Source organism: Theobroma umbraticum, unplaced genomic scaffold (assembly GCF_002168275.2).
Source record: "Theobroma umbraticum cultivar Fairchild unplaced genomic scaffold, ASM216827v3 scaffold_4.1, whole genome shotgun sequence".
Taxonomy (NCBI): Eukaryota; Viridiplantae; Streptophyta; class Magnoliopsida; order Malvales; family Malvaceae; genus Theobroma; species Theobroma umbraticum.
Genome location: NW_018397258.1, coordinates 8,507,351 through 8,560,474, shown reverse-complemented (window position 1 = coordinate 8,560,474; position 53,124 = coordinate 8,507,351). Strand labels below are relative to the sequence as shown.

Genomic DNA, 53,124 nt, shown 5'->3' with positions numbered 1-53,124 from the left:
TAGATTTCAATCACTCTTTCAGCGTACTCCCTTGATTGAATCTCTAGTAAATTCCCAAGCTTGATCTCAGAAACTCCAACTTTTCTTGATTGAGTCCCTTAGTAAAAATATCTGCAAACTGTACTTCTGTAGGACATTAAATGAGCTGGACTTCTTCTTTAACAACTTCTCTAAGAGCATGGTACTTCACTCTAATATGCTCGGCTCTCCCATGCTGTTCAGGATTTTTGGCAATAGCAATTGATAACTAATTGTCAACATAGATTACTGTTGTGTTTTCTTGTTTGAAACCAAGATCAGATTATAATTTTCTCAGCTACATAGCTTGATTTGTTGCTATATACTCGGCTTCAGTTGAAAACTGAGCTACCATATCCTATTTCTTAGAATTCTAGAAAAAAATCCCACTGCCAAAAGAGAAACAATATCCTCCTGTGCTCTTTGAATCTTCAATTAGCACTGCCTACTCATTATCACTATACCCCCAACAACTCACTACTTTCTGTCCCCTTTTAAATTGACCAAAATCTACAGTGCCTCTCACATATATGAGTATCCTTTTTAACTGCTGTAAAATGCAAATTTGATGGAGATTGCATAAACCTGGAAAGAAGACTTGTGACAAACATGATATCAAGCCTAGTAGCTGACAAATATAGTAAAGAACCTTCCATACTTCTGTAGAGTTTTCCATCAACCTTTACTGAATCATCTTTCTTGCTTAGCTTACTCCCAACTGACAAAGGTATGTCCACAGCCTTACAGGAATCCATATTGAATTTCTTGAGTAAATGTCGTACATATTTTGTCTGATGCAAAACAATCTGTCCAAGTAGTTGTAATATCTCCATTCCCAGAAAATAAGACATCCCAAATCTGTCATTTCAAACACACTCATCACTTATGTTTTGAAATTTTCAAGGGAAGTAGTATCAGGTCCAATAATTATCATATCATCAACATACAAAGCTACAATAAGAATCACTAAGTCATTTGATTTCTTGACGTAGAATGTATGTTCATTCAAACTCCTGACAAAACCTTAAGCTCTAAAATGTTCATCTATTCTCTCATACCAGGCCCTAGAAGCCTTTTCTAGACCATAGAGAGCCTCGACAAGTTTACAGACTTTGTCTTCTACACCTTTCATTGCATAGCCTTCAAGCTATTCTATATAGATATCTTTAGATAACACCCCATTTAAGAAAGCTAACTTCACATCAAGATGAAAAATTTTCCAATTTTCTTTGGCAGACAAGGCAACAACTAATCTAATAGTGTCATGCCTGGCGACTAGAGCAAATGTCTCAAAGTAATCAATACCATATACTTGAGAATAGCCATTTACCACTAACTTGGCTTTATTCTTGTTAATTGACCCATTTGGATTCAATTTTCTCTTAAAAATCCACTTCACTCTAATAACATGTTGATTAACTGGTCCATCCATAAGAATCTAGGTATTGCTCTTCTCAATCATCTTCATTTCTGCATTCATAACACCACTCCAATTCTTATCAAAATTGGCCTCAATAGAGCTCGAAGGATCACATATAGCTATATTACATCTGCTATATATATCCTGTAGTGTCCTGGTACCTTAAACAACATTCCTTTTATCTTCAATATCAGAAGAACTATCAGTGTCAACTTACAACTGATCTTCATTACCGATAACTACCTTCTTAAGACTTTCTACTGTAGAAACCTCCCTATTCCAATTCTACCTGTCATCAAACACAACATCTCTACTAATGAAAACCTTCTTAGCTTTAACATCATATAATCAATAGCCTTTAGAGCACTTACTATATCTAAGAAAAATAGATAAAACTGATTTTGCATCCAGCTTGGACTTGTTTTCATCTGGTACCTTAGCATTACAAACACAACCAAAGGTTTCAAATGAGCAACTGAGGTTTTGTGCTCAAACCACATTTTGTAAGGAGTCTTAAGGTTCAATGCCCTAATATAGGTCCTATTGAGCAGATAGTTTGCAATGTTAACTGCTTTCACCTAAAATACCCTTGGTAGGCCATTTTAGAACAGTAAACACCAAACCATTTCAACTACTGTTTTATTCTTCCTTGCTAACACTCTATACTGCTAGGGAGAATAGGTCACAGTAAGCTGATATTCAACTTCTAACTGAGACAAGAAGGCTTCAAACCCAACAACAGTGAACTTAGATCCATTATCACTCCTCAAGATTTTAATTTTCATGTCAGACTGATTTTCAACTAAAGCTTTAAAGTTAGTAAAGTGTTTTAAAGCTTCAGGTTCTACTTCATAAAGAAATCCAACAATAACTTGTCAGATCATCAATAAACAAAATGTAGTATCTATTATTGTTCAATGATAAGGTCTTCAAAAGGCCAGACACATCAGTATGAACTAATTCAAGCTTCTTTTTAGCTTTTTAGCTTCCCTTTTTAAGAAAAGGCTTTCTACTTTGCTTTCCATACTAGCAAACCTTACACAACATGTTTGGTTTAGCTATGACTAGTAGATCTTCAACCATCACCTCAAATGACATTTTTATTAGTAAACCATAGTTCACATGTCCCATCCTTTTATGCCACATATCAGACATATCATGCTCAGTATACGTAGCAAACTATTCAGCATCCTTTAAATTCAAAGGATAGAAATTATTTTTCATTTCAACATTCAACATCTCACAGCCAGTATGATCAAACACGGTGCAATACTTATCTTTAAACAATAAAACATAATGGCAATATGCTAACTGCCCAACACTTAGCAAATTTTAATCTGCATCTAGTACATACCTCACATTAGCTATGTACTTTGTTCCTGAGCAAGTTTCTACAGCCACTATACCAATTTTAGCAATCATAAAAAAATCACAATTTCCAATTTTAACTCTAGCTCTAAAGCTAGTATCAAGATCAGTAAATAAGCTCTTATTTCCAATGATATGATAAGAGTAGGCACTATCCAACAACTAAACATCTTTGTTACCTGACTCATCAACGGATTTGGCAACAAACAGTAACCCTTCACCTTCCTTAGTTTTTGTTTGCTACAACAGCTTGACCTTCAGCATTTGTCTTCTTAATCTTACAAAATTTTTCCACATTTCCTAGCCGGTGACAAGCCCTGCACTTCACATTAGGAAGATATCAACAGTGTTTGCTAGTATGATTTCTTTTCTTGCAATAAGGACAAGGATTAAACCTATCTCTCTACTTCTTCTGCTTTTCATCTCATGTTTTACTCCCTTTGCCTTCATTCTTCTTTGAACTACTAGCTTTGACCTTTAAATTCTTAGTCTTGGCTACCAATTCATTCTCAACAGCATTGTCATTTCTCAAAGCTCTCCTCTGGTCTTGAGCTGATAATTTATTTATCAACTCATTTACAAATATCCTATTAAGATCTTTTGAATTTTCTAGAGAGGATATCTTAGCCTCAAACCTCTTTAGTAGACTAATCAAGAACTTGTTCACAACTTTTCTCTTAGTCACTTCTTCCCCCAGCAATTTAAGTTGATTAACTACTCTTAAAACTCTATCAGAATATTCAAGAATACCTTCACTCTCCTTTATTTTCAACAACTCAAATTCTCTAGACAAATTCAAAACTTGAATCATCTTAGTCCTATCATTATCTTGAAATTCTTCTTTCAATGTATCCCATATAGTTTTTGGACCATCAACATTGATAATCCTAGCAAAGATAGCATCTAAAACAGCAAATTGAAAGCAAAATAGGGCTTTATACCTCTTAGCTACCTCCTCACTATGCTACTTAATCGGGGCCAAAGTAGGATTTACGTGCCTTTGAATAAGAACTTCACCAGATTCAATGACCTCTCACAAATCAAATGTCCAAATCTGATAGCTTGAGCCAGTTAAAACAAGTGGTGTTGAAGTAGAGAAACTAGTAGTTGCTATCGAACTGAAAGAGAATTGAAGTCTGAAAGATTTGGAGAAGAAAATTGAGTCGCAGATCCCTTAAGAAACTTGCTCTGAAACCAAGTTGTGATTTTAAGAAGTGTCAAAAATTTCAAAGAAGAAAGAAAGAGAGGGATTTGAATGAATGAACAGAGACCTTCAAAGCTAATCTAGAAAAATGAATTTTCCCTCTTCTCAATTTCAATTTTTATTTCAAAGTTTATTCAAGAATTTGAAAATCTAAAATCAACCGAGCTTAGATCTAACCTCAGTATAAGCACACTGAAAAATAGGATATGAAATCAAATAGCACATATAGCAAGCATAGGTTCTTGTGCTTTACAACAGTAACATAACAATTTTCAGTAGTGGACTCCCACTTTTCTTCAATCTGTCGATTTCTCACCTAGATTTCAATCACTCTTTCAACAAAGCTTTTGCTAAACTTGCAAAACAGTTGAAATTTCCTCTCTGCCTTAATCGAATCTTAACGGAATTAGTAGTCCATGCAAACGGACTGGAATCCTTTGCAGTGAAGTGGGCAACACCATTGAGATAAATCTTGCAAATTCTGGCCTGGATGGAACTTGATAGATCTGACGTCTCTTTATTTTCTAATCTTAATTCCCTCAGTATAGATAACAACAATCTTGTCAGAGAAATCACTGCTGGAATTGAAAAAGCCATCATTTACCATCTCCCACCCCAATCGTCTTGACTAATGAGCTTCAGGAACTTTGTTCTGCTGCTTTTGATGAACTGTTTGAAACCATACGTGATGAGTGATAAAAGCAAATACCAGTTTAAAAGACCGTGGAAGTATGTTACTTTCTTGCTAATTTAAAGAAGTTGCTAGCCACTGGTTAATATTCATATTGAGTTTCATCTCTCATGATGGAAACTCTGGCTCGAGCATACAATTGGTGTCTGAGTGACGAACCAATGACTATGAATGAGGGTCAATGCTTTAAAAGGGTTTTGTAATTAAACAGTCAATCTTTCTGCAAATAACCTGCAAAAACTGTGCATCCCAAATAATAATTTAGGCAGGGAAGCACATATATGTTTCTTTGAGATGGCATCCTTGCCTCCAATGACATTACTTTTACCAATTAGGCGACAAGCATCCGGGGAGAATAAATTGATGCAGAATCATTGAACATTGAACATTGAACATGTATTTGATCTTTTATTTCAAGTAAAACTACAACAAGTGAACAACAGAAAATGAAAATTTTTCTGATTTTTTTAATGCCTATAGAATGTCACCTTATCAATAGTTTGCTAGAATCACTGAATTTCCTCATGGGGATATGGATGAGATATTGTTCTCTATTTCTGGGAACAAAAGTAATCAGCACCAAAGGGAGATATGCAATAAACCAATCATATTATATTAACCATTATCAAAAGTACAAAAAAAAAAAAAAGACGTACAACAAGCAAGAAAATGTTGAAAACAATAAAGGAACCATATTTATAGATTATGGACACCCAGAAACAACACTCCAAAACAAACGAGCTTGCCTAGCATATATTTCGATTGGAGCATGCTTCAGCAGAACATCTATTCAAAGCTCTCTCCAACCTTGTCTCAAACGGTGTAGAATGCCAATTCACTTTCTTGTCCTGCAAATGATAGAAACTCAATCAGAACCCATCATCACCTAATGTAAAACTCCCCTCAGCTCTCACTTCACATGTACCTCTCTGTACTTGCTGGTTGTGTTTGGTATTCCTTTGAAGGAAGTAGCTGAGCCAGAGTCCTTGGTGGTGCTCACATGATGACTCCAATAGGTCCCAACAGTCCCAATTATGGGCATCTCATCTGGACTTCTACTTGGAGACTTCCGAGGTGAAGAAGATGCTGAAAACTTATTGATCTCTTCAAGAGTTAATGCACCTAAAATAGGTCTATCTTCAGGGCTTCTCAGTGAATTTGATCCTTGTGACAAGCTTCTCTCCGGTGTACTGGCATCGAAATAGCTTTTCTTTTTGACAGGTGTAGTTTCTGATGAAGATAGCCAATTCGAAAGGCTGGCATCAACTGATACTTCTTGGTCCAACTTCATAGGTTCATGATCAGATTTTGATTTGAAACTGAATGACAGTGCCTTGAAACTAGGGTCCGAACTGAAGGAAAACCGGGGCTCTTCTTGCTCCAAGCTTAGGTTCTCCTTTCGCAGCTTAGGTGGAGGTGCCCCTTTTGCTTTCACAGCTTTCCATTGAGTTATATTTTCAACAGGATTCAGCACAGGAGGCACATTACCACTCCTATCTCGAACACCCCGAATTAAACCAATAGGTTTCACTTCCTCTTGTACCAAACCATCAACCTTCTCGGTGACCCCTTGAATGCCACGAATCATATCCCGTGATTCCACAGCTCCATCATCAAAATCCTCATAATCATCATCCTCATCATCATCTAGATCACTTTCCTCATAGTCTAATTCACCGTCTTCGTCTTCGTTATCACTTTCTCTACAATTCTGATACCTATGATTAGGAGGGTTAAAAGTTGAGCTAGACGTTATCGAACTATGCTCAGAGGAATTTTCAGACTCCCTTGGTTTTGCCAAATTATCTTCGTTCACCTTCCCTTTGTTTTCCCCTTCTTCGTCTTCTTCATTATGTAATTCAAAATCAGTACTTTCATCAACCAAAACATGCTCATAGGTCTTAACCTTAGTATCAAAAGTTACTTTCTTTCGAGTACTTGAACCTGAACCGAGCTGCTCCTCAGTCTCATCATCCCTAAACCACAACACCCCAAAAACCAAAAAAAAAAAAAATTGTATTAAAATCTAATGCATCATTCTTGAAAAACAGAAAAAATAAAAATAAAAAACCCCCCATTAATTTTACTCACCGGATTTCTTTAACCGGAGCGATAGGCTTCTCCAACTTGGTCCGTTCCAAAGAAACAGTAGATTGAGCATTATAACTAGCATTTCTCTGTAAAAAATAATAGAAAAAGATAAATTTCATGTAAATTAAAAATACCAAACTGAACTAAAAACCCAAAACTTCCCAGAAAGAAAGAAAACTTAACTTGAAATCGAGGCTGCACCTTGTGTCTCTGTTTTCGAGTCTTTCGATCTTTGGAAGAACCAAAACATGCAAGAAAGCAACCCATTGCAAGAATCTATCCCCTTTCTTTTCCTTGATTCTAAACTTTCTCTTTCCTTTTTCTGGGGTTTCTTTCTTTGCAGAGAAAGAGAAAAATTTTTTGTGTTTGGCTTAACGGGTCTTCATGGTTTGAGGGAAGGAGAGGAGCGCCCAGAGGGAAGCGAAGAAAAGAAAGAAGGAAAAAGCGGTAGGGACAAAACGGTCAACAAGTTTGAAGTGTTGGGTTATGGTTTTATTATTTTATTGGCTTTGTGAGAGAGGGAAAAGGGCAGTGACCGTTACGAATCTATGATTGTGAGTTACAGCCTGGACTCTTTTTTTTTTTTGCTCTATTTTTTATGCTTTTGTTTATTAAAATAATAATAAGAAGGTTGTGTCGACCGTTGATATCCCCAAATCAGTCATAGGTCCCACATCTCTCGTGTTTCTTGTTTAGGCGGTGTTTAACTGTTAAATACAAAGAGCAGCGCAGAGAGGAGAAAATTTGGAACTTCGTAATATAAAGCCAATCTTTTCGATTGATCAAAGATGCTAGAAATTAATGGATGAGATCTTTTCATTAATCTGATCGTAACTTGATTGATCTCTCCTTTTAAATTTAAACCCAAAACAAAACCCACAGCTTATTTCTTTAATTTGACTCTAATCTTATCATTTATTGCTTACAAAAAACACCAAACCCACAGCTTATTTCTTTAATTTTACTCTAATCTTATCATTTTTACTTAGAAAGATTTAACTCTAATTTTATCATTTATAAATTTAGCTCTTAATCTTTCATTTTTTGCTTAGAAAAATTTAACTCTAATTTTATCATTTATTGCTTGGAAAAATAAAAATTTTGTCATTTATATTACTTAGAAAAATACTAATCTTATCATTAAATAAAATCAATGGGGTGAGAGAGGCTCGAACTCTCGACCTCAGGATAACTCAGAATGCTATGAGACCTACGCGCTAGCCAACTGCGCCACCACCCCCTGATGACGTGAAATACTATTTTTAAAAATAAATCGTATTTCTAGCTATCACTATGATTCATTCAATTTGATGACAGACGATCACACTTTTCTCTTAATAATTTACAAAAAAAAACGAAGCCACTAGCCCAAAAAACCCATCATCCAATATTTTGAGTATATTAGAAACCCAAATTTCGTACAACAAATCAAGGAAGATCCAAAAAATTAGTTCAGCGAGGCATATGGGCTGTTATATCCGTCCAATAATTGGACAGCCATGACAAAAAATAAGGCCCATATGACGTTCGGCCTAGGCCTAGGTAAGCCAGCTCCAATGTTTTATATTTGTTTTTAAGTGTTTAATAAATGAAATATAAAGTTATACCAGAACATTTGATTTATTGATTGGTGCATTATCCTCTTATTTAAAAAATAAGTTCGAAACTCTCATTTTTTAATTATAAAAAATAAATAAATGAAGCAGAAAGTTGAAATGAAAATAGATTACCTTTGGGTTTCTTCCATTACCCAATGGCATCATTTCTATCCACAAATTTTCCATCTTTCTTCTTTCTCCCTTTCCCCATCAATTTTATGTCTCATTTTTCTTTTCACAACTTTGCAGGCATACCAATTTGCAATTTCATATGCTTTCTTATTTCTGTGATATAATCAGGAATGTCTTTATTGTGGCAAAATTTCTATAACACTCTCGAATCTAGAGCATGCAAAAAAATTGTATAGAATAACAAAAATTGTGATTAATGAAAATTATACTTCGCAATAATAAATCTTAACTTATACAATTTATAAACTAGATCAATAATTATGTGAGTTATATGTTTCATTCTTTTTAAGTCTCATTCATAGACCGAAAGGCATTAACTTGTTACACTTGATTACAATAAAAACCTAACAATACTTGTTTTTCTTATAAATCTTACGAAATAGTGTATGTCGAGATTTCAAAATTAATAATAATAATATTATTATTAAATTTAGCAAAATTCAACTCTCAATCTTTCTTACAAAATGTCAAACGTATCCTTAAAAATTGAAACAAATTTTCTCTATCTTCTTTCTGGACGCTTGTCACCACCACAACTGGTGGGTAACTTTTTGTTTTAAGTATAGATTTTCATTGCCATTACAAATTGGGGGCTAAGTAAAAGGTTTTATTCAAACTTTATGATTATTCTTTTAATTTGTTGTAACATCATAAGAGTAGTAAGTAAAAATCAATTAATTTTATCCAAACGTTTGATATGTTTTTTCAACCTCAAAAGATAACTAGGTTGATTAAATTTGTGGTGGAAATGGGAACCCTCCTTCATCATTCAGTGAAGATCAAAATAAATGGTGTTCGGTTTTAGTACCTGTAACTAGTTAGGCCACAAGTCTTCCTCAATGAGTGGAAGCCCCACCATTGACGATTGTGTTTTTATGTGGTTTTAGTATTTCCCAGCGTCCCACTTCAGAAAATCGTCGGCAACGGCTCCGGATAGTCTCTTTGGACCTGGATAGATGGTCTGCTGCATGGCAGGCAGAGTATATACCAACCCTAATATAATCCAAACAACAATACATGTGGCTTATATGGTATGTCCCCTAATTGGATTGAACTAATTAACGGTGGAATTCAAGCTTAAGTTCATTTTCAGAGCCCATTATTTAGAATTGTCTTTCCTTCTTTGATCCCATAGATGTATTTCGTGAGGGAAACTTGTCTTTTATGATACTTGTCTCAATCCTTAAGCATTGTCTTTGTCACTGCCCTTTCATTTTGTTCTTTCGTATTCTAGCAGCCACCTTTGTCGCCACTTGAACTTTCTGCATCAAACTACTGGTACATTTCATATGCCTAATTAGTCTCCCTAGATGCTCTTCAAGAAGAATCTTTACATCAAAATAATAATAATAATAATAATAATGATTCCGAAGCGTCGATGAGAATTCATAAGCTTGTTGTTTAGCTGAGCTGCATAGAGATCCATCAAGTTAACAAGGACAAGGAGAAGAAATCAACAGGAAAAACCATGTAAAACTGATATATATATATATATATATATATATATATATATATAAAACAGCATTTGCATGTAGTAATACTAGGAAAATCCGTCTATATTCATCCACCTAACACCATATGGCACATCAATGGAAATTGTGACAGATTAAAGGTATATTACAACTGATAAATAATACTGTTAACTTAAGACAGTTTCAGTCTTGATTTGAAAGCTAATGAAAATGAAGACGTATTGAAGAAGCGATTAATAACAAATAAAATATTTCCTTGTCTCTCTCTTCTTATTGGAAGTAACTGTAATAAGAAATTGTTTCCCAAAATACTTAGTGCGTGACTTCTTTTGGCCATGTCAGTGTCGCTGCCACTGTGCCCTGCTAAGCTGGTCGATAAGCTAGAGAAAAATGTCACCCAAGAGGTCCAATAATTGCTAACTATTCACTGATAAGTAGCCAAGTACTCGCAAGTTTTGAGGTTGTTGAACGCCCCCCTAGCCCCTAGTTGGTTAGCTGTCCCAAAACTTTATATAAAGTGCTATATTGTCACATGATCTTTATTAAGACCCCAAGGCCTTATTCCTCTCCTGCTTTCATAATGGCAAAGGTAGAAGAAAAAGGCTCGGTAGATGGAAGAGATGACTATACTGAAGATGGAAGTGTGGATCTCAAGGGCAGGCCTGTTTTGAGATCAGAGACTGGAAGATGGAAAGCTTGTTCTTTCATTATCGGTGAGTATATATCATGCTATGTCAAAATTTCACAAAGCCATATGTAAGATAGCAGTTTCTCCCTGGAAAACAATCCTCATAGCTGAAGTCAAAATTTCTTAGTTGCTAAAAGTGAAAATTCATGAATAGGAGAGGTAGCCTAGTGTTGGAAGTGGAGGAGAAGGAAAAGACTGTTCCATTTCGCTTGTGCATTGTGCCAGTGCATGTATTAATCTGCCCCGACCCCAAAGGATTTTACATCATTAGCTTTACACTGGATTGCTCTAAATTCTTTCTTTCTTTCTTTTAAATGTTTTTGGCAGGCTATGAAGTGTTTGAGAGGATGGCATATTACGGGATAGCATCAAACCTAGTGCTGTATTTGACCAAGAAACTCCATGAAGGAACAGTAAAATCTGCGAACAACGTCAACAACTGGGTTGGAACAGTGTGGATGACACCAATATTAGGCGCTTACATTGCAGATGCTCATCTGGGTCGATACTGGACTTTTGTCATCGCATCAGCCATTTATCTCACGGTATTCTACACTTTTAAACCTTAAATTTCCTTAAACAACATATACTATCCATGCCCTTTCTTTTCTATATGCCATAATTCATATGGAACTCGTGTACGCCATGCACCATGCGTAATTGGACACGTATATCTCATCAGTCTAAGCCACATGAGTTCCTGATATTTTTGCTTGTGGGGAAGAAGTGCTTCACGATACAGAGACATGGCTTTAAGTGTGGAAACCCGATTGCAGTTTGACGAGATCAATGCAGGTGGTGGACTTGGCTTCCTGGTGATGTACCACACGCACTCTGGGAGTCTTTAATTTCCATTTTCCCTTCTTTGTCCTCAGAAGAAAATTAGCAATTCCATGGATGAATCTTAAGTAATTTCAGTTACCTCTAACCCAAGTAATTGATAAGCTTCGAAAATTCATCACCTAAACCCAAGTAATGGATGAATCTTAGAAAGTATATATCCCCACTTATCACCAACAAAGTATTTCGCAGTTCTTAAGTTGAAATTGCTCTCATATCTCTGAACCGAATAGCTCCATTGCATATTCCAGCTTCATTCGTCCGCCTGTTGGCATTATTTGCTTCATCCTCAGCCAGCTATAAAGAATAATTCAAGAGGGTGAGCAGATGAATATCCACGTGCATGCATACGCATAAAAAGGTTGTGATTGACCTTGTCTTCTCTGTTGCTTCACTTGAGTAACGAAAGCCCTAAGAACTGTTCACTTCAGAAAATGGCATCTTTGGAAATACAAGGCTTATGGCTTTGGAAAATGAGATCTGGGTTTAAATTGTCACCTGTAATAATTCTATACAAATATGACACTTGTACACCCATAAATGTAAATTCCATGTGAGCAGTAGATTCATTAGTTTCATGTAAAACTATTATGGATGCTTGAAATTACTCATATCATAACATTATGATGAAAAAATTTATAAAGAATATAGACCTCATAATGATCTCCAAAGACAAAGTATAGAGATTCCAACGCTATTCTTGCACTGATATGCTGCATATGATAAATTTTGGTTTAATGACATACAAAATTCGTCGCATGTACTCTCCCGAAAAATTGTTGATGAATGATGATTATAATTTTCATTTTAACACCTATGGAAATAAACAGGGAATGTCCCTCTTAACCTTAGCAGTTTCTGTGCCTGCCTTGAGGCCTCCATCATGTGGTCAAGGGATCAAAGAAGAAAACTGCCACAAAAGAGCCTCAGATTTCCAAGAAGGCATATTCTATTGTGCACTATACATTATCGCAATAGGTACTGGTGGAACCAAGCCTAACATTTCCACTATGGGGGCAGACCAGTTTGATGATTTTGAGCCTAAGGAAAGGGTTCAAAAGCTATCCTTCTTTAACTGGTGGATGTTTAGCATTTTCTTTGGCACCCTCTTCTCAAACACTTTCTTGATCTACATACAAGACAATGTGGGCTGGAGTCTTGGTTATGGCCTTCCAACGATTGGTCTCTTGGTCTCTGTCTTGGTGTTCTTGGAGGGGACTCCATTCTACAGGCACAAATTGCTTTTGGGTAGTCCTTTTACCAGGATTTTCCAGGTGCTGGTGGCTGCTGTCAGGAAGTGGAATGTGCCCGTTCCAAGCGACCCGAAAGAGCTACATGAGCTTAGCTTGGAAGATTACTCAAAATCTAAGAAATCCAGAATCGATTACACTCCTTCATTGAGGTTGATTCTCTCTATTTTTAACAATTTCTTAATTTCTTCTATTTTTCTTTAACCAGAATGCTTTCCTGAGTAGCTATATATATATATATATATATATATATAAAACCTTCCACCCCCCCTTATTATAACTGCATTGCTCTACAGATTCCTTGACAAAGCTGCTGTAAAGAGCGGGTCAAACTCACCATGGATGCTGTGTACAGTGACCCAAGTAGAAGAAGCCAAGCAGATGGGAAAAATGATCCCGGTTTTGATGGTAACATTCATACCAAGCACCCTTTTAGCTCAGGTGGGAACATTGTTTGTCAAACAGGGAACCACTCTTGATCGTAGGATGGGTCCCCATTTTGAGATCCCTCCGGCATGTCTCACAGCATTCGTTACCATCTTCATGTTGATCACCATATCCATATACGACCGCTACTTCGTTCCGACAGTGAGGCGTTACACCAAAAATCCCCGAGGGATCACATTGCTTCAAAGAATGGGAATTGGCCTTATGTTGCAGATCATCATCATGACCACTGCTTGTTTTGCTGAAAGAAAGAGACTTAGCGTTGTACGAGAGCACCAAAAATTTGGTAAAAACGATACAGTTCCCCTCAGTATTTTCGTACTCCTACCGCAGTTTGCTTTGATGGGGATTGCTGATGCATTCGTGGAAGTTGCAAAGCTAGAGTTTTTCTATGACCAAGCACCAGATGGAATGAAAAGCCTTGGGACCTCGTATTTCACTAGCAGCATAGGAATTGGGCATTTCCTCGGTAGTTTTATTCTTACCACAGTTTCTGATATGACCAGGAGGCACGGCCATGGAGGCTGGATCTTGGACAACCTTAACGTCTCTCACCTAGACTATTATTATGCTTTCTTGGCTGCCCTGGGTTTCTTTAATTTCCTCTTCTTCTTAATTGTGGCCAAACATTTTGTTTATAATGCAGACGTGATACAATCTGAAAGGGAATTGCAGGGAGCCATGGAAACTTCGCTCGACAAAGCTTCATCTAAATGTCAAGCCTTGAAGACTGGTCCGAGTTGATAGTTCGCCATGTAATTTCCTCTTACAATAACGTAAAATCCAAATTTCAATGTAATCCCTTCATGGCTACTGTTGTAACAGTCCAGAGTATATAATATCATAAAATGATGAAAAAGCCCCATGTAAGCCCAATTAGTTTGATAAAAAATGGAAACATTAGATTTTCCAAGCTTGCCATTGTTCTTCTTAATCATCACCACACTCACAAGTCCACCTTCAGCAGCTACCCTGCTTGGACAAATGTTCCTTTCCATGCTTTTCAGAGGAAAAGGTCTTAGACTCGGTCTCTGAGATAAAACCATGAAATGCCAATTGATATTTAGTCATTTGAAAAATATAGGTTAATTTCATTCATGGAAGAACAATGCAGCCCAGATCAAAAGAAGCATGATATGACATTACAATCAATATTAGAAACTAAACTACAAAGTTTTTCATAACCACATACAGCAAAAGATTTACGGCACGCTCTGAACAGAGACACAGCTAACAAATTAATTGTTGTCAGAACTAAAAACGATATCTAGTCATTCTTTGCTTAGCTGACAAAAGGCTGCAATTTATATGCTGCAACTGATTCCAAAAGCCATGTGTGGCCAATAACTTGTCCTCCTATTTTTGTAGCTAAATCCTGTGCTTCATTCATTCTCTGCCAAATTATAGAAACTTCTTCTCCTAACTCAGATCCTTTGGGTGCATCCAGGTTATACACAACAATCATCCTCGTTTGAACTGCCTGATCACCATTATTCTGTTCCAGCAGTTCCTCCATTATTCTCAAAACAGTACCTCCTGCTGCAACAACCAAATTTTGAAGATCTTCCTTGTAACCAGACACAAAGTCACCCACAAAATAAAATCTAAAGCCATCAAAGAGCTTTGGTGCCTACAAGTGAAACGATTAAAAAATTTATTTCAATTGCAAAAGCAACTTACTAGAAATTAGCATCCAATCCAAGCATATCTATAAACACAAGCTATTTTTGATATAAAGATAGTTAACTTGATGCTTTCAAATATCTAATTACTAAAATGATACAAGAAAAAGATACTAAAAAAAGTAAAAGCATTACCAACTTCAAAAACTAATGCACTTTTATACATGAGAGAAAGACTTACATTATCCAATGCCCTGAGTCTGCCAGTTTTGGGGCCATCAGAGCACCCATGGTTGTCAAGAATAACTTCATAAGGTTCTTCATTCACAGGATATATAGCTTTCATGCACACCATTATCCCTGTAATGTCAAAGCTTTCAATTGTATCAGCGGTGACAATACAAATTATTAGTATTCGCTACAGGGTTAAATTTTTAACCAGCACACATGCAATGTAACAAAAGAAACATGAGGCCCATAAAGTGGAAAGCAACAATTGAACTTACAATCCATTTTAAGAACCCACTTCCCATTTGAAATGGCCATGAGAACTTTAAGTGTCCTAGTGCATGCACCATTCTCATCTGTAGAAGCAATCACATGTGTGACATCTGGCTTCCAAAACTTGGATACAGTTACACCAATATTTTTTGCAAACTTGACCAAAACAAACTACAACAAGGTCAAAAAAGATTAGATATCAGCATCGTTGGTAACTTTACTACCACATGAGAGTCAATTGCTGTTTGTGAAAAGAAAAAACCCATTAAGGATATTCTATTAATAAAGAATTTTTAAATCATATTTTGCATATCCTACAATTTCATCCATCATGAAACTTTTAACACCAAAAAGGAATCAATTTAAAAATTCAACACTCCAACAATAACAACACTTTGAGTTTTTGACCTTTCAACACACAGTAAAACACACAAACAATTCAAAGACACAGAAATGATAACCACTCACAACTTAATGATTCAAATTCAAATACAAAAAAATGAGTTGCATCTCGTCTGACCTTCTCTTCAGAAGACAAAGCAGATCCACAAAAAACCCATTCTTTTTTTTCAGCTGGCTGGCCCCAAAATAAGCTGAATTTCGATGGGTCACTGCATGCAGAACCACAATCAGTTCACTTTCCAGACAATTCAATAATCAGTTTATGGCTTTATCCATTAATTAAAAAAGACTAAAGGGACTATCCAAATGATTTAGTTCCTTCTCTTTTTTACTCTTTCTTCCTTCTCAAGTGAATCAAAACAAAATATAAGATAGTAACTACTTAAAAAAGTATGTAAAGAAGGTATAGGCCTGCAAAAGATATGTAAGATATTTTGATCGATTAACAACACATCACAAGATCTAAGAAATTGAGAATATACATTTCAGTTGACTCGCAATGATCAGCTGTTATGCAACGTCCAGACTTTTCATTTGGAAACTTGACTGAAGAATGGGCATTTCCAGACTTCTCATTCGGAAACTTGACAGAAGAATGGGCTGGACAAAGCACAAGAAAGTTATCCTGTATGAGAAAAGAAAGAACCATGAGCAGAAATTGACACGTAAAGCATGTTGGAGCAAAAACAGAACATTCACAGCAATAAAAGCATATGCTATGTAATATAAGGTGCACTGCAATTACATGGTCCCATCGACATTTTGGAACCTCCTTTGCACAAGGAAAATGATAACTTCTGCGGCAAGACTTCATATAACATCCTAGGGCAGCCCCCTTCAGTCCACATCTGCTGCACTTTAGCTTTGCACCTCTTGCCAATTCTGCCTTAAGATTCTTAACAGATTCACCAACATAATACACTTGGGGTGCCCTGCAATTATAGACAATATCAGCATATCTTTAGTGGCAAGAAAGTAACAAAAGGAAGTTAATGTGTTAAATCAAAACATGATTAGTCCAAATATAAACAGATTTCACTGAAACTCCCCTCTTCCTAGGCAAAAATCCATAATGCCTCTTTCTTAAATATTTTACTAATTTAAAATTGCCAGGAGAAATACCATTCAATACATGAGCTGTGGACATGTATAACATTTGAGCAGAATGCTGCATCTCCTGTAACTGGCTTTCCATTGGCATAATGCAGCATTGGTCCAGTGGGCTGTAAAAATTTTGAGAACACCAGGAATCAGTAACAAAGTCATAAGAGCAAACAAAACAATTCAACAACATTATCTTAACCCTAATTATACAGATAAATTTCACTAACAGATAATGATCAAAGAAGAATCAAGCAATGGTCAACAGAAATTTACTTCTGAGATTCTAGAAGACTGGCAAAATCCACAAATAGCTCTATTTCCATAGAAGTCATCTGATATTACAGGCAGATCTGCACCAGAAAGAGGTGCTCCATTTTGAGATCCTAATTGAAAATTGGAAGTCAGTAAGTTTTGGGCTGGCAGAACCGGTTGGCAATGGCCAATATTTTCCACACCCGTTTCTAATGGCCCATAGTTCAACCCCTTTTGTCTCTTGGAATCCCATAAATGAGCAACTCCTAAAACAGAATCATCCAGCTTCTCCTCAAAATTTCTCTTGCCCAATCCCTTGGCTGGATAATTACCACGACTCTGAAAAATCAAATCCATGTCAACAAGTGAGATTGTAAAGAAACTGTGCTTAACATAATAGTTAAATATACCAACATACACTCTAATGAGCAAGAATAATTACTGTAAAGGATGACATTTTCCACAAGCAATTGCATAAATATCAGCACCATAAGACCAAAAGAAGAGCTATATATCAGGGAAACTAGAGGAAGCACAGAACAATGCAACAGGTTAAAAGGAAACTGAAGTAACTAGGGAAAACAACAGTGATATGCAATCATTCAACTAAAAACATTAAAGCAGTTAGGCCTGCTTGCTACAACCTAACACATCACCAGAAGCAGGGCAATCTCTTCCATGATCACTAACCTGATCACTACTATCATTGTCCGAGTCCTTTGTATCACCAGAGGAAGGAGGACTCCCCAGGGATGTTTGATCCCCTCGACTCATGCTTATTTGCCCATTCCCAGACTCTTGAGATGCCCCAACTTGCTTTTGGGAAATTGGTCCAAGCAAATCAACTTTCCCAGCACTATTGCATTCAACCCCTCCTTTGTTAGGAGTCTTATATCTTTTATCTTCATCATGCCTTTGCATGCTGCACTTAACAGATATATCATTCTTGCCAACCCCATCTACAACACACTGGGAAATATTGGCAGAAAATGCAGCATCCAAACTTCTATAGATTCCCACTATATTCTCCATGAAGGTGACTGGCCTTAAATCTGCAACAAACATAGCCTTTTCACCCATATAAATTTCTAAGAAGCAAACAATAAAGGCTTCCACAAAGTTTTAAAAAGGAGACAAAAATGAATCATACAAACTAAAACCCATTTAAAGAAAAAAACACTAAATTAAACAAAAAAAAACACTTTTTTGGAAAATATTACTAATTTGATTACCTTCACACATGTTTTGACTTTTTTTAATGAAAACGTCAACCTTTAAGCATGGAAGAAAGAAGACCCAATAACTATATTTCTGAAAATTTAGTTTCCAATAACTTCTGGAAAAATATATACATAAAAGAGAAGCAAATAAATCAAATGTACCTCGATTTGCATATTGGGTTTTGCAGATAGGGCATCCCGGACCAAACTCAGCTGATCTGACTACGCATGAACTGCAAATTTCAAGAACAAATACTAAAGACTAAGCAATGAAATAATGAAACTGAAAAACTTAAAAGAAAAAAAAAAACAAGAAAAGGGCACTAACTGGCAGAACAAATGGTCACATGGGAGCAATGACGGCTGTTTAAACAAGTTCAAACTGCAACATCAGCAAACAAAAGAAAAAAAATAACAATAATCAATTACAAAACCCAAAAGAAGTAAATTCAAAAAAAACAAAGAAAGAAAGAAAGAAAAGAAAGCAGCAAAAGAAAACGAACCAGAGAGGACATTTAAGCTCGAGACCCAGCTTTTGGAGATGAAGAACCCAAGGGTTCATGGCCCGATTACTATTCTGCTTAGCAAAATCGCCCATTTCTTGAGAACCCAAAATTCTTCCTTTCGAGAGTGTCTTTTCTTCTTTTTTTTAAAACGGAGCTCCGAAATGAGATGAGAAGCGGTTCTTTGCAGGGACTTGGGCCGCTTCAGAGGTTTATAAGAGGCGGACAAGACAAGACAGAAAGATGTTTCGATTCAATTGACGTGGGAGGATATGGACACACGTGGACGGCGGAGATTTCGATTTAGAATATGCGCGCCATAGAGGTTTTGAGTTGGCGGAACTGAACGGCGCGGGGTTTGTTCGTTTTTAAGGAACTCCCGCCCCAAAATTTGCCCGCGTATTTACAGTTTTTTTTTGAGTGTTTGACAAATCAATCAATAATTCAATATTGCCTACACTACCTAAGTAGTAATTTCGTTTATAGTATATTAAATAAATCAGAGCACAAAATTACTCAATTTCTAAAACTTAGTATGTGGGCATCTTTAAAAAGTATTAAAAAAATATTTAAATATTACTTATTAGTTTCAAAAGATCAAATTTTAAAAATTGTGAACATTTTATATACTATAAAATATCCAAAACTTGAAACTATATATATATATATATATATATACAAAAAAAAAAGAAACATAACAGATGAAATATGGATAAATTTCTTTATTATTCATAATTTTTTGAATTTAAGCTATATTTTTCAGATGTATAATAATTCATATGTTCTGTTCATTTTTTAATTACGAGATTCTTTCTCGATATACACTATCTATTTTGAGAAAAGCCGAATAAAGTTAAAATATTTTTAAACAAAAATATTCCTACTCATTTTATGAAATTACTATCTTTATGATATAAAAACATTCTTTTTGTTCTTTCCTCGTCTTGCTCTTCCTCACTCGCCTCTCTCTATGCAAATCGTAGCTCCATCACTATTGCCCTCCTCTCCTGATCTTACCACCTCTCTCTCTTCCTTTCGTTTGATCGATTTAATTTTTTGCAAAAACGTTTTCTTTTCCTTTCAGTCAAAGTCTTCCTCCGCTACCTAGTGCTTGCCACTTCTACAGAGTAACGACCCACCGCTACGGTCGCTACCCGCGCATAGGCCTTGGAGGCAAACCCACAAGATCTAGCGAGCCTTAAACATTCACTCTTGCAGAATACCAATACCTTAAACTTCAATCCACAACATCAACGTATATAAAGTCATAAAACTTGAATTTACATTTTATATCTATCCTTAGCATAGCCTATGGTCAACACAGCACTTAACACAATGCAAGTACTTAACACAATCATCAACGGGTGCCATACACTGTCTAACACAATGGGCCTCGACCTTACATAACCGGCTTGCATGCTGAAACTTGCCATTTTAATAGTACTCATAACCAAAAAATAGGGCTAAAATCATAAATGTGTCCCAATACACATTGTTTTCAAGAAAAAAACATCATTAGATTAAACGTAACCTCTAAAACAGTGGAGTTTGACTCAAAATGGGGTGCTAAAAGATGCCATTACTTGCACAGCAAGCTGAAAACCCCTCACCAAAAATGCTTCCAATTAGTCACTTATATACCATTTGCCAAATGATTGAGGTTAAGTTTTTCAGGACTTAGAGAGTGAGCGAAGAAGGAAAGCAAGCAATAAAGGCTGAAGATTTTAAATAAATACATAAGTGGACATATTATGAAAAATACCTCTTGACAGAAACAATGGTGATATAATATATGCACCTTGTGGACCAGGCTAAAACATGTTCACTAACTAAAACCATTGCACAGCTTGAGATTGGGTCATGCTTTAAGGTAAATTGTTTCCGATTCAATAAAGTCAAATACAGTATATACAGCATATATCAACCATGATGTAACAAGTTAGAACCAAAACAGCATGTACCCATTCTCATTCAAATATCAGTAATAAGTGTACCAAGTCTCGGGAAGGTCAATACATCTGTGGACATCTCCATAGGAAAGATCAGCACATCTATGGACATCTCCATAGGCGTAAATAACCAATCTCTAGCTAGAATACAACCTATATGCCCATAAGTTACGTCTACTGTCGTAACTACAGAACCTAATTCGAGATAGTATACAATTTAAAACACACCTCATATTAAACAAGCTAATTCCTTGCTAAATTCATCAATTTTTGGAAACCATTTAATGCATACACGAATTATCAATTTTGTCAAAGCTCTTTAAATTCAAACCTTACACAAGACAGCATGTACATTCAAAAATAGTGATGTCTTGAAATGCTTATAATGGTCGTAATACAGCCCATGAATGGCTTTTATTACATTCAATTCCGTTTAGACACTAAAAGAATGCATTATAAATCAAATTTGTTTTAATGCCAAGAAAAACAAATAAGGTCATGCCTCAAGTTTTAAATGTTCCAAAAATCAAACTCACTTCAATCATGCCAAGTAAAATCAAGTGTTCTTGCAAATTCACTTTGATACAAAAACAGCAAGTAGTTCCCCCAGGGAAATTCATTAAGGACAGTTCTTAAGTAGCAAAAACAGCCTACATGGCTCTATAGCATTTTTTTCAAATGGAGGTTTATCAAGTACTAGATTTTGAAGGGCTTGCTTTCCATCTTAACAAAACAGTACATAACTTATACATAGTATTACTTTTCACAAAAACAGCATTCAGAAGCACTCCTAATCTTCTAACAGCTCATGCATCCCAAGTCATCTGATTCAACAAATCCAAGCATATACTCGAAAATCAGTAGCTTATTTAAGTTAAAAACCGTATACCCACTCAGAGTGATATGTAATTCTCTACCAGAAAACCAAATTAAGCTATACCCTTGCCCAGCAACAATTCTTCAGCTCCGAACTTGCCCCTAAACAGAACACAGTGCCTAATTTCTTAGCTTTCAAGGTATGCCCAAAACTTAGCTCAAACTCAGCTTTTTCTTTTAGATAGTAGCTGTCAACCACTCGAGCCACAGATTTTTAAACACCAAGATTAAAAAGGGGGCAGCAGTAATGGCAATGGAGGTAGCAAAGGCGGCGACGGAGGCTATTATAGAGCTGGATTTGGAGCTCTTCGTCAAGATCCGACTAAGAAAACTCCAGATTTGGCATCTGCGGCCAGATCTGGTGCTTAGTGATGCACAGTTACGTAGACCACATTTCCAATGGCCAACCAAAAGAGAGGAAAGGAAAATGACAAAAAAGAATTTAAAATAATTTTTTTAAAGTTTTTAATTATATATTATAAAAAATATATTTCAAAGATAAAATTTAATTAAAATTATTAATCTTTTAATTATAATAATATTTAAATTATAAATAAAATATTAATATTTTAATATATTAATGATTAAATTACAAAATTTTAATATTTAAACAATCCATTAGTAATATTTAAAAAATAAAATAAAATTAAAATAAATAATTATATATTATAATACAAATATTTTTATCTTTTTTACTTGTTCCGTTAATATTTCAAAATTATTTTTCCTAACCAAATATTACAATAAATCATAAAAACAATTTCTACTATATTTTATTTCGTCAATCAAGGGAAGTCATTTAGGCTTGCGAGTGCAGTCCGCTGAACCAATTCTCATTCCTGGAATCAAATATTTCCCTCAACAAGTGAAACCCTCCATATCTTATTTCATATGATTAAACGAAAAGGTTTTCGCCCAGACGATACAATCTTCCTAACTTGATGCCATACCTCATCTCTGTCAATACCATCAATGATCCTGGATTTCCCTTCATCTGGCTTCTCACTATTCTCAACTACCCATGGTTAGTTTTACATTTTCCATTTCCCTTGTTACCGGTCCGATTATGGAGCCAGGTATCTCTAGGTTGTGTCTGCCATTGGCTTTCCACTATTGCAGAAGCAAGTTTAGTCCCCGACGACTTTCTTTCCATCATCTTCTAGCTCATTAACGACAGAATCAGTGGCATCAGCCTCATTGCCAGAGTCCTTCTTGTTGGGAACCCTTAACTCAGAAGCGTCACCATAACCATCAAATGATGATGGATCTGGCAAATCAGTTTTCTCATGTTCATTACATGCTTGGCTAATGCCATTTTCAGATTCCACATCCTCTACTCCCCCATAGTTATCTGCCAAAACCACAACACTTTTGTCAACAGAAAAATCCTCAACATCAGCAGGAGATAGTGACCCTTCACAAGGGCTTTTTGCCGTCATCACTGTTTCTGTTGTAATGGCAATTTCAACTGCGTCCGTGGTTGATGGATCCTGACCCAACAGTAGAGAATCCTTCATAGTTCTTGTACTTTCATTCTGAACAGGTTCATTTTCATGTGATTCCTCCAAAATATCAACAGAATCATCTTTAGAAAACAGTTGCATTTTCTCGATCTCCAGTAACTTTTGAATTGCTTCAGTTGCAGCAGTTTTAGCCCATCCATCACCGTCAATATCTCTGAAAAAAGGACATGTGTTGAAGGGATTACAACGTCACTCAGAGAATAAAAGTTGCAAACAATTAGTGAAAAGGCTTCTAAATACTGTATAATACATTATATGCTGGACAATCATGTCTATCAAAAGAAGTGGCGAAAAAGCTCATCCTTACATACAACACAAGCAATAGAAGATATTAAATAAATAAGAAGAGAGAACTATATATAAAAGTAAAAAGAAAAGGAAAACCTGAAATCAAAATCCCTCAAGCAAAGCAGTTTGCTTTATTGGCTTACAAGCATCATGCAACATGGAAATCAAGTCCCAAGGTTCCTGATGGATTGGGACTTTTTCATAAACTGGAGATGTTCCTTCACAAATAGAATCTCCAGTGATTTTACATGCTTAAATGACTATGAGAATCCCAAGCAGTTCGTAGGCCATCTGATATCCAGGCCTTAGTATGATAATACACTAGAATTAGATGAGAGAAACACTAGAATATTGGAGATTCATTTTTTTTTTCTTTTGAAAAGCCATATTGGAGATTCTTTTAAGCATGGGATAAATAATTAAAGCTTTCTAGCATCAATCACTCTACAATGACTTGAAATATCACCTTTTAGGATCAAGTCCAGCTGAAGTAAAGGCTGAATCCACAAGACTTAGTAGAACCAAGGGTATTTTGGAGAAGTATCCTCCATATTTCACAATTTCCACCATAAAATGCATGTCCAAGACAAACTGTTTTAGCAACAAGATTAACACATCAATCAGCATATATAATACTGCACATATGAGAAATACAATGTAGCTGTCTAGATGAAAGCTATCTGAACCACTTCCATATATTTCTCCTTACATTTGATGGTCTGAAGGAAAGGAAGAAAATAAAAAATTCAACAAATTAAACCACGTTTACCAGATTGTACACTATTAGTTGTTGTTTTTGAATAATACATTCACTGAAGAAACATATGCTCACAATAAGTCTCAAACTCCCAATGAATATCTGCTTATTCAGGATTCCATGGCTGATCCATAACTTTGAAATTATAATTCTGCCAAATACCCACATCGCAGGTACAGTGCAGAAAATTAATTTAGGAACTTTAAACTGCAGGTGCAGTGAAACACGGAGTCAATACAATATGGTGTTGTTTAAGGTGGAACATAAAACTAAAGAGGTTTGAAACTTGAGGTTTCAAGAGGGAACAGACTTTCAACATGTTCAAATGGCAGAAAACGATATGTTTTATTGCAGCCAACACTTTGGAAAAGGAAACACGTATAATTTGAAGGTTAACCATTATTTGCTTCCTGCAGATTTGTCTAGATAAATGAACCAAAGGTTTTAGGTATCTAAATACTATGTTAATAATAAAGCTATTCACTAGGTAAATGTGCCAAAAAAGTTGAGTATCTAGACTGCAAATCTAAAACAATAATAATAAACAAAAAATACAGAAACTGATGTAGATAGTGGTGTAACAAAATTCATTTCCAGCAATTTTCTGGCATTAGAATAAAGATACCTGACTGAAAATGTCAGAAAGTTGGACAGGTGTATCCTCTTTTGTATATCTCCAAATCTCCTTGTTGTTTACTATCCAAGAAAATATAGCCTCTATCAACTCCCTTAACAGCTCCATCGACCAATCCTCTTCAACGACATTTTCTTCAGCAAGTTTATCAACTTTTCTTAGTTCTAAAAACAGTACCTGCTTGTTGCAAACCAAAATGAAAACCATATGAAATAAGCTAGAAACTAAACCCTAATTGGTCTCATTGGATAAATGTCTCATCTAATGTATCCAAATATATGTAGCTACTTTTCTTTTTCACAAGATTTTGTATCAAAGATGCCATTTTTCTTCAGAATGTGAGGGGAAAAAAGGGACCTATAAACAAAAAAAGGGCCCAATCCAACAAATCAAATAACTATGTTAACACAATTAAAGATAGTGCCAGCAGAAATTCAGAACAAAGCCAAAACACTAACATAAATCTTTATAACCTGAAACAGGTACCATGAAAACTTATGGCATGGTGTGGCTATGCACTTTCATTCATGCTTTACAGTGTAATGTTTCCTACCCCTTTCAATTCTTTACCATGTGAACAAGACATTTATACCAACATATATGTTATTTGGGGAGATGAAAAAAGGATTTTATGATAATTGTGAAAGTGATTATACCAGTTTATTACAACATTTAAAACCATGTTTGTCACATAATAGCAAAAGCAAAGGTTACCTGAAATGCAATAGAGGGCATTGCATCATGAAACGTGGTTAGCTCTTCCTGGTTATCAGTGCAGGTTTCTTTAATAAGTTTAGAGCCAGTTTCAAGGGACATCATTCTATTTATAAATTGCTTGCAGAAATGAGATCTGAGCTGAGCAGCAGCCTCTTGAATGAAAAGTATACATCCATCAAGTTCCTTCTGTTGAAAATCAATGGATTTTTTCTTCCTTAGTTCAGAATTCATGTTACCAGTACCCCTGAAGAAACTTCTAATGACCTTGAAGAAGAAATTTTGTAATGTTGATAAATTAGCAAGCATGGAAATCTGTTGTGGCAACGACTCTGCTGAAGTTCTTCTTGAACCATTCTCGGAAACATGTGTTTCAAAGGTAATAGCTTTCTCAAGGATATCTATGTACTCTGTGAAGAGATTCATCAGTCCTTTAAGGATAGCACCTTCAATTTGAATGGCAAGTAAAGGGGTGACATCTGCTATGATGGCCTGAAAAGAGGAAAATGGTATGCATAACATTCAGTTGCACCTACAGGTACATATAGCAAAATATTAGTGTGACTCAAATTGAACATATGAGAAATTTTCATCCCTGGTGAATTATCCTTAATTTGACACTTCAGGAAAACACGATTTGATCACTTCCCAAAAAGCTCTGGTACTTTTATAAAGGGAATCCAACAAACTATATGAAGGAACAAAATATAGTGTGCTGGTTTCAGGGTTTCATCCTTTTACTGGTTTTGTTAAGGCAAAAAATAGGTAGCTACCTATTCCTAACTCTAAAAGGGAAAGAAATAAGTAGGTAGATATATTTACAGATATCTAGTTGTCTAGGCAGTGAAGTTGATAACAGTAACATAATGCGTAAAAGGAGCTAGTTTTGAAAGCGATGGTTGTTTAGGCCTTAGGTAAGAGATAGAGGAACAATTGTATATTTAGTTGGCTTTTATATCCTACAGTTTACAGACAAATTCAGTTTGCCTGTGAAGAAATTGGTATAAACATATGCATAGAAGGCTTAGTCACTCACAAAATTAATATAGGAAAGAGATGAAGCAAACCTGCAACAGAGTTACAAACTTCCGGCCACTGTTAGTGAGATGGCAATATTCCGGCTGTTGCCCAAAATCCATATAATTCCCTTCACTTAAAATTTCTGAGATAAGATATGTACCCAAAACCCAGGTGTCAGTTGCTGTAAACATACTGATAATTTTCTTAAAATGGTCTATGTGTATCTGTAGAACCTCTTCCATACAAGGACGAATATGCTTGATCAAGTATGGTCTTAGGAATAGTCTCTGAGATTTTAACAAGGAGCAATAGGACATTGCAAACTGCATGGATTCTACTGCCATCGATATCCCTTTGCTTATATCAGAATTGGACTTCACATATGTATTAAATGAAGCAACAAACAGTTTGGTTTCTTCCCGGGCCCATTGAATAAGTTCTGACGCATGAGGAGAAGTTTCTCCATATAACATCATAAAGCTCCTTGCTGCTTGAGAAATCATAGAAAACACAAACTTTGCAAGTTCTTTAACATATAAACCATCTGAAAAAGATTGTGAACACTGCAGATTATGCATTCCAGTTGCTATACGCGAATGGTAATACTTAAGCAACAATTGAGTTGAAAGATGACTGTCACCAAGTCTGCAAATTCCAACTAACACTTTTCGCAGTTCAGCAGCAGATATTCTTGGATTTTCAGCAGATAATGTCAACTGTAAAGTAAGCATGGCCTTTTTCTCAGAAAATGCTGAATTATACAACAGTAACAAGTCCGCTGAAGAATTGTCTTTATATTGCATCCTTTGTAAATTTTCAGCCTCCATTTCTAAAATAGCTATTGCTTCATCCGCCCTGTTTTCTAACATGAGAATATCCAATGTTTCTGAAATGTTATCGATATGAACTTCCAACTCGCTTGGAGAAGTTAGTTCAGCAGATTCAGATTCCTGAAGAATTGAGTCAATAGTTTCCTCTGATAAAAGTTTTAAATGAATTCCATCTATAAGGTCTTTTACAAGCCTCTTTTGAGTTAAAAGTTGGCTCTTTAATTGCATCAGTTCATTTTCCATTCCTTTTACTTCATTAAATATTCTGCATGCAAAATAATGAATTTTTAAAAACAAATTGCAACTTCGAACGAACTCAATTAAAACAGAAAATAAAAGAAAATAAAAGAAATTACCTGACAAAGGAAGAATAATTAGAGAAAATATTTCTGTGGAAATCTTCATCTGATTCCGCCTTTAACTCCAGAAGCTCCGAACAAAGATGCTTAATTCCCTAAAACCAAAACAAAATTCACCTCAATTTTCTGTTTTTTTTTTAAAGCAAAAAATTCAAAACTTAATTTACCTTTCCAGCCATGGACTGGAGCTCGGTCTCAGCGTCGAGGTCGCTGGAGACGGAGGACATGCCGGAGCTGGTATCGGAATGGGGGGCGTCCTCCATCTCCTGGTGGTTGCGGTCTCGGAACTGGAATCTGGTGGTAGACGTAGAAGAAGATTCGATGGGAAATTGTTTTGCCGTCAAACGAACGTGATTCAAATTGTGTGAAGAAAATGAAAGCTGACTTTATAGATTCGAGCAAGTGTGCCGTTTGGCGCTTTGTGACGTCGTCTTGTGCCATTGCCGTCGAAAGACAGAGTCAGCTTCGATTTCTTCGCTGCGTTCCTATTTCCTGTTTTGCTTCTTGTTTTTTGGCGCCACTGGATGTTGCTAGTTACACCTAAACGCTGCCGTTTTTACTAAAGTGTAAGTCGGGTCGGGTTGCAGTAATTATACCACACATTTGAAACTAAAATATTTCATATCAGACAATAGTCAATATATAAATATATATACCTATATATTTTAATACGCAACTTTTATCAAAATTTTTAAAAAAATCATTAATTATATAATTGTTTTTAAAATATCACCAAATTTAAGAAAAACTCCAATTCGGACACGTTCCTCTAATGAGCCCGAATTTGGCCCAGGTTAGAGTCCAACGCGGCCCAGACCTAATTAAAGTCTTATACGCGAAATTGGACGTTGCTTGGAAAATTAACAGAACCGAGGGGAACAACGGAAAAACAAAACAAAGGCAAAAGGCACCGAAATTCCAACTTTCCCCAACCGAAAGTCAGTCATCAAACACGAATAGTTTAATGTTTTGGGCTGCGGGTGCGGGGAAATGAGAGAGAGATAAAGAGCAATCATGGGCGGAGAAGAACAACAACGCCGTCGTTTAGCGATCGCCCTGGCGGCGGTTCTTCTCCTGGGAACGTTTGAACTCAGCGAAGGAGAGTTCAGTGGAGACTATTCAAAGCTGTCAGGGATAATAATACCAGGATTCGCATCAACTCAGTTAAGAGCATGGTCCATTCTCGACTGCCCGTACTCTCCTCTGGATTTCAATCCCCTTGACTTGGTTTGGCTTGACACTACTAAAGTAATGAACCCTCCTTTTGCTCCCTTGTTGTCGTTTTACTGAATCTTCTTTGTCGTTTCGTAAAGCTTTTCTTTTCCTTTTTCGATTCTACAGTTGGTTTTATGTTTCTGTTATGCGTAGATTCTGTGTGATTCTTGGGACCTGTTTGGGGAAGATTCTTGAAAATGAAACACATGGCAAGAAAAGAAAATACCCAACCAAAAAGTTGGAAAAAGTAAAAGTGTGGTTGGTTTATAGAGATGGCTTTACATCTAAGCTGAACAGAATCTAGAAATTGAGCCTTTTCTTTCAGTTTCTTTATGTAAATATAAATTTATTTCTTTATTCTAGAATTAGTTTGTAATCCCACATCCTAGTTTTGTGGAATACTATTTTAGCAGTGCTACACTTGGATTAAATTATAAGGTTTACATTAAGTTGGGTTTTCTTTAAAAAAAAAAAAAGAAAAAAAATTGTTTCTTATTACATCATTTATTTTCACTTGAATTTTGGTTAAGTGAAATTTTATGATGTATTATAGGTTCTAAGTGACTTTGGTGTTCTTCTTTAAAGCGTATATATTCCTGGCGTTTGCTAACAATGTAGGATTTTATCGAATATGTGTTTAGTAAATGTCTGGTGCGGGGAATGGTTTGTTCTTTTTACATCCTAACGTTATCATTCTCCTTTGATCTGCAGCTCCTCTCAGCTGTAAATTGTTGGCTTAAGTGCATGTTACTTGATCCTTACAACCAAACAGATCACCCAGAATGCAAGTCGCGGCCTGATAGTGGTCTTTCTGCTATTACAGAACTTGATCCAGGTTACATTACAGGTACTCTCTTTTTCTTTTTCCTGTTTTGCTTTTTCTTATTTCTGCAACCTATGCTTCAAAATGTAGTTCAAGTGTGTCCAGAATGCTTTTAGTTGTAATAACCTGGCATGCTTAACTAATATTTCTCTGTGGTAACAGGCCCTCTTTCTTCAGTGTGGAAAGAATGGGTTAAGTGGTGCATTGAATTTGGTATTGAGGCTAATGCAATCATAGCTGTTCCATATGATTGGAGATTGCCACCGTCGTTGCTTGAGGAGAGAGATCTTTATTTTCACAAGTTAAAGTATGTATATTTTCTACCTATCTCTGGTGCATTCTGTTTTTACTAGTTACGTTGCATGTACCTGAGTAAATTTTTTAACTTGTAGTAACTAACCATTTAGAGCGTCTTGGATGTTTACTTCCAAACTGAAAGTAAATATGTTCCTCTTGACATTTCTATTCTTGACAAGATTTTGCTTTATACAATTTTTTTTTAAAAGAATTTTGAACTTCACCAATGACTAATGCCAAATAGCAGACTTTGTTCATTATGATTGATTGGGCACCATAGAAGGCCTTAAGATGATGTTGAATTTGAATAAAGGATCGTCCATCTCCTCTTGGAGACTGAAGTTATGATTCTGGAATTGAGTAACAGAAATTATGCTCTGCTTGTATTTGTTTATTATGGTTCTTGCTACTAAACTGCTTGGATTCTTCTATGTCCAGTTCTTTGTTCTGTTAAACTAAAGATACCTAAAGTTTATTGTTTTGCAAATTTGAAGTTCAAATTTTCTATTTCAGGAACTTGCTAGAGCACTCTACTTTTACAGTTTTGCTTGGGAAGTTGATTCTGGTGTATAATGTAGTCACCATTACTTGCTTTTCTGAATTTGAGTCTGACAGAAAATAATTGTGATTCTCTAAGTGCTTATCTATGAGGTATAAAATACATACTGGACTGTGCCTGATTGTTGGTTTATCTACGCAACCAAACATAAGAATCCAATTCCTATGTTTCCCAAGACTTGAACCCTGATCGATTCATTGGGCTGAGATGCTACTCAGCCACTTTAACTACAGGATAAGTTGGAAGTGCACTGTTTTAGACTTGTTCTAAGTTGAATTTTCAGGATTTATCGTTGATGGTAAACTAAATTAATCCTAACCATAACTTGGATATCCAATTGTGCAAATTTGTTCTATTATTGTGACAATGGAGTTTGCTTATTAAATCAGTGGTTCTAATCTGATTGCAGGCTGACATTTGAAACTGCTCTTAAACTTCGTGGGGGGCCATCAGTTGTGTTTGCTCATTCATTGGGTAATCATGTTTTCCGTTATTTTTTGGAGTGGTTAAAGCTAGAAATTGCACCAAAACAGTACATCCAATGGTTGGATGAGCATATTTATGCCTATTTTGCTGTTGGTATGATCCTTTGAATTCCAATCCTTTACATAAGGTGTTGTTCCCGGGAAAGGCATGTCTGCCATTTCTTTGGCCTCATTTTGTTTTTCTTTTTCTTCTAGGAGCTCCTCTTCTTGGTGCAATTGAGACGGTCAAAGCAGCACTTTCTGGAAATACATTTGGTCTTCCTGTTTCTGAGGTTACCTTTCTATTTTCTCTCTCTTTTAGAGCAACACTTCCTGCCTAAACTTCTCTAGCAGCTTTTCTTTATATGTTGCAGTGGAAAACAGCTTAACTAATTATGATTTGTTTTCAATTAGACAATTGATAAACATGCATGCATATGGAATTAGTAATGGATATTGAAAATGGATTATAGATCTGTTTACTCTGGAGTATATCATAAGACATAATACTGAAGCTGTTTTTTCTTGCATCTACTCTTTATGTTTTGCTCTTGATTGTATCATGACTATTTGCAACTAGCCCCCTTGAAGGAAGGGAAATAGCATATGAGGATGAATCTTATGGTAGAGCCTTGTAACAAATTCAATGAACACGGAGGAGTTGATGAAAGGTAATTGTAGGCTGCTCTAATAGGAACAAATGTTAAGCTCTTAGAGATTTCAAATGCGATACAGGCTGTTGAATATCTTAAAATCACCTGAAGGATTACCAATGATATCCACAAAACTGGTAAAGAATTGCAATACTGGAAAACATTAATACAATAATACTGGAACAAAATCCGGAGATATTTAAAACATTTATGCATAGTAGATAAGCTATTGATGTTCTTTATAAGAATAGAAAATTGGCAATGGAATTCCCTAGTGTTTCTTTTAAGGCCATATAAAAAGTTCCTCAGTTTGATATTAATATGTCTTGAATGAACCTAAATAACTTGTCCCACTGAGATGAAATCTATATCAATCAACTATAGTCACTGACTTTCATTGGCTTGTAAGAAATTGTGGGGATTAACTATATTGTTAGTTGTCTGTACATCTTTTAACAAATGTTTATTGTATATTATGGCAAGGTGTCAGGGAACAGCTCGATTGATGTTCAATTCATTTGGTTCTTCATTATGGATGATGCCATTTTCAAAGTATTGTAGGGCAGATGGCAAGTATTTGAAGCATTTTTCTGGTGGAATCAGGAAGGATCATCATACCTATCAGTGTGAGCAAGAGGAATTTCATTCAAACTACTCTGGATGGCCCACAAATATAATCAACATTGAAATTCCTTCAATCCGTGGTAAAGCTTTGGAATCACGTCTTTTTTATTTATTTTGGGACAGTGTAGGTAATTGCTAGAAAGCTCAAATCAATGTCTTCTATCAACAGGGTTTGATGCCTATCCATCAGTTTCAGAATTTGCTGATACCAACTTGTCTAGCATGGAATGTGGACTCCCCACGCAGTTATCATTTTCAGCTCGTGAAATATCAGATGGGACCTTTTTCAAAGCTATAGAGGATTATGATCCAGATAGCAAGAGGATCTTGCACCAACTGAAAAAGTGGGTATTATCACAACCTTTAAGCCATTTGAGAGAGTTATTGGTACCTTTTTTAGGTCATTATGTGAGATGTCTGTATCTGTATCACTGTTGGATGATATAGACATAATTGATTCTAAGAAGGGTGTTTGTCAATTTTATTGTCAGTGGTGGACTTTAATAATTGAAGCCTTGACATTCCTGTTGTGGACTCTAAATCTTCTTTGAGCATAAATTTGCTTAAATGGCATCTAAAGTATCATGCATGCTGTCCTATGTTATAGGTGCAATTTCTGATGTATGATGTGGTTTTCCATCTAAAACTCATTTTGAGAGTCTTGAGCAGCATTTTGCTTCATAAATTATGTGGAGCTGCAGAAAGGTGGTTAGGCATGGAACTATCACATGCTCAGGCTTCTCATAACATATAAATAGTCATTTGCAAAGTTTGGTTTGACCTATTCATGCACACAGAAGACTGACACTCACAGACACTTTCCGAATAATTTTCACAATCTACGATAGTTTTCATTTTTTCCACAAGCTATGATACTTCAAATACTTTTAACAATCTATTATAGTTTCTTAATGTTGCCTTATTCTTGACAAACTAGTACATAGCAAAGTACTTTCATTATTGAGAGTCATGAGTCACATTCTACTTCTTAAAATTATGCTGTGCTGCAATGGAATGGTGACATTAAATGGATATTGCCCAAGTTACCTTGACCTATCTGTTTGCACTGAAGACCAATCACAGATGCTTTCCAAATGTTTTCTTTCACAATCTGTGGTTGTTTCTCATTGTTGGCTGATACTTTGACGAAAAGAAATTCTATTTTAGTTGTAGCTTATCATAGTATTTTCATCTATTAGTTTGAATAATGAATTTCCTAAAAGTTAATTAACATGAATTATGTAATATATATACTTGAAGATTTTGACAGGTATGTGTTTCAATGCTATATTTTTCAGGTCATATCATGATGATCCTGTTCTGAATCCTTTTACACCATGGGATAGACCACCTATAAAAAATGTTTTCTGTATCTATGGAATAGATTCAAAGACTGAGGTAAAGTAACATTTTGAATACAAATTCTAATTATAATGTTCATTTTTGAACCCATTGCTATGCATTGAGAATCCCTTAAATTCTGTATGAACGAAAACTTTGAAAATAGAGAAAAGGACGATAACTGTTACACATTATGATTGCTTTTTTATTACTTATTGTGCTTATTTTATGACTAAATTGTGTTTAATGATGATTCAAGCAGGTTGGTTACTATTTTGCACCAAGTGGCAAACCTTACCCTGACAATTGGATAATAACAGATGTCATCTATGAAATTGAAGGATCACTTATCTCGCGGTATGCATCATCCACACTGGATCAATTACTGTATTTAACAGCATATATGCACAAATTAAATTGAAACAATTTCTCTTTCCCTTATAATTATTTTTAAAACAGCTCCTCCAATAATTGTTTTTTCTTGTAAATGAAGTAAAGCAATGCCAGTAATAAATGTGGGGAAATTGATTTGATTTCTAGATTTAACCTTTAAATGGCATTGCACTTATTCTTGTAGGTCAGGGAATCAGGTTGAAGGGAATCCAGGACCTGCAAGTGGAGATGAGACAGTGAGCTCAGTGGCCATTACATCATTCTGTTTCAATTTTCACATGCATCAAGAATCTATGCTTATAGATTACTGTTGATGATCTACATTTTATAGTTTCAGGTCTAACACTTACATATAAGTAACAGACCCATATTTGTGACAGGTACCATATCATTCCCTATCTTGGTGCAAGAACTGGCTTGGGCAAAGAGTGAATATAACAAGAGCTCCACAGGTACTACTAGTCAATTTAGTAAATCTTGTGGACACAAGTGCCTTGATGTGTCATTTTGATGATAATTTATAATAGTTTTTAGCTCTTGGATTTTTAATGCATCATACATATCCAATTGCTAGTTTTTGTGGTTAGTTTGATGAGCTAGCTGAGGATAGCCGTATAACATATTTTGTTGCATGTTTCTCTCTGTCCATTTATATAATAAAATGAGTAGTTCATACGTGCAGTGAATAGGTTAAAACATAAGAAGCTCTAATCATCTGATATTGCTAGGGCCTTGGGTACGTTTGCTATGGTTTTTATACTCTATATTTGAATTATGGCCTATTTTATGAGAGTTTGAAATAGTAACCATATTCTCCTGCATAATGCAGTCGGAGCATGATGGGTCCGATGTACAAGTGGAATTGAATGTTGAGCATCATTATGAACAAGATATAGTTCCCAATATGACAAGGTCACCTAGAGTCAAATACATAACCTACTATGAAGACTCTGAAAGCATTCCAGGGCAGAGGACAGCAGTTTGGGAGCTAGATAAAGGTGCGTGACATGACCTTGAATGCTTTTCTCAATGAAGCATGGCTTTCATAGAACTTTGACTTCAAATTATGTTGAACTTAATTGTATTCCTACTGTGCTGTTGGAGAATCTTAAATAGCACAGCAATATGGTTCCCATGGCTCTATGCTGACATCAAATTAGACATCTTATAATAAGTGGCTCTCACTTGTTTGGGATAAATTTCTTTCAACTGATTTACTTTCAGCACAATATATAAATTTCTTGGATTCTTGCTAAAACACAATTAATTAAATATTCAAGATCATTTAATTGAAGAGCTTGTCTTCCATTCATGTTAGCTACCTGGCATGAGTTAAGTTGAGGAGATTCATATAGAGGTAGGTTTTGTGCTATGCTGTGTAGATGCGTTCAGTTGCTCTCTTTCAAGTTGTATGCAATTCCTTTTACTGGATAGTTGAGTCAACATGTTAAATCACATTCCTTATCTCTACAAGTGGATTAAACTGATGCCATCTTCATGTAGCAAATCACAGGAACATAGTTAGATCACCGGTTCTAATGCGAGAGTTATGGCTCCAGATTTGGCATGATATTCATCTTGATACAAAGTCCAATTTTGTTACAAAAGGTGAAACTTGGTGTACTATTATTTTACTTAATTATTTCCAAAAGGTCAACTTGAGTTTTGCTGACTTACGATGACGCCGATAGCTAAGCGTGGGCCCTTGAGGAATGAGGACTGCTACTGGGATTATGGAAAAGCTCGGTGTGCATGGCCTGAATACTGTGAATACAGGTTTACATTTTTCAAAAAAAAAAAAATTCTGTATCATTCTCCTCTTCCCAAGTTTTATTTTGATTTGTATTACTTGATGTATGGTGATATAGGTATGTATTCGGTGATGTTCATTTGGGACAGAGCTGTAGGTTAAGGAATTCTTCAGCTGATACACTCCTGCACTATGTATAGATTGGAAGGTACCTAACCTCTTGTTTCTTCTTCATCTAACTAAATTTAGATTGGGCAAAGAGATTACTAATAATTTGAAAATGGTAGAATGAGATGTATCACTTGAGTTTTCCTGCTGTTTGATAAATTTTTTTAACAGAGTCAGCATGCTTAAATTATTTACTTTAGTATTTCTGCTTTGAAATTTGATTTCTCTATTGGGGAAAAATTGTTGGTTGTTCTGTTTCCTAACTTTGTTTATTTATTCAAGTTATAAAGGAAGCAATGTACAAATAGAAATCATGGAATAGATAAAGTGATCATGGTATCTGCATAGGGAATCAAGCTATTCGTGGATTCCACTCAAATTTGATTTGTTCACTGTCAAGCCAGCCGAACTTGTTGAGTTTTGAACTTTGTAATACTCATGAACCTTATTGATTATATATATATATATATATATATATATGAAAATGGTTCCTAAAGGGTGAAGGTTATTTACCCACCCCATGGTAGTGTTTTCTTCAAATCTTTTTGGCACAATGAGGAGAGGGGAGATTGAGGGTTCAAAGGAGTGGGCTGCTGCTGCTTCAACCCCATTCGGTCCGGCCCGTTTTTACTTTCTCTCGCGACTCAAGCTCAAAATCCATGAAATAAACATATAGTAGAAAAATAGAATAAAATAAATAAATTATTTAAAATAATCTCGAAATAAAATAAAAATCTATCAACAACATATGCAAGAATCAAAAAGAATGAAAATAAAAATTTGTGGGAAATAGCCTTATTATAAACTCAATTCAAGAATACTCTTCATTATAATTTTAATTATTTTTATTTAATTTTTGATATGACTTGATAATAATATCTTTTAAATAATTTTAGACAAGTTAAATGATTTCAGTTGTCTCTATCTTGTCATCAAGATAAAAATTTTAAAATTAAATTTTAATTTCGTTCTCTGCTCAAATACTGCCTATCTTGTTATTCAGCTCTTTTTCGTTATCTCAAAGAAAAAAGATGATATCAAATTATGTGTTTTGGGTTTTTTAGTTTATTGATTTATATTCATAGAATCTCAAAATTAAGATGTTGAAATTGATTAGACATATTTGTAAATTAAAATACTGTATGACTTTGACGACTTAAACTTGGTAACAAACAAATTAATTAATTATTAAGCATTGTGTTACTGAATTTTAAGCATTACGAGATTAGTTTTTAAATATTACGTGACTTATGCGTTTCGAGATTGGATTTTAGGTATTGTATGACTTAAAAATCAGTCATGTAATGTCTTATTAATCAGTCATACAATGACTACAGACTAGTCACGCAATGCTTTACAAACCAATCTCGCAATATGTAAGTCAGACAATGCTTATCAACCAATCATACAATACTTAAAGATCAGTCACGCAATATCCTATTAACTAGTCACATAATGCCTTATCAACATTTGATTTCAAAACTATCAAAACTACCAAATTTCATTTAATAAAATTAACAACTTCAAACAATACATTATATTTCATTTAACAACATAATTAACGAATATGTTTACTTAACGAGTAATGTTTCAAATGCTTAAAGTTTTTTCATCGTGTATAAAAAATCACTCTAAAATATTTTAAAACATTTTTTCGTGTATCAAAAAATATTTTAAAATATTCAAAATATTTAAAAAAAAAATTAATAAGGAATACTTTGAAGATGAATGGGCTAGTAAAAAAAGTTCAAAGAAAATAAGTCAATTTGAGATGCGAATTCAAACATATGCGTTGATTTCATTAAGTCTAATTTTATCCAAAATTAATTTTTTTTTAATTAAAAATAGTTAAAATTATAAAAATATTATTCTCAAAAATACTTTTGAAACGAATCCAAGAAAAAATCAAATTCAACATTTAGATGAATATATTCGTATTTTAAAAGTTAAAAGAACACAATATATATTTGTTATTAGAATTGAAACATTTTTTTTCATTATTTTTTCTGAAGACTGATGAAAAAATTTAAATTGATGATGTCAGAGCACATAGCATAGGTTTGTATTAAATATATATATATATATATATATATATAATTTTAAATTTGAGTTAGAACTGAGTTGAGTTTAGAACTTAGCATAAAAATGAATGATAATGTCTGCATTCTACTGTAATGACACATATTCAGTCTCATTTTGTGCTTCTTCCGAACCTTATCTCTTAGGTGAAAAGACTCTGTACCGGGCAAATGAAAGCGCATGTTTAGTCATGCAGCTGTGGCATCCCCTCAAAGTCTTTTTGTATATCATGATAGCACAGTTTCTTCCAATCACTGGTCAACGTCCATGGCACTTAGTTATCTGTGTTCAATGCCTAAACATGGTCTACATTTAGATTCTAATGAAGGAGAGGTGGTCTCATCCTGAGTCTTGCTGGATTGAACTGCAATTTTCAGTTTGATTCTTCTGACCAAGTCATAGCAACAAGGGAAATTGCATGTAGAGTGCTCCAGTTACAAGTCACACACACAAAAACATTAAAAGTTTAACTCTGCCGGCAAAGATTGTATCGTCCAATTGATAACTCCACAAACATGTATGAAGTTCATGAAACAGAAAAAGAATAGGGAGAAAACGAGAAACAAAACTATTTGGAGACAAATTGGCTAGCTGCTCTTCTTTATCTCGAAGGAGTAGTTCAGCTCCATGTGGCATCTTCTGTCATCATCTTCAAACTGCATAGAAGCAAAATAAATAATGAAAATCAGGGAGAAAAAGGATGGATGGATTTGCACATATATTAAAGTTTTTTTTTTTTTTTTGTTATAATTGAAAGACAAGGAAATAATGCTCGGAGGTAAACTCGTACATTAAAGTCCCTACAAGTAAAATTACAAAATGGAAATCCAATAAACCCCTCCTAACAACAGTAACAAAAAGGGGAATTGTAGATTTCAAAGACAAAACAACAGATTACATGCCCTGAATAGGAAACCTTCAACAAAACTGTAAGTTGCCAAAATTCATACACCAGGAACGTATTACTAATTCCTTGGTCTTGTCTGACACCAATTCTGGCTTCATTTTCCACCAAGATGAACTTTTTCAGTTTACAGCCAATCAAAGGGATTAAATATTCATATTATACACATTTGACCTTAATGAAGGTAATCGTAGGCCAGAATAAAAGAAAACGCGTCAAGAAAATCAAAATTGTTTTGCCAAACATTGTAATCTTGCTTAATACGCATAGTTAGGCATTAATTTTTCATGGTGCATGCATCCATACATACCTTAAGCTTTGCGGAGTAAATTCCCCTCGCCAGCACCCCAGATGGCATAGTCTCTTCATCCAAGATGTACACGTATGGTTCTCGCTGAGGAGCAAAAGTACCCAACATTCCTTTGTTTTGATCAACTGACAAGAAAATAATAAATTAAATTGAAAACCCTCACTCCCTAACATACCAGTTATTAAGAAAGAATGATTTACAAGATTTTATTAAAAGCCACAGACTAATAATCTAGATAATATAAGATAAATAAATGTGTAGTAACTATTTAAGCAATATCACACTAAACCTTCACCAACTTGACCTACAAATAAAGCACAATTAGAAAGGGCCTATGCCTGCTAGTATCAAGAGCTTTGGATTCTTGATTACTTCTGTAGTATGAAGAACACATGTACACTACAAAATGTAAATTCCACCATTAACCCAAGCAGAATATATACCACTCAACCACTCAGTAACCCACAATGTCAGCTGCAATTACCATGTTAGAACATAATTAATGCACCTTAAATAAAAACAGAAAAGAAAAGATACTTCACCTTGAAGCCCTGCCTTCCACACTGTGTTGGAGTACGTTAAACCAGAAACAATGTTGTGCAGAACACTAAACGTTAACTTCAGCTGATATCGAGATCCTTCCTTGAGAGTAAACAGGAGAAGACCATTCTGATTCCTATCAATTGGCAAGGGGTAACTAACTTCCCCAAGGTCATCAGAAATAATTCCTATGGAGTGGAATTTGACTTCAGGTTCCATTTGGCCTAGCAAATCAGAAAATCAAAACATTAATGTAAAAATTAACTTGGAAAAAATGTGTGCAGCACAAGTTATATTGCGATGACTGCATAAAGGCGGAGAACAAAAGGCACTCGATACATACCATTTAGGTCTCCTTCAACACAACCAAGAAGCTTCTCCTTCCATCTCCTTAAGCTGTCATCATCCTGGAAGAGCAAAATTAAGTGCCAAAATGAATTTCTAAGCCATATGTTTAATTAGCATTAAGGTGCACAAATAAACCTTCAAGGGGGCTCTGGAGACTGAAGCCATTGGCAAAGGTCATGGAAAATTGGATATAGCATTGTTGAAAGAAAGTAAAAAATTCCACCAATACAAGAAAACAGATTGAACTCAAATACTCAACAAAATAAAGGAAATAGAAAAAACATAAACAAAGGTAATTCTGGTAGAGATACTGTGTAACTTCATTTCCCCCTTTGAAGATCAACATTTCAACTACCAAGTCTAAAATCCCAAAACCAACAAAGCAGCAATGGAAAAACATCCAGTAAATGAACTTTGCCTGACTAAAAGATGTAACAAACCCAAATGACTAGAACCAAGTCATATGTTAAGAGCAACGACACATAACTAAACCTATAAACTACATTAGGTTCACAAAGAATTATGATTAGCATATAGTATAAATTTCTCCTACTTTTCCTGCCCAACGAAACAGCAGCACCAGAATGGGGTTGGAGAACAAAAATGAAAACCATAATATTCTCAAGGGTTAAAAGGAACCCATCAAGCAATTCAAGGTAAAGAAAGAACTTAACTCAAAATTTCGAACAAAAGTCAGAAGATGAAAGCAAGTTTAGAATTGAAAAAGAAGCAAACTTTTTTTTTTGAAATTAAAAAAAAAAACCTTGTCTTTCTCAATCTGTTCCTTGAGAGAAAGAAGAGGTCCAGGAACAAAACCGGCCACAGCTCCGACACCATCTTCCTTATCTTCATCTTCTTCGTCTTCTTCATGATCATCACAAACCTCAACAGCTAATGGTTTCTCAGTCATTTTCCTTTCTTCTCTCTCTTGCTTCTCCTCACTAGCACCTGTTGATGGCCCTGCTTCTGCTCTCTTCCCACTATCCATCTCTCTCTGTACTGTGAACAAAGCGCAAAAAGGGTACACAATAACAAAACCCTTTTTCAAGTTTTTATGAAAAAAAAATGTTCAAAGATGAGTGAGAAAGGAAGAGGAAAGGGGTTCATAACGTATATTGTACAGAAGCAAAAAGTCAGATACGTCCCTCTGTTAAACACTTTCTCAGTTTATTTCTTACGATAGTGAGTTTGTTTGTCTATTTGTCGGTGTCTTGTCTTTAATCACATGTGTCTTTGTCTCTGTCCGTGTAAACGTGGACACAGTAAATCGTAAAATATTGTTAAAATTTATTAATATAAGACGTTACCGGTTAAAATAGTTGTTATTTTTTAAATATTTTAATTCAATTTTTTTAAATTTTAATATATATTTAATTAATTTTTTAAATTATTATTTAAATTCATACTCGGATATCTTAACACTCTTTTTAAATATTCATACTCATTAATTTCTTAATTAAATAAATTTAAATTATTTTTATTTATTATTAGTAAAAATTAAATGACTAAATTAAAGTTTTTCATAAAAAATTAAAATTAAAAAATATATTTAAAACAATTAAAGAATTTTAATAAGTATTACATCGATTATAAAAAATTTATAAATTAAAATTTAATGTTGAAAATATATTTATAATGAAGTTCAAATGATAATTACCTTAAAATCCCTATCCCAACTTGTGACAGGTAATAACTTTATTTAATAAAAAGGTGTAATAATAAAAAGGAAAAAACCAATAATATTAGTACTTTTTTTCCTACAAAAATTTTGAGGTGGTGTAAATAGGATACTCAAATTTTTATGTTATAATAAAATATGACAAAATACTTTACACCTCATCGTGTATTAACATCAAAATGTGTAGAGTGACTTGACAGTAATTTTCTTTTATTTTTAAAAGAGAATATGAAATGATAACTTGCACTTAATTGAGACAAATGTAGTACACTTTTTTTTTCTATTATAAGAAAATTACAATATCATTGAGTGTTATTATTAACCTAAATTGAGTAATTTTTTATTAATGAAGTACTATGTTTAAAATGTATTAAATACTAGCAACCACAGTTATTAGGTCTTAATGAGTTTTGTTAAGAAAATGTTATTATGGTAATGAGATATCCATAACCTTGCCAATTGCCAAATAACTTAATTGGTGGCTTTACTAGTTATTAAATCTCTATCCTACAAACTAAATAAAATAAAGGGTAAACTTACTTAAGCTCCTTCTTGTACTATGATATTTTTTTATATAACATATTGAGATTTTTTTCTCAAATAAAATTTTATGTTTTACTACTATTATGTGGAAACCTTATTTCTTACATTTAAACCTTAAACCTTGTTCTTGCATTAGAATTTAATAAAAATATAATTCAAATACACCTTTACGTGAAATAGATTCTCTTGTATGAGTATTTTTTTTTTTTTGAAAACTAAGCTTTCTTCTCTTAAAATACTTACATTCTAGTAACTATCAAAGGAACAATTACGTTACATATTTCTTCAAAATTCCTAAAAGGAAAAATAAAAAAAAATTCTAGCAATTACCATTAGATGGACAAACCTTCAATCATAGCTAAATGTAGAAAGCCTATAATCTCATAAAACAGGATTTTTTTTTTTTGGTAAACTATCCTCGTCCCTAACTTTTAATCATAATTTAATACAAATATATTAATTTTCGAAATGAATAATCCACTCCAAATGTATAAACAACATTAATGAAAATGTGAAATTTCTAAATTACCCTTCCTTTTCACCATTTTCCTTTTTCTTCAAGCCCGTTGGTGGTGTTCCCATATGCCAACTTGCCACCCCCACACTCCCCAAGAAAGCCGTGTCTCCCTTCCCCATCCCCGGGCTCCCTTGGAGAGAGAGAGATTCAATTAAGCTTGAATTTGGTGCTCCTCTAGGGGGGGTGGAGATCCGACCGAAGCTGGATCTGGCGTTCCTCGACTAAAGCTAGATCTAGCACTCCAACCATGAGAAGAGGTAATGCAGAGTTTTTTTTTTATTTCAAATAAAAGAAAAAATAAAAAATTATAGTTTATATAGTGTGGTAATTTTTAAAATTAATGAAGGGTAAAATTATCTTTTCAATATTATCACATCATTAAACTAACGAAAACATTAATGGTTGACTAATGATGGACTTATATGTCCAATGGAAGATATTTTTTGAGATGGATTGTCCATTTCAAAAATTCATACACCTGCGTGAAATTATGACTAAAAGTGAAGAAAATAAAGATATTTTATTATTTATTTTTATCATTGGACATCATTGTTTCATAATAGGCAAGCCACAACCAAGAAGTTATAAACACTTGTTGACAAGAACCATTATGCATAATATAACCTTTCTTGCAGTAGTATTAGAAAAGCTACAGGAAATCCATTAGTTAGGTCCCTCCTTTTTACACTTTTAAGATCATCAGACATTGTTGATAGTGTGGAGTTTCTTACAAGAATGTCTGGAGTAATTACTTTCGTCATTTTTTTGTCCTAATTACTATTCTGTTTCATATTCTAGATCAAATTTCAAAAATTCATCATCACAGTTTCCTACCATCTTAGCCAAGCTCTTTAAATTCTTCACAGCCTTACCATTAAATGTAAGCACCTAAGTGTTATAACAATGTCCACGTATCCACTATTGGTAGTAGCCGCAAGAACTTGCTACACCACATGTACAACAATGTTGAATATTCATGTGCTAGGTCTTATAAGAAAAGAGAAAAAAAATTGATATTCATGTGCGTCGAAACTAGTGATGATTATTGTGTCACCCAACTTAGTTGGCAGTAAGATTCAATTCCACCTATCGACTACAAAACCCATGCCTTGCTACAGTAATGGCAACAAGGAGACAAATCGTGATAATTTAGAATTGGATTTGTCTTTTTCTATGGCAAGAAAACCTTCGTTGTCATTTTCCTGCAACTATGAAGGGTGTTTGGTTTAAGAAAAATGGAAGACATTCGCTGCAATTTAAATGGCTATAAGAACTTTATAGCATTTGGTTTGTAATAATGAGAACGAATGTGATTGTAAAGGGGAAGTAATTGCAATCAGCAAAGGGAATATCATTCCCTTAGCTCACACAAGGAATGTTATTTTCACTTAGCTAAAGGAAAGTTAAATTTTTTCTTCTTCTTCCTCTTCTTTCTTCTTCTTTTACCTTTCTTTATGTCGATTGTTGCTAGAAAAGATGGGGGCAAGAAGGAAGGTGAGAAAATAAAAAGAAAAGAGAGAAAAAGGAAGAAAAACAAGAAGAATAAAAAAAAGAAGAAATTGAGTTCGTTTTTTAGAAAAATTTGTGTTTTTGATATCGAATATTGAGAGAAAAATACTTTAAACCGTTTAGAATCAGAGAAATTTACTAAGGAATTATTGGCTGCAAAATAAATAGACCTTGAAGTTGGACAGCAAACATGAAGCAAAGTAGCAAGTATTTTGAATAATTTCTTACGTCTACCTATTTTTAACAAAGTGGTAAAAGGTGACTATTTTGAGAGAGGCAAAAAAACCTCCAAGGACAAGTAATTAAGTCAAAAAGGATACTCTTATTGTTAGAATGCATTAACAATTTAGAACAATCACCCTACCTAACTTTTCCTAATTTCTAATAACCAATAATGAAATTAGCAAAAAAAATCTACAATTACTCCATTTATTTCTCAACAAGTCAAAACTAATCAAACTACTCGTTGGACACGTTTCTTTTACTCTTTGAAAATAATTCCAATAGGTAAAGCTAGTACGTGACATTCCTTCCCTCTAAAGAACAACCATGTCCTCAAAGTCCATATCTGGAAATCGTAACTGAAGTTCCTAAAGGTATTCCCAAGTAGCATTAGTTGGAGAAAAGCCCTCCCAATGAACCAATACTTCATTTCTTCCTTTTTTTCTAACGATGATCGAGGATAGCTTGTGGTGTCAAAATAATGGGTCCATCATCTGCTGGAATAGTAGGTAGAGAGGCTGTCACATTTACATTGGTTCCCACCCTTTTCTTAAACATGGAAACATGAAACACAAGATGAAATTTAGAATTTTATGGTAACTTGAGTTTATACGTCACTGCTCCAATTCTTACAATAATTTCAAATGGCCCGTAATATCTTATGGACAGCTAGAGATTTTTTCACAATCCTACTGATACTTGGTGATAAGATTGCAACTTGAGATAAACAAATTCCCTTATATTAAAGCTTCCCTCAATTCTATGGTCATCATGCATTGCTGCGCCATATTTATCTACTCTCTTAACTCTTCAATGTCTAAGTTCCTGCTTTTAACTCTTGGTCTATAGCTTCCACCTTTGAGGTGCTTGGAACATAGGATGATAGTGTGAGAGGAGGTTTGCCATTAACAACTTCATAGGGTGCCTTTTTTGTTGAAGAATGAACACTTGTATTATAATAGTACTCCACCCAAGGTATCCAATGAACCCACTCATGAGGTTTATGACTTGTGAAGCAACGTAGATACATTTTAGTTGTTTGGTTAACATCTTTAGTTTGTCCATCTGTTTGCAGATGGTAAATTGAGCTGAAATTGAAGCTAGTCCCTTACAACTTAAAGAGTTCTCTCCATAATACACTAGTGAAAGTGGCATCCCTATCACACACAATGTTTTTAGGCATTGCATATAATTTAAATATATGCTAAAAAAAACTTTAGCCATTGAAATAGTAGTATATGGATGTGAAATTGGAATAAAGTGAGCAAACTTGGAAAACCTATCTACTACTACTACAAAAAGCACAGACTTCCCATTTGATTTAGGAAGGCCTTCCACAAAGTCCATGGATATGTCAGTCCATTCTTCAATAAGAATTAAGAGTGGATGCAACAATCCAGCAAGCTTAAGACTTTCAGTCTTTTGCCTTTGACAAGTATCATAGGCCCTTATGTAGTGACAAACAGTCCTCCTCATACTTGGCCAATAGAAAATTGATATCACCCTCTGTAGAGTCTTATGGTAACCTTCATGAGTGCAAGAATGCATTTCTTCCATTATGGTAGGTACCAAAGATGAATTAGCATCTAAATAAATTTTACTTTTAAAGTAAAATATACCTTCCTTGTATTCCCAAAGACCCACAGCATTTCCTTCTTGGTATAACTGCATTAGTCGTTGCAAAGTGTGATTATTTTGCACCTCTTCTTTAATTCTTTCCAACCATAATGGAATTGGAGAAGATATTGTAGCCAACTCCCCTTGCTCATGCCTTCAAGACAACACATCTGCAACAAGGTTCTTTTTCCTTTTTATATGTTCTATGACAAAGTCAAATCCCATCAATTTATTAAACCATTTTTCTTGAGCTCTTGTGGCCATCTGTTATTCCCATAAATATTTTAGGCTTCATTGATCTATCTAGACAATAAACTTTCTTCCCAGTAAGTATGGTCTCCTTTTTTTTTACTATAATGATCAAAGCCATCATCTCTATTTCATAAGTAGACAAAAATAAATATTTACCTCCTAATGCTTGGCTTAAGAAAGTAATAAGCCTTTGATTTTGCATAAGAACTCCCCCAATGCCTATTCCAGATGCATCACATTCAACAATGAATGATTGCTAAAAGTTAAGAAGAGCTAACACCGGTTCTTGGGTCATAGCCCTTTTGAGCTACTCAAATGCTCCTTTTACTTAGGAAGTCCATTGAAAATTGTCCTTTTTTTAACAATTGAGTCAATGGTGTAGCTATTTTACCATAATCCTTGATGAATTTACAGTAGAAACCCTTAAGTCCCAAAATTCCCCTCAATGCCTTAACTGTATTAGGCTTGGGCCATTCAAGCATGGCTGCAATTTTATCTAGATCTATAACTACCCTCATTCAAAAATTACATGACCTAAGTATTTCACCTCTTGTTGAGAAAAGTTACATTTCTCCCTTTTGACAAACAACTTGTGAGTCCTCAAAATTTTAAATGCAAGATCAAGACGGGAGAATTAATAGATCTTGAAGCTAGTCGGGAAACAGGAAGAAAATGAGCCTGTAAATAATTTCTTGCATCTACCTATTTTTAACAAAGTGGGTAAAAGGTGGCTACTTCGAGGGAGTCAAAAATACCTCCAAGTACAAGTAATTAAGTAAAAAAAAAAAGGGTACTCTTATTGCTATAACGCATTAATAATTTATAATAATTACTCTAACTAACTTTTCCTAATTTCTAGCAACAAATAATGAAATTATCAAAAAAAAATTTTGTAACTATTCCACTTATTTCTCAACAACTCAAAACTAGTCAAACTACTTGCTAAGACACGTTTCTTTTACTCTTCGAAAATAATTCCAACAGGTAAAGCTAGCATGTGATTGGAATTGAAAGGATTTGAGAGAAAGAGAAAGAGGTGTTTGGTTGCTATAGTTATGAGAAAAAGAAAGCATCAGGTACACTTAAAATAGTACATCTATCGATAGTTTGTGTTCAAATTTTTAATCACGGTATCTATCTATCAATCGATAATATGATTTGTCGATCATTTTTCTTTAGATAATGTTTTTTATTATTCATGTGATAATTCTAAGTATGATTACTTTTATTTTTTATAAGTTTAAGTTAAAAATAAATATTTAGTAATTTTAAATATTTTAATATTTAAATAATTAATATTAAAATATTATATTATTTTTATCATGTTATTGTTTATTATTTTATTAGATAAAGTTGAAATGTTAAAATTTTACATTAAAAAATATAAATTTATTTAACTTTATATTTTTATACATAAAGATAATTTTGTAATTTTGTGCTACATTTTCAGTAAAGTGTTTTCAAACTAACCGTTACAATGTAATCCTCTCAACAATCACATTCTCTATAATCATTACTTTTTCATATTATATCAAATACTGTAAAGTTTTATTTCAAACGTTATAAAATTATCTTTCTAGCAATCATATTCTCAATAACATATCAAACGCAACTTAACTCAATTTTTTTAATTGTGGATAGACTTTCCCTCTAGAAGCAGGTCTGAAAATAGTAATGGGCTCAATCCTCTTTCTCTCATTTTAAAGGAGAATTTGGAAATTTAAAAGTTCAAAGGTAAAATATAAAGCTCTTATTTAAATAAAAAATCTTATTTTTTTCTAAAAAAATATAATTGAAAATTTAAAACTATTACTTTTGATGATATAAATATACAAGGCTATTTTAATTGATCCCATTGGACAAAATATAGTTACCCTCACCATTGATAACTCTTTTATATTTGCACCCCACTCCCCACTTGAAATATGAAAAGAGAAAAGGGAAATAGCTTCAATTATTTTTTATCTTTATTATCCGACATATTGCTTTAACTTAAAATAAATTTTAAATTTTTTTGTTTATATAAAAAAATGCTCTTAATGAAAAATAAAAATACAATATTTAAAAAAGTTATTGAACTATTTAGAGAAATTCAAATAAATTTTTACGATTAATAGTTGATTAAATATTGTTAGTAAAAATATTACTTGTTATTTTATATCACGTGATATCGATGTAACATACTAATATAACCTTGTGACATTTGTCATTTTTCATATCAGTACCACCTAAGTGTCATGTAGATATAAAATAACAAGTAATATTTCGATTAATGACAATTAATCAACAGTCAAAATTCTTGAAAAGTCTTTGTGCTTATGTATTTTGTTCAATTTAGTCTTTGTATTCAAAATCGTAACATTTTAGTCCGTTAATTTTGAGAATTGCTTCAATTTAGTCCTTTCCTCTAATAACATTCAATTTTACCATTAAAAAGGTAGTGTCAGCAATGATATCAACTCTGACGTGGCACATTTTGATGACGTGACACCTACTTGTTGGCGTGGCATGTCATGTGGCATCGAATGATGACATGACAGTGCCATGTGGCACTACTATGATGATGTGGCAATGCTAATATGGCACTGACATGTTAGCATGTCAATGCCACGTGGCAAATAAAAAATTTTAGCCACGTCATAGGACTAAATTGAACAAAAATATATAGTATAAGGATTAAATTGAATAAAATTGAGATGTTAAGGAACTAAATTAAAAATAATATTTAAAAAATGTCAATCTTTAAATAGATGATAGATATACTTATTAATAAGCCAAATATTTAAGTTTAAAAGATTTATAGTGTTAATATATATATATAAATTTTTTTATTTAATTATTTGATTTTAAAATATGTACATTAATTTATCATTTCTACAAAAATTAAGTTTAAATTCTCCTTTTATAAAAAAATTTTGAAAAAAATTTCCAAAAGAATTTGATACCTAAAGTCAAATTTAGATGAATAACTTGCATTTTGTTAGAATAAAATAATATAAAACAACTAAATAAATTCGTTTTTCTTTTATTTATAATAGTATAAAATTTTGAAATTGATTTGATTTAATTTTGAACTTGAGCTGAATTCAAATTAACAAAATAAGTTGATTTAGTTACAACTTTCACAATTTTCAAATAATTATTCTTTTGAAATTATTCAACCCTTATCTAATTTATCTTTTATTTAAATTTATTTAAAATTTTTATAAAATGATTTTATTTAACTTCAAATACCACAATCAAATTCTGTTAAATTTAAATTTAAATTATTAATTTGAATCTATAAAAAATTTGTAAATACAAAATAAAATTATACGAATATTTACAATTATATTTACCTCTATCAACCATAAATACAGTCTTTAATCTAAGACATTTCAACCTGAAATATTAAACAAAATAAAAACATAAAAAATAAATAAATAATTGAAGGGGTGGAGTAACTTAGATTCTATGTTGTAATAAGAGGTTTGTAATACCTAAATTAAACAAGTTAGAACAAAGAATTACTTTTATAATCATGGTTAACTCTATATCTCCCTTTTTCATTATCTTAAAAGAAAAACTAAATCAATCTATTTTGCTAATTTGAGTTCATCTGACGTTAAAATTAAGTCAAATAAATTTCAAATTTTTGTACTATTATAAATAAAAAACTTTATTTAGTCTTTTTATATTCTTTTATTCCAACATAATGTAAGTTATTCATCTAAATGTAACTTTAGGTATGAAATTTTTTTTGAAATTGTTTTATAAAAGGAGAATTCAAGCTTAATTTTTGTAAAAAAAAATTAATGTATATATTATAGAATCAAATAATTAAGTAAGAAAATATTTATATATACTTTTTAACACCATAAATTTTTTATACTTAAATCTTTGGCTTATTAATAAGTATATCTAACATCTACTTAAAGATTTACATTTTTCAAAAAAATTTTCAATTTAGTCCCTCAACATCTCAATTTTGTTCAATTTAGTTTTTATATTATATATTTTTGTTCAATTTAATTCTTATAACATGGCACAAAAAAGAATTTTTAGAAAAGTTTTAATATGTCACGTAGCACTAATATGTCAGCATGTTAATGCCTCGTCAACATTGCCATGTCATCATAGTAGTGCCGCGTGGTGTTACCATGTCATCACGTCGATACTGCATGGCATACCACACCATCATGTAAGTGCCACGTCATCAAAATGTGCTATGCTAATGTCATCTTTTTAACAGAAAAATGTTGTTAAAAAAAAGACTAAATTGAAGTAATTTTTAAAATTAAAAGATTAAAATGTTACGAATTTAAATACATTGACTAAATTGAACAAAATGCATGGGTACAAAAACTTTTCAGGTATTTTGACCATTAATCAACCATTACTTCTTAGAGCATACTTGACCCAAAATAAAAATAGACTTAATTAAATCCAATAGTTAAATAAAGACTTATTTAAATTTTTTGAATAGTTTAAAAAAATTTTAAAAACATTATGGCTAAAGTAAACAACCTATAAAACAATAATGCAATTAGAGACAGAATTTAAGTGAAGAATTTTAGATGAAGTTTGTGAAACTATCTTATAATCATATTAATTATCAATTTCTTTAATTATAGTCTAAAACTTCTGTGATTGATGTGTAAAATAATTATACTAATATCTTTTCCTACACTACAAGAGGAAGAAAAAAGGAAAAGAAGTTGTCATTTTATTGCTATTGGAATTACAAAATATATAAGAAACACAGAAAAAAAATACATGATGGGGAAGAGTTTGGAGAAAAGTTGTTATGATTTACAGAAGCAGAATTGGCATAGGGCTGTTATCTGAAAGGCTCAACAGGCGCTGACTCTTCAAGAATGGCAGCAGCCTCAAAACATTCAGCCGCTTCTTCAAGTGACGCTGCAGTGTCTTCTGCTTTGTGAAGCAGACCAAGATTATACCATGCAGATGGGTTCATCCTATCAACTCGGAGAGCATTCATCAGCAAGCTTTTTATAATTGCAGTGGATTGGCTCCCAAGTTGTCTGAGCACACCAGCTGCAGATATCAAGCTTGGCACGTGATTGGGATCCATATCCAAAGCATTCCGATAAGCCTTCAGAGCTTCCTTTAGGAGCCCTTTTCTCTCATAAAGTACACCTGCAAAATAATATATATATATATATATTGGGTGAGGGGTGGGGAGAGAAGGAATAAGAGAAATCTAAGACATTACACATTAGAGGAATTTGTTAAACAAAATTATGAAGAATATAAGAAGTACCATGCATTGACAACAGCATAAACCAAGGGAAGAATAAACTTACCAGTTGCATGATTTCTAACAGCAGAGTAAGAACAGATGGCCGAGGATTTTGAAAGACAAATCTCAGCATCTCGCCACTGTGACAAGCTTATGTAGAGATAAGCTAGATCATGCCATATTTCCTGTTCAAAACTCCTAGAAGAATATCCACAATCCTGTGAACAATTAATCAAAAAGATAAGCCGCTTTAAAAGTTGTTCCCTGAAAAATATTTTCTCCAGGAAAATGACACAAGAAAGTGCATCAAACACTCCAACTGCAAATGATATCATGTTCTAAGGAGAAAAAGATCTTTTTTTAAGTTTTGAGTGGATAGTAATCACATCCAAAACTGGCAACCAAAACTTCCCTCAATCATACTCTAAAAGGCCATTCACAACGTACCATTCTCACGGCATGCCTCAAATCTGTACCATGCACAGGTACCCAAGTGATGGCAAGTCACATAGTTAAATACAAAACATTAAAAAGGATGATTTCTTAAGATCATTTCTGCAAATCCACCTTCTAACCTACCTACCTATCTAATTCCAAAAACCTATGCCTGACCTAAAGTCAACTTGGTTGGAGAACCATTTCAGTTTCTTCCAAGAAGATAGAAATCAATTAAACAACATAGGTAATGAATAGGAACACTAAGCAACTAACAGACCTTATGAAGCTTCTTGCCAGAACCAAAACTTTTACTCTGTACTTGAAGAACAGCAAGAAGCTGAGTATATGTCTCAATGGCACTTTTCAGCCGCCCCTGCGCAATTTGAAGTTTAGCTTTGGTGCGCAATAATTCTCCCTGATCCCATTTTCCAGTTTGATCCAAGGCAGCATTGAGAACAATTTCACCATCCATAAAACGTTTTTGTGCTGACAATATGCGAGCCAACAACAACCACCCCCTAATGTTAGAGCCACCTTCTAGTTTTAGCGAAGACTTTGCATAATAAAGTGCAGCTTCCAACTTCCTCTGCTCAGCATTTCCCAGGCTGAGATAATAAAGAAAATTTGGGTCTTTCATACTTGCAATTTTCCCAGCACTTTCCAAGGCCTGAAGGGCCTCAGACTGTCTTGCAAACCTCTCAGAATTGGATGGGGCTGACTTAGAATGTCCTAAAAGAGCCACACCCAGTAAAAAGTTACCGGTAGCTTCCAACTCACTGCATTCATCCTCCAAGCTTTCAAGGGC

The 53,124-nt window shown here is 34.0% G+C and overlaps 7 protein-coding genes and 2 non-coding genes across 16 annotated transcripts in view; 2 read left to right on the top strand and 7 right to left on the bottom strand.

Moving 5' to 3' along the window:
• Window positions 1–5,293: 5,293 nt before the first annotated feature.
• Window positions 5,294–7,305, bottom strand: LOC110413784 (uncharacterized). Of its 2 annotated transcripts, none has more exons than XM_021424740.2 (4): window positions 6,994–7,305; window positions 6,793–6,878; window positions 5,627–6,677; window positions 5,294–5,549 (listed from the first exon to the last, which is right to left on the bottom strand). In XM_021424740.2, exons 1-4 carry the CDS (start codon window positions 7,057–7,059, stop codon window positions 5,448–5,450), a joined length of 1,305 nt encoding a protein of 434 aa, XP_021280415.1. In that variant the 5' UTR covers window positions 7,060–7,305; the 3' UTR covers window positions 5,294–5,447. The 2 variants fall into 2 exon arrangements, with proteins under 2 accessions (XP_021280415.1, XP_021280414.1); XM_021424739.2 differs by having other exon boundaries at window positions 6,976–7,303.
• A 641-nt stretch (window positions 7,306–7,946) lies between these two features.
• TRNAM-CAU (transfer RNA methionine (anticodon CAU)) lies at window positions 7,947–8,032 on the bottom strand. The gene is given in 2 exon segments: window positions 7,947–7,982; window positions 7,995–8,032. It is a non-coding gene; the product is annotated as a tRNA-Met (tRNA).
• A 2,534-nt stretch (window positions 8,033–10,566) lies between these two features.
• LOC110414126 (protein NRT1/ PTR FAMILY 5.2-like) lies at window positions 10,567–14,193 on the top strand. Its single transcript, XM_021425191.1, has 4 exons — window positions 10,567–10,767; window positions 11,070–11,287; window positions 12,413–12,984; window positions 13,129–14,193. The coding sequence occupies exons 1-4, from the start codon at window positions 10,587–10,589 to the stop codon at window positions 14,021–14,023; spliced, it is 1,866 nt and encodes a 621-aa protein (XP_021280866.1). The 5' UTR covers window positions 10,567–10,586; the 3' UTR covers window positions 14,024–14,193.
• Window positions 14,194–14,399: 206 nt separating this feature from the next.
• BARD1 (breast cancer associated RING 1) lies at window positions 14,400–19,088 on the bottom strand. The gene is made up of 12 exons (XM_021425190.2): window positions 18,884–19,088; window positions 18,709–18,762; window positions 18,543–18,613; window positions 17,851–18,212; window positions 17,182–17,499; window positions 16,927–17,027; window positions 16,550–16,736; window positions 16,287–16,429; window positions 15,923–16,013; window positions 15,408–15,573; window positions 15,143–15,261; window positions 14,400–14,909 (listed from the first exon to the last, which is right to left on the bottom strand). Exons 1-12 carry the CDS (start codon window positions 18,976–18,978, stop codon window positions 14,562–14,564), a joined length of 2,055 nt encoding a protein of 684 aa, XP_021280865.1. The 5' UTR covers window positions 18,979–19,088; the 3' UTR covers window positions 14,400–14,561.
• Window positions 19,089–22,413: 3,325 nt separating this feature from the next.
• Window positions 22,414–28,353, bottom strand: LOC110413844 (exocyst complex component EXO84B-like). The gene is made up of 7 exons (XM_021424835.2): window positions 28,001–28,353; window positions 27,831–27,928; window positions 26,692–27,739; window positions 25,625–26,116; window positions 24,902–25,087; window positions 23,986–24,110; window positions 22,414–23,385 (listed from the first exon to the last, which is right to left on the bottom strand). The coding sequence occupies exons 1-7, from the start codon at window positions 28,094–28,096 to the stop codon at window positions 22,836–22,838; spliced, it is 2,595 nt and encodes an 864-aa protein (XP_021280510.1). The 5' UTR covers window positions 28,097–28,353; the 3' UTR covers window positions 22,414–22,835.
• Window positions 28,354–28,698: 345 nt separating this feature from the next.
• On the top strand, window positions 28,699–36,660 carry PSAT1 (phospholipid sterol acyl transferase 1). Of its 6 annotated transcripts, none has more exons than XM_021425458.2 (16): window positions 28,704–29,081; window positions 29,760–29,895; window positions 30,034–30,178; window positions 31,137–31,306; window positions 31,408–31,484; window positions 32,335–32,548; window positions 32,638–32,812; window positions 33,767–33,866; window positions 34,072–34,166; window positions 34,387–34,438; window positions 34,583–34,654; window positions 35,032–35,200; window positions 35,706–35,810; window positions 35,894–35,978; window positions 36,071–36,160; window positions 36,469–36,660. In XM_021425458.2, the coding sequence occupies exons 1-15, from the start codon at window positions 28,848–28,850 to the stop codon at window positions 36,150–36,152; spliced, it is 1,911 nt and encodes a 636-aa protein (XP_021281133.1). In that variant the 5' UTR covers window positions 28,704–28,847; the 3' UTR covers window positions 36,153–36,160; window positions 36,469–36,660. The 6 variants fall into 6 exon arrangements, 5 of the variants coding, with proteins under 5 accessions (XP_021281134.1, XP_021281130.1, XP_021281133.1 ...); XM_021425457.2 differs by having other exon boundaries at window positions 36,411–36,660; XM_021425456.2 differs by having other exon boundaries at window positions 36,403–36,660.
• A 1,953-nt stretch (window positions 36,661–38,613) lies between these two features.
• LOC110413714 (rho GDP-dissociation inhibitor 1-like) lies at window positions 38,614–41,446 on the bottom strand. The gene is made up of 5 exons (XM_021424643.2): window positions 41,065–41,446; window positions 40,297–40,360; window positions 39,956–40,177; window positions 39,414–39,538; window positions 38,614–38,855 (listed from the first exon to the last, which is right to left on the bottom strand). The coding sequence occupies exons 1-5, from the start codon at window positions 41,287–41,289 to the stop codon at window positions 38,787–38,789; spliced, it is 705 nt and encodes a 234-aa protein (XP_021280318.1). The 5' UTR covers window positions 41,290–41,446; the 3' UTR covers window positions 38,614–38,786.
• An 8,632-nt stretch (window positions 41,447–50,078) lies between these two features.
• Window positions 50,079–50,170, bottom strand: LOC149527395 (small nucleolar RNA snoR8a). Its single transcript, XR_016351111.1, has one exon. It is a non-coding gene; the product is annotated as a small nucleolar RNA snoR8a (small nucleolar RNA).
• A 1,152-nt stretch (window positions 50,171–51,322) lies between these two features.
• NPGR2 (no pollen germination related 2) overlaps window positions 51,323–53,124 on the bottom strand; it is a 5,690-nt gene continuing 3,888 nt past the window's right edge. For both annotated transcript variants that reach the window (XM_021425265.1, XM_089783244.1), the window contains 3 exons: window positions 52,597–53,124; window positions 51,946–52,099; window positions 51,323–51,778 (listed from right to left, as the gene is read on the bottom strand). The exon at window positions 52,597–53,124 is cut by the window's right edge and continues 689 nt beyond it. In XM_021425265.1, the coding sequence (XP_021280940.1) occupies window positions 51,459–51,778; window positions 51,946–52,099; window positions 52,597–53,124 (1,002 nt within the window). In that variant the 3' untranslated portion in view covers window positions 51,323–51,458. The remainder of the gene's footprint in view (window positions 51,779–51,945; window positions 52,100–52,596) is intronic.

Excerpts from the sequence above, each read along its gene's own strand:
- LOC110413714 (XM_021424643.2), bottom strand. The coding sequence starts at position 41,289 with ATGGATAGTGGGAAGAGAGCAGAAGCAGGGCCATCAACAGGTGCTAGT. Across the intron at positions 40,361-41,064 it reads AACAGATTGAGAAAGACAAG|GATGATGACAGCTTAAGGAG; the intron begins GTTTTTTTTTTT and ends TTGCTCTTCCAG. Across the intron at positions 39,539-39,955 it reads GTGGAAGGCAGGGCTTCAAG|TTGATCAAAACAAAGGAATG; the intron begins GTGAAGTATCTT and ends TTTTCTTGTCAG.
- LOC110413844 (XM_021424835.2), bottom strand. The coding sequence starts at position 28,096 with ATGGAGGACGCCCCCCATTCCGATACCAGCTCCGGCATGTCCTCCGTC. Across the intron at positions 25,088-25,624 it reads TGCCCTCTATTGCATTTCAG|GTACTGTTTTTAGAACTAAG; the intron begins GTAACCTTTGCT and ends TGCAACAAGCAG. Across the intron at positions 23,386-23,985 it reads GCTGGACTTGATCCTAAAAG|AGATATTGACGGTGATGGAT; the intron begins GTGATATTTCAA and ends TCCTTTTTTCAG.
- PSAT1 (XM_021425455.1), top strand. The coding sequence starts at position 28,848 with ATGGGCGGAGAAGAACAACAACGCCGTCGTTTAGCGATCGCCCTGGCG. Across the intron at positions 35,811-35,893 it reads GTCCAATTTTGTTACAAAAG|CTAAGCGTGGGCCCTTGAGG; the intron begins GTGAAACTTGGT and ends TGACGCCGATAG. Across the intron at positions 35,979-36,070 it reads CCTGAATACTGTGAATACAG|GTATGTATTCGGTGATGTTC; the intron begins GTTTACATTTTT and ends ATGGTGATATAG.
- LOC110414126 (XM_021425191.1), top strand. The coding sequence starts at position 10,587 with ATGATCTTTATTAAGACCCCAAGGCCTTATTCCTCTCCTGCTTTCATA. Across the intron at positions 10,768-11,069 it reads AGCTTGTTCTTTCATTATCG|GCTATGAAGTGTTTGAGAGG; the intron begins GTGAGTATATAT and ends TGTTTTTGGCAG. Across the intron at positions 12,985-13,128 it reads GATTACACTCCTTCATTGAG|ATTCCTTGACAAAGCTGCTG; the intron begins GTTGATTCTCTC and ends ATTGCTCTACAG.
- LOC110413784 (XM_021424739.2), bottom strand. The coding sequence starts at position 7,059 with ATGGGTTGCTTTCTTGCATGTTTTGGTTCTTCCAAAGATCGAAAGACT. Across the intron at positions 6,879-6,975 it reads AGGTGCAGCCTCGATTTCAA|AGAAATGCTAGTTATAATGC; the intron begins GTTAAGTTTTCT and ends TATTTTTTACAG. Across the intron at positions 5,550-5,626 it reads CAACCAGCAAGTACAGAGAG|GACAAGAAAGTGAATTGGCA; the intron begins GTACATGTGAAG and ends TATCATTTGCAG.
- BARD1 (XM_021425190.2), bottom strand. The coding sequence starts at position 18,978 with ATGGGCGATTTTGCTAAGCAGAATAGTAATCGGGCCATGAACCCTTGG. Across the intron at positions 17,500-17,850 it reads ACAATGATAGTAGTGATCAG|AGTCGTGGTAATTATCCAGC; the intron begins GTTAGTGATCAT and ends TTGATTTTTCAG. Across the intron at positions 17,028-17,181 it reads AGTCTTCTAGAATCTCAGAA|CCCACTGGACCAATGCTGCA; the intron begins GTAAATTTCTGT and ends AAATTTTTACAG.